This window comes from Lineus longissimus, chromosome 2, assembly GCF_910592395.1.
Source record: "Lineus longissimus chromosome 2, tnLinLong1.2, whole genome shotgun sequence".
Lineage (NCBI taxonomy): Eukaryota > Metazoa > Nemertea > Pilidiophora > Heteronemertea > Lineidae > Lineus > Lineus longissimus.
The window spans coordinates 10,428,012-10,484,335 of record NC_088309.1 but is presented as its reverse complement, the minus strand read 5'-3'; the positions used below and the strand labels follow the sequence as shown (position 1 = coordinate 10,484,335).

The window sequence follows — 56,324 nt, the reverse complement described above, 5'->3', positions numbered from 1 at the left end:
AATTGTCGGGGGGGGGAGGCAATTGACAGGTGGGAATTGTCCCAATGGCGATACATGTAGAAACACTGAATATTTTTGTTCACACAGGCCTTCACCATGTGCGCGCACTTCCTTGGGCTCTCTCCTCCAGATCTTGTTTGTGGTCTTGCACCCCTTCATACACCCTGTGGCAGCTGGTTATCTTGTTGCTCAAATTTGACTGATTTCCGATAGTTGTCCCTTTAATTGGGTAATTGCTTCGCGGATTACACTGCCCTCTATAATTAATTGGACGAGTTTTGTTTCGCACCGCATTCTGGGATTGTTCTCTCCGAATTTTAATCATGGCGGATCAACGTTAGTACTTATTTTGGCGATTATTTTCCTCGATTTTCCGAAGTTTTAAGCGAACTTAATGAATTTCTCCACCTTCTTTACATTCTCTTTTATCTATAGGTTGATTTGGTGTTTGGTAAATGACATTTAGTGCGTTCAATTTCTGACCCGGTGGTTGCAAACTCTGGGTCTTTGTTTAGCCGGGAACGGCGTTGGCTGGCTTCGTGCATTGTCGTGCGTGCATTTTGTGTACATCATGTGTAGTGCACCAACTCATCATTATCATGTAATGTAGGTCTGTGGCTATGTATACTTCAGTACGGTATCTGCCCATTCCGCCTTAGCCTTATTCGCCTTATCCAATTTTGCCTTCTCCCATTTAGCCTTCTCCTTACTTGCCTTTTCTCAATTCGCCTTCTACGATTTCGCCATCGTCTTATCTCGCCTTTGTTCCAATTGGCCTTCTTCCTAACTCGCCTTCCTCTCATCTTGCCTCATCCTAGTTTGCCTTTTCTTATTTCGCCTTTGTCCTATTCTGCCTTGGTTCCATCCTGCCTTATCTCATCTTGCCTTTTCTTGATTGACCTTTATGTCAATTCGCCTTCTTCCCATTTTGCCTTCTCCCGTTTCGCCATATCTCACCTCGCCTTTTATCAATCCAAAAGTTGGTTTTGGAGATACATGTAAGCTTACATGTAGATGGTTCAGAAGTTATGAAGATTTGAAAATATTGGTAAATAAGCAACAGCCTTGGGTAGGGTACCAAAACATAATTCGTGGAAACACTCTTATATGAAAGATTGGCCCCACAAACATGGGTAAAACATGGGTAAAAGAGACAAAAGTCTTCTGTAATATGGCATGTAATGTAATATGACTATAATGGCTGAGAAGTTATCTACACTTGTAATTTTGGCAATGTCCACCGGGTTTTGGTTGCGGGTACCCCCGAATGGACCCTACAAGCCCTTCAACACTGTTGAAGACACTTTCACATGAAAGATTGACTCAACAAACATGGGTAAAGACACCAGGTTTGTTGCAAAGTAGGAAGAAGGCGAAATGGGAAGAAGGCGAAATAATACAAAGGCGGGTTTTGGTTGCGGGTACCCCCGAATGGACCCTACAAGCCCTTCAACACTGTTGAAGACACTTTCACATGAAAGATTGACTCAACAAACATGGGTAAAGACACCAGGTTTGTTGCAAAGTAGGAAGAAGGCGAAATGGGAAGAAGGCGAAATAATACAAAGGCGGGGCGGGTAAAGGCGAGATAGGATGAAGGCGAATTAGGACAAAGGTAAATTAGGACAAGGTGAAATAGGAGAAGGCAGATTAAGACAATGGCAAACTGAGACGAAGGCAAGAATGGATAAGGCAACTTGTGATAAGGCAAGATAAAACAGAGGCAAAATAGCATAAGGCGAAAAATGAAAAGGCGAAAAAAGACAAAGGCGAGATAGAATAAGGCGGATTGGGAAGAGGCAAAATTGGAAAAGGCGAAATAGGAGAAGGCGAAATGTATATTTTTTAAAGGCAAAATGGGAAAAGGCGAAAAAAGACAAGGCGAAATGGGCATGAACCTTCAGTACATCCTTATATATTTGTTAGTAGTTGTAATGACGGATTGGAGGACTGAAGGTCTCCCCCTTCTGGGATTGTTCTCTCCGTATTCATAGGCCTATGGCCATGATGGCTAGACTTCAGTACATCCAGTCATCCTGACCTATCGTTGTAAAATTGTACTTGTTTGTACTGTAGGCCTAGTTGTACTGTAGTGAGTCAAGTGACGGATTGGAGGACTGAAGCTCTTCCCCCCCCCCCACCACCACTTTTACCCGTAACATTACTAAAAAGTGATCAATCATACCGGTACTTTTAAAAAAACGGGTTTTTTGGCGATGACGGTCTGGGGATCAGAATGGTTGGCTGCCCCCGCTAATTTACGGTATGCCTTATGGCCCTAGATATCGGCATATCACCAGCAAATTGTCATGTTATTTCGCCCTTGTTTTGACTGACCACAGCTAGCCTACATGTTGGGTTATTGTTTGCTGCCTGCTGGTTTGTTGTGGCCCTCGAGGCTTCCTCCGACTGGTACAAAGTTATGGTGATTGAGTCCGAGGCCATGCCAAGAGCTTGAGGAGGATTCAGTGGAAGGGAAGAACAGAATAGCACACCACCAAGCTTAAAATAGTTGAGACTGTGTGTTACTTTTATCCTATTCACTGCATCGAGTGAAGATGTAAAAAACTGATACTTTTCTTCTTTTTTTGTAGAATACGGATATGGCGGGGCAGCTGTCCCCCAAGCTGCACCACAAAAGTAAGTATCCTACAATGAACAGTTGCTCAGTTAAGGTAGACAGTTGCCAGTATTCTTGAATGAAGAAAATTCTCCTGAAGTTGTAGTAAAGTTAGTACTTTATCCATGCTGTCTCTGCATAGATCATTGCTGAATTTGCTATCAGTTCTCTCCTTGTATGATTCTAAACATTTGTTGATATTGGTAATCATTTTCAGATTAGTCATCTTGCATAATGCTCAATTTTTCTTGCAGTTATAGCTACGCTGGATACGGAGCAACAGGAACAGACACTAGCTATTCTGCTGCTGGTTATGGTGTACCTCAGCAACAGGCACAGCCAACACCACCAACGGTGAGCAAGTTCTATAAAGTGATTTTCACCTGAGAAATATAATGCTATCATGAGAGAATTTCTCTCTGTTAAAAAATACCTTCACGGCCTTAACTATCAATTGTTGTCCGTTATTACACTCGTGTGCAATACTTGGTCTTACTCATTGACCAGCTGGGTGAAGGCTTTCACTTCAGAAGCAATAAAAAAATAAAATAGTCACCGAAGGATTATCTGAAACTGTACTGCTGCGGACTGATGTTGTTGTGCATTTCAAATATCATTGTCAACTTCTTCTCTTTTTCTAGAGCTATGGAACAACTGCCTCCTATGGTGGATATGACCAGAGTTATGCCACTTCAGCTACCTCCACTGCACAAACCTATGGTTCAACTCCAAGCACATATGGAAGCCAACCCAGTGCATACGCTGGATCTGAAGGTACTTACGGTAGTTGAAATAGTGCATTTGAAAGCTAGACTACTCACTAAGCATGCTTTGGAGATGAGCGTCCCTGCTTCAAAGAACTAGATTGTTGAGGAATTTCTTATATTTGATTCTGGCATTATGTCAGGAAGTCCACATTATAACTCTAAATTGAGTGATGCCAGCCATATATCTTACTTTTATATCTTCCAATTCCAGCTACGAGCCAGTACAGCCAACCCCCTGCACCTGCACCTACATATGGACAGAGCTCCTCTTACAGTCAACAGAACTCATATTCACAGCCCCAACAGACTCAACAAGAGACGTCTTCATATGGTTCGAGTTACAGCTCAGGTGGTACGTATCAAAAAAGGTAGTCGGTGTCTTTACAAAGTGTTCCAATGCTTCTGTCGTGGTCTCCAATGAAAAACTTCCTATGAAAGTTTACTCGAGTGTAAAAACTCCCGCTTTGCCCAGAGTGCATTGTCTTCTTAACAAAAATTATTTCCTTTAAAATGTTTGATGTTGACATTAGTTATACATTGTGAAATCATTTATCTGCTTTGAAGAGTTGGAACACTTTCACATATTTGCTAGTTGCAAATTCACTAGTTGGATTCTCTTCATAGGCTATTCCAAAATACATTTGATATTCAGTGGTTGATAATGAAATCATTTTACAACACAAGTATGGGTATGCAAGTAACTGATTTATTGGATTGCTAAAGCCCATGTGGTTATATTTGGAATAAAAGAAATCAGAAAGCTGTTTGGTTTGACATTAGATGAGTTGAAAGTGAGTTGTAAACCTAAAGTTGCTTATGAGGAGTCTTTCGATGAATGCAGGTTTATAAGGTGTAAGTTGGATATCTGAATTCTAGAAATTTTAATTTGGTGAGAATAATGTACCTAGACCAGAATTCCAGAAAGCAGTTTCATAGTTTGTTCAGAAATAACGGTACAAGGTTAAATTCAACTTTCTTCACATTACGATGTGTTATGGTGTTTCCTCTTTTAAAGGAAAGGTTTAACCAACACTTTTTAAGAGTTCAGTTGTAAATGACATGATTCTAACTCTGCTTTGGGTTGTTATTGCAGGTTTCAAAGAGTGTTGTTTTGTAATGCCCATATCTTTTATCATGAAAGATCATAATTCATAGCACCATCAAGTCAAAGAGAGGGGCCATATCCAGATTCTTGAGTAAAATATTCAAACATTTTTCATGAAATCATGATTTCATGTTTATGAATTGTTTTTGGTATACCAGTTTTTGGTTTTCCTAAATAGAATGCATTTGAGGCTGCTCTCTTTAGACACTTTCTCAATTGGTCAAAACTTTGTAATCTGGTATTGACAGGTTTTTACAAGTTTGACAACGGTTAGGTGGCATTTCTAGCTTTCTAGTCGTGAAGACTACACACAGTGTGAGTTTGGAAGGTGCCTTGTCCTGGACCTACTATTGCTGTTGAATCCTGGTTAGTAGAACGATTGGTGGAGAATTGTTAACCCTTGTGTCCTCTGTGAGGTATAAGATTCAGGTGTTTTACACGGTATTGAGTAGTTTGACATCTTCACAGTGGTTGTAAAAGATTTTTCTTTTCAAAGCGTAGTTAATAGTTGAAGATGTGGCAGAGAATGCCCTTCCCAAAGAATAATGGTATGGGGTTTTCCTGTGGTTTTATGAAACTGATGCTCCAACTTGAGCATGGTCACAAGTTTTTGATCGTTCAGGTCAAGAAAAGTACTATGTTGCATGGTGTATTACTTGAAAAAGTCATTATTTTAGACATTTTTGGTTTTATATAATTTTAAAAAGGTATGGCCTAGCCTGTGTCTTACGTTTGTGCTATATCACTTCGTAATAACAAGACATACTCGTCGAAATATTGGTCCGACACAGTGAAGTGGTTTAAAAGAAGAAGGGAGTTTCAAAACATGTCGGTGTAAAGCTACAAAGTCGAGGAGTTTTCTGCAAGTTATATTTGTGTGTTTAAAAAGAAACCAGCCAGGTTGTGATTTGACATTCTTTAGAAACCGACGTGTCTTTTCATAGGCTTAAATTAAAAGAAGAATGCAATGATTGATGAAACACACTAATTGGTACTGTCAAAAATAAATCATACAATTTGGGTTAGTTGGCTCAACAGTTGCTAGAGGTTGAAAATTGTGCACATGACTGGATTATGTAAAAGTGAGCTGGCTGAAACAGCTTTAGCAGTTGGGTGTGTTCGGAAAAAGTGTCTATACTGATAGGTTGTATGGCCAATATCTAAAGTGTAGGTTGCATGTATTCGAATTCTGTTTTAGAACAGTCTTCAGAAGGAAAAGTCAAAGGGTGTAGCATTTTTAAATGGTTTAAGGAAACACCACACTGGCAAGTGTCTGTACTAAACCTGAGTTGTGGATGGTGGAGCTATAATGTAGGCACCTGAACCTGAGGCGCTCACGCTGAACGTTTTTGGTGGAATTCGAGCTCTTTTTGACAAATGTGCAACTTGAACATGTCGTTCATTTCTCGGTCGAAAAATCAGGTCTTTTAGCTTGGAAAAGAGATGATGTATGAAATACACGCAAATAGATGCAGCTTAACAATTGAGGTGTGTTAGAATCAACTTCTTGATTACTTAGTGTTTTAGTTGTGATTCTTTCTAAAATGGGGCGGACTGTCAAGTATGCTGCGATCTTGGACTAGCAGTCTAGTCATTTGCACAGCCCTGAAAGTTTGTGCCTACTTGCACAGAGGTTGACTTGACTTGGAAGAGCCCGATTTTTCATACCAAGTTGATGCTATGTGTCACATGATGTATTTTATATTGTGAACTATTCACCAACTTGACACGATCAGGTTCAAAGTCATAATAGTAGGTTTCTAATGGTTAGAGTGCATTCAGCCAAATCTTTGCTGCTGTCAGTCATAATAAGTTCTGCTCTGCATAAATTTGGCTGAGTTATGCAGGTTGTAATTTATTCAATGGTAAGTATTACTAGATACTGTACGGTTTACTAAGAGTGATGCAGACAAAAATGTTTGTCTTAGAATTGATGTGTATTTTCAACAAAGGTAAGTATGAGGTCTTGGGTTAACAAAGTCTAGCTATCGTTCATACTATCAGGGGGCTCCATACTGCCCATTCAGCAAAGTGGCAATGGTGTCTTGGGGAGGCATACTTCCTTTCTCAGCTGTGGTGGTGCAAGTGGCTGTTTTTTGACCAAAACACATGGACCCATTCCAAGGCAGATATTTTTTTTTTTTAAGTGGTGTGACATATTCCCTATTACCCCCTTTTCGATTGTGCAGGTTATGCTCAGCCACCCCCAGCATATAGTCAGCAACCTCCAGCAGCGAGCAGTCAACCTGCATATGGACAGACCACACAAGCTTCATTGAGTTATCAACCACAGACCAGTTACACAGCATCTTATGACCAGTCACAGTATGGGGCCGCATATAGTCAAGCCCCTGCAGCTCAACCAAACTATAGTCAGCCGCCACCACCACAGCCTCAAGCTCAGCCTGCTCCTCCTGTGGCCCCTCAGCCACCACCACAGCTGCAGTCACCGCCCCATCAGCCGCCACCAGTGCAGCAGCCTCCACCCCAACAGCCGCCGCCAGTTCAACAGCCACCCCCACATCATCCACCACCACAGTCTTATAGTGCTATGCCGCCGCAGAGGGCTTATCAGCCGCCCAGTGGACCGCCCCCTTCATCTAGTGGTCCACCTTCATCTGTGGCTGGTGGTCCTCCACCAGGAATGCCACACCATGGTGGCCCGCCACCAGGAATGCCACCACCTCCACAGCATGGACCACCTTTCCAAGGTAACTCGGTCATTTTATCATTATATCGATTGGGTAATGCACTTTGTCTGTGTTGTAGATTTATGATTTATGTGGTAAAATTGTCATGAAGTCGGGATGTTGGTACATCAACTCGTAAAGCACTGACAAAAAAAACACCAAATCGTATGTCAGATAAAAGTAGTACAAATTTTCAAAAGAGTGCAATTTGGTTCTGCAGCACTTCTGCATTTTGAACCGTTGGTCTTATCTAATGATCTTCACTTCAGTGCTTTCCGAGATAATCTACAAAGGTGTCATGAAGAGAACAGTATTGATAGGTTTAAATCAATGCAATTGTGATGAGTTTTTCTGTGTGATATCAGGTAGAATCCACTTTAGAGTGATTGTGATTTAGTGTTATTTTGCAAGAAGGCTTTTAAGGCTGAGAGTAAAAAATCCAAAAAAATTTCCTGGGAGTTAGATTATAATTTGAACGTTCAAGTGAATCAAAGGTTTGATGCAGTATGACCGAGTAAATATTTGGTAACTACATCAATTTGTGGTATTTATTGAAAAGGTTTGTCATTAAGTAAAATAAAAAAATAGAAATTGATATTTGGAGTACTAATTTAAATACATATTTTAGTCATTTTTGAAATCATTTTGTAGAAGGCTTGGTGTTCTTCCAAGTGCTATTTTGCACTTGATTTTCTCGAGGGATTATTTGTACAGAAGACACGCAAACGAAATATTTAAAATATGACCTGTACCTTTTGGCATAAAAATATCTTCCTGTTGTGGTTTATTTTTTGTAAAAAAAGTTTAAAACTGCCATACATGTCGGGTCAGGTGAATCTTTGCCATGACGACATGGTCACCTTAACCTGTCAAGAGAAAACATTCTCCAACCTCTTTGGAAGTGTTGTCCCAGAGGTGGGGTGACTGTTGTCCTTGATAGTTGAACATTTTGGTAGATGGGCAGTTGAAAAAAATCCAGTTCAAAATGTTAACAGGTTATTAGTGAGGTGTTGGTCATTTGCTTTTATAATTTCTGGTAATGCCCTCCAAATTGTGTGAGGGATCGATTCTGAGTACTTGGAGAGCTTTATTTTTGAAAAGGTAATTCAGTTTACTGTTCATAGCGTGTTTACTGTATGCATATGGCACTTCCATTTTCTGGTTGGAAGGCATGAGTTTATGGTAAACTTTTCATTAACGGAATATTTTTTGAAGTGAAGTGAGTGTTTAGTGTTGGTTCTACTTCCTTGAAGACCTATTTTAAATGTGTTAAACATTTTATTCCAGGAGGAGGCGGAGGAGGAGGAGGTCGCGGCCGAGGTTCATACAATGGGTAAGTTGTTTATCTTGTGACATAATCCCACCTCCCCGTTTAAAAGTAACTACTAAGGTACCAGACTTCCTGAATTCTCCACTATATGAAATGAGTGCTTCGTTTGACAAGAAGATCTAACCAAAGAGGGCCACGACAGTCTTTTTCATGGTTATCGGTGGTCGCTCTTGATAGGTTAGCTTACTACAGTTCTCTATGTCCATTTTGGACTTTACTTTGCAAGTCTACCTAGTATGATACAACAAGAGAATTTTCATGCATGACAAACTTTAAGTCTAAGGTGCATGGTTACCATTTTGTCAGAAGGGAAGACCCTAGGTTTCAAGTGTAAATTTAGTATACTGTGTTATGCGATATGGAACGTTTAAACAAAAGTCATTACTCGCAGTTACCATTTTCTGCCTCCAAAGTGTTTCCGAATGAAGTGTACTTTAAAAAGTTTGTTGATAATTCAATTGCTTCTCGTTCATTTTCCTGAATGTTATCTAATGAGACAATGGTCTTTTTTACATGTTTTTGCTTTTCTGAGTATTCGTTTACAGGTTGGATGTAGTCTTATCCCAAGCTAAGGGGTTTAAACGATCATTTAAAATATTATTAACTCAAGTCAATTTTTGTGGCTCTTGACATATTCAAATGTTCAGGGAATGATTTAAGAAAGTTCTCACGAGGGGTTTCAAGACAGATCATCAAGTTTTGACTTATGATTTTGTTACTAACAACGAATGTAAGGCAGTGTAGTCAAAGCACATTTTATGCCATTTACCAGTTATTCAGCTTCGTAATTTCAAAGGGTTCGATCAGTGTTATTTCTTTCGGAGCACCAGTCTTCAAAATTTTTCTGGTGATCCGGCACACAAGTAAATGAAGGTTCTTCCAGAAATGCTGTTTTGTGCATGTAATAAAAAGATACTGGGTCTGGTTTTCACCTACATTGTGTGGAAACATGTGCACTTGGAGCACTGTGTTCTTAAAAACAAAAGTATCGAGTTGTTTGAAACGAGGGTGTTACTATACTGGAAAATTTATACAAGAAGTTTGCAGTTCATAGGTCAGTGAATTCAGATGGGTTTTCATACAAAATGTTGATGGTTACTCAAATCAGTCACTTATAAAACATTTTCAATCCGAGTTCGGGTTTTTTAACTGGCTATGATTATGAAGTCAGAGGTCTCTTGGGTGTGTGGGTCAAGTTCTAGGGAAACGGAGTTCGCCCCAAAGTTATGCTGCGTGTAAAAATCAAAGACGTCTTGAAAAAGAGATAAAGAGTTATGGGAACTCAGAAGACCAGTCCAGCATAGGTGTTTAACATGGGATGTTTTGCATCACTGCAGTGACATCCCTTGCTAAATACTTGACATATGTTACAGCGGTGGTCGAGGATCTTACGGTGGCGACAGTGGTATGGGTGGTAAGTGAAATGGACACATTATAGTGGTTCTGCAAGCCCACTTGAACTGGGAAGAGACGTAGTCAGAATGTACATGGCAAATTATATCCAATCCCTTTGAGCTTACTCTGGAACTCAGTCAAGCCTTATTTTCACTATGTACTTTAAAAACAATGATATAGTGGTGCCTCATCCTGAAATAAAAGGGGGATGAGCGCAAGGAGAATTGCCTGTTGAGAAGCTACCTTGAGGAGGTAAGTATTAAAATAGAAGCTATGTTCTCTTCCCAGTTCAGTTTTAAAATAACTTATTCTCACCACCAGGATCTTAATTGTTTCAACTGACGTGAAAATACTTTCATCATAATGTTGTGTTGAAGTTACTGTACATTATCTCATGATCTAGTTACTTCTGGTGGTTCCCAAACTCGCCATTTGACATTCCTCGGGCCTGTTAAATTGCAGCACATGTTTTTTTCTCGCTGCCATTTTCAGCAGCAATTGGGGTTATGGGAAATTTAGGTATTTGAGAGTTCACACAGGACAGGGTTCATTTACCATATTTAATCCAGGTACAATTTTGTGTACATAATAAATTTTGAAGCATCCTTGGATATCATTTTAGGTATTTTATAATTTTTTAGGTGTAAAACATTACTTTTGAGAAGTGTCGCACAGTGTTTTATTTGAACTGAGTGGCACTGGCCATTTTCAGTCCAGTCAGGAAAAGGTCACAAAAGCATTACATTCTTCAGGTTTACATGTATGCTATTACCGAACATGCATTTACGCTTATTCATCTATAGCCATTCATAGTTTTACACTAGTAGCAACTCGGAAAAGATCAAAATCCAGGTTTAGGATAAGCAAATAAAGAGTCTTGCTTTATGTTCTTCTGATACTTCTTAAATATGAAAAGATCGAGGCGTTTATATTCTGATGCGTTTTTGCACAATGCCATTCCTTTCATAAACCAGGTTCAAGGACTCCAGACAGATGATGAATCTTCACTGTATGACTAAAAAACATGTCCTGTGCAAAATCTTCCAATCAAATGCGGCTCCTTCATGTACATGTGGGTTTTCTGTCATTAAGTTCTATGGTATCATGTAATGGGTTGCAAGATTTTGCTGCAGTAGCATCTTTGAGACGCCAGTGTATTTAAAATATTCCAGTCTCATTTTAGAACTGTGTCTTGTGCCCTGCACATCTGTCTACAAAGATGTCATTTTGCAACCTCACAAATTATTTTAAGAAACCACAAAACTCCTCAATGAAAATAATGTGATTACCGGAGGTCACACGTTCCAATTCCAATAGGCAATAATTGCGCAAGTCAATGTTAGAGAAAGATGACTAACTTCAAAACTGCTTCCTTGCCAATTTTGTGGCAACTACAATACACTCCCCTAGAGTTAACAGATTTGTTGTCGTGTTGTCTAGCAATATTTTCTTTATGCTACCTACTTCCATCGTCATCAACTTGGTGATAGCGCTGCCAAGTTTTATCGGTATGCAAGGCTATGTGCCTTTCAACACGGAATGTGTGTAAAGTCTCTGTACTAAAATCAAGACAGGGAAGGTGAATCTAAAATGAATGCCCAAACCAGAGGTGCTGAGGCTGAAAGTTTGGCCTGGCAGTGGAATTTTAGCTCTGCCCAACAGTCTTTTGGTACAGAGATCTGACAGTAAGGTGTTAATTTCAATTCACTTGCATCTAAAATTTAAACGTAACGATTTGTCCACTCAAACTCTCTTCGACTTGGCTGCGTTCCGTCGAATCCAACACGGCACATTCAACTCAATCATGCTGTCGATATCTTGGTTGAAAAATTGAGACTGCTTTGACGAAAACGAGCCACTACATCGCAATCAAGGTGTGTTCAATATAATTTTTAAAAGATCCAAGATCCAGAGAGAAAAGATTATAATATCTTCAATTCAAATGACCATACTGATTTCTGGTCAGAAAATATTTTCGAAAGGATGTGACATCAACATAGGCTTCTCGTGTCCGCAGTTTCATGGTCTATGCACAATTTTAAATATCCGGACTTAACCATACAGATCTTGGTAGGCTTTTGGTATGTAGGTGATATAAATCTTTTAAATAAAGGTACCATCTTTTGCGAGAAATGCTTTGCAATCATATGTCATCGTAATACAATTTGTTGTAAATGAGTGCAACAGTTTCCATTTATAGTGGTAGGGTTAAAATGTGATCCAGGATGCTTCTTGTTTTTACTTAACGGTTTTTGTGACAAAATATAACTTGAAGGATATTTCCTTCTTGGGGTTAAAATTGCTTTCGCTCAAATTTTCGAGCTGTTATACTACACTTATTCGAAAGTAAAAATTTTCACGGTACAATTTTTCCTTTTCAATGTTGCCTTTTGACGGCCACCACAGTTTCCTAGCTCCGTACACTAATGCATCGGCTTTGGTAATGGATAGGGTGTACACACCAACTCTACAGATAATAATGGTGTTCCCACTCATTACTTTTACTCATTCTGCAATTTGAGCATGTCCTTATCCACTTTCTAGTGTTCAGTGATAAAGAGTCTAAAATATAGTTTCGTAAACTAAGGTCTGCTGAATCCTAGCTTGTACTCAACATTGCTTGTCCAGGTTTCATGATGAGAAAGTCCTAACACTCCCTGCTACTTAGCTTTAATTTGATTGCACTGATTTTACTCCAGGATTCTCTTCCCCGAAAGGATTCTGCAGAAATGTTATACGTGTGATTGTGACGACAGCACTCAAATTCATAGGCCCACATTTTGCTTTGGTGTAGCGGAATTATTTCAATGCTTAGCAGCTTCTCACTTCCGAGACGGTTTTTTAGCGAATCACAATAAGTCCAAAGTGACAGAACAATTCAGCTTGCAAATGCGCATTCCATTCAGTTGCATACCATACTCCTTGCTGACTGGCGAAGTAAATTTGCTTACAAATACAAGTACGCGAGTGGAACTATTTCCATGCATGTGTGAATGAAAAGCCCCGTTCTTAATGCAATGTAGCATCTATGAATAAATGTGGTCGGAAGTGTATGCATGTGTGGTGTGTCTAGACTATAATGTTTGGTAGTTCTGTTATTAAATGAAATTTGGACAAAAGCACAGTTTTTAAGCAAGATCACCCATTTAGGCCCGATACATTTGTGTCCTGATTATCATAAACAACACAACAAATGAGAATATAGAAAGAGTTAAGATTCAGCAGACCTCTTGTCTTGTCCCGTTTGCCCTCGTGTATCATAAGCTGACTTACATTTCAGGTCAAAATGCAGCGGCTGGCAAAGCTGGATATTATGACCCTAGCGTACCCAAGATTCAATCGAAGGATACGATTTATGTTTCCAACCTACCAGGAGATACGACTGAAGAAATGTTAGAGCAGCTATTCTCACCTTGGGGACGACTCAAAGTAAGTTAGATTTTCTGCTCCTGAAAACTTGATTTACTCACAATACTGACAGTGGCTGAATACAACACAGCTTGAATTTTGAATTGCCTTAGATTCCAGAGCTGTAAGAACAGTATTTTGTTTAATTCCACACTGTCAATATTGGTGGAAAAGCATATCTGAGTGATACGGTAGCTGACAGCTTCTATCATTTGAAACACTCCTGAAGACAATTTAGTCATTTTGAATATATTAAATGAAACTGTTGAGCACCTTCGAACGGGCCAAATAGGCCTGAAAAGAGTAATGTACGGTATATGAATTTGTGTGTGTGTGTAACTAAGTATAATTGTCCTTATCTGTGACGGAGGCATCTTAGAAAAAATGCTGTCTGGGCTCCATCCTCAGGAACCAGTCCATATGTTGTGATGTCAACTACAAAACTAGTATTGTTTTCTTTGTTGCAGAAAGACAAGCGAACTGGCACTAACATGATCCGAATCTACAAGGACTCCAAGACGGATATAGCCGAGAGTGCCATCGTCGGGTATGAAGATATGGAGGCAGCTACGGATGCTGTCACTCGTTTCAATGGTATGTATTGTTCAGGGCATATCAGTCCCAGTGAAAGAAGAGCTTTTGTCATCATGCTTTAGGGTTGACTGAGGTAAATTGTATTCAGTACCGTAGGAAAACCTGATAGATGCCTGGTTAGGGTTGGTAATATTTAATGCCAATCAGTATTTGCTATAGAGTAGAAGTGTCTCAAGTTTACTTGGTGTTAGTATCTTTATATGGTATGAACTTGTCGTTTTCCAGATACGGTGTTTGAAGGCCACACGCTGAAGGTCGAGATGGCAATGAAGAAGCAGTGGACACCAGGTGGCCCCGGTGGCCGAGGTGGATTTGACAGGGGAAGGGGACGAGGTCGCGGTGGTGAGTAGTCAATATTCTGATATACCTTGACTTTTGAAGCTGAAGGGTGTTTCACTGGAAAGTTGGTGATGGGGGTGGGCTTTCGTCTGAATATCTCCTGATGAATAAAACAGTTGCAACTGCAACCATTCATCACAACAACCAGTTCCATTTCTTTGTTATTTTGTTGCAAATGATATGCTTGAAGTTGAGTCCTATCTTCTTTGGTGTAAGTGTAACTCCACCTCGTCCGAATATTACAGTTTTGCTACTCTTAACAAAAAGTTCTAAAAGGTTTTACTTGCAGTTGACCATCTCATTTTCCTGTATTACAGATGGAATGGGCTTCCGTGGTCGAGGTCGTGGGAATGGCTTTGGCGGAGATCGAGGAGGCGGCGGCATGGGTGGTGGTGACAGACCTGGAGATTGGACTTGCCCGTAAGTAGTGTTACATTTCTTAAAAGGATTCAACTGAAGGAGGGAAGAGGGGGCATCCAATAGAGAATTGCAAAATCATTTGGGCTGGACTTCCGAGAGAGAACCGTCTTATGTCTGTTTTTGAAGAAGGGCCCTATAGAGGAAAGCAGTCTGCCAAAATAGCAGGAAGACTTTTAATTTAAGCCGGTTTCATGACGCTGTTATTAGTGTTGATTTCCCTGTCCTGATAATTGTGATGCATAGATAGAGATATAAGAAACGTTTTTCTTTTTGCAGGGAATGTAACAATGTTAACTTTGCCCGTAGAAGTGAATGTAACCGGTGTCAAGCGCCAGCGCCAGACAATGCTGGAGACAGTGATGAATCTGGAGGTAAGAGTCTACTGAACTACAGCAAAATTATCAACTGTAAAACATATTATTCTCTGTCTGAGACAAAACCGATATCATGTCGGCTACTTGGATTTGGCTGTCATAATTAGACTTGTATATGGCTGGCAACAACCATCCTTTGCTGAGATCCAAAAGTCCCTGTGTCGATCTTTGTCCTAGACTTCACTAATAACCAATCACTTTCCGTGTATCGTTCAATTCGTTATATTTCAAATTCAGGTGGTTTCCGGGGCAGAGGCCGAGGAGGACCCCCTATGGGTCGTGGTATGGGAGGACGTGGTGGCCGTGGTGGTGACTTCGGTGGAATGCGTGGTGGCCCACCACGTGGACGTGGCGGTGGTGATTTCCGTGGTGGCCGTGGGATGCGTGGTGGGGACCGCGGAGGACGTGGAATGGACCGTGGAGGCAGAGGTGGACGTGGAGGGTAAGTGTGTTGGTTATCATGGCATTCTATTACTTGGAAGGGTTAGAATTAGTTCACTGGACGAGGAGAACTCATTTGCCCAACCCACACCTAAAGACAATTCCTGGCAGCAACTTGCAAAAGGTTCACACATTGCCCTCGGAGCAAATGCTGATGGAGTTGTCTCAACGAGATTGTTTACTTCTTATTGTGATATATGTGTGGAGATACCAATACTGGCTTGTGTGTAGACTGGGAGAGGGAGGCAGAGAAGCATTTGTTACTCTAGGTTGTAGGGAGTAGAGTATGTGTTAGTAAAGATTTTCCAATTACTTTGTGCCCACGTAATCCAGCAACTGTCAGCCTTACTCAGACATGCTTCATTCTATTTCAGCATGCAAGATAGAAGACCACGACCATATTAGGACAAGCTCGTTTCACTTCAGGATTCTGTGTATAATTGTGGATTGTTCCAGTCTTAAGGATATTGTTGGAATGGACTCAGTACGACACATTCAGAGTTACGAACTGGAATAGTCTTGGCATCGTGTAATTTGACACTGTCAAGATGATTATGAGAACTATCATGTAAATAGGCCACAGTTGTTCATTTCCATTCAGTTAATCGGTCCGTGGACACAATGCAGATGTAAGAACTATAATTTGACAATACAGAGCAGGGACATTGTTTCAGGTCATAAGTCAAGGATAATTTGGCTCTTAGAGCTTTAAAGTTGTTTGCAGCAATTTTTAGACGAGTCCTGAAAGTCATTTTCCGATATTTTTTGTTGTCATCCTCAAGAAGAGGGCTAGTGAAGCTATATCGGAGGAAAGCTAGTATTTCCATAAAATTTTTGACATCATATGTAAAGAGCACTGGATCATTTTGTATAGTTATGCCAAATTGTAATTTCACCAGTTCAGTTTTGTAGCCATAGACCTTTTTCTGCCAGGGCTTTCTAAGTCCCCTGCTGGTTAAAATGAATATTTTGAGAGTAAGTTTTGATAAAAAGATAAGAAGTTAAATTGGGTACAAGATCATGCACTGCTTTCAAGAAAAAGATCAGACGTCAGATTTTATCTTTTTTTCTCTCTTGTAAATGTATTTTACTTGGATGAAAATAAATGTTTTGTATGTGAAACTTGGACCTTAACTCATTCTCTCACAGATGTATTGTAAACAAGAGACTGGAAGAAAAGTCTATGGATGGTCTTATGCTGATCAAATACATGCACCCTGCACGGAAGGGTGTATCGCCATTTCGCCTACAATAAGCGCATCACATTATTCCCCCAGCTATTTGCCTCTACATGACGGATTCTAAACTCCCTGGGGAGTTGTGCATCCGAGTTGCATAATCTCATTTCGCCGACTAGGTTGTAAGTTCATAATCTTGCAGACGGGGCCTACAACACGACTTGTATGGTATGATATTGTCCGGATGCCCCTTGGGAAGCAAGTTTGGTTAAGTGCCTTTCTCCAGGACACCAAGATGAATAAGCTCTGATCCCTCTGAGAGTACAACCCATGGCCTGGCGCTCTTCAGCACTATGCCCCTGGTCTCCTCAAGTTGACATCTTGAGGAAATTGTTCCTTGCCAAGGTCCATTGAAATGGTGGTGTCTGCATGTTTATATACTGGCCCCTCCCAAGTTCTTGATTTCGTGGAAGTGCCCAGCTGATACTTGACAACAGAACCTAAGGCCGACGCAGCTTTTAGTGTCACAACCAAAGACACTTTTGACCACACAAACTCCCTGGGACATGACTGCTCTCTGAATGTTATGAGATTTCGGAAACACGATCATTTCAAAATAATCAACTTGAGGTAACCGATTATAGTAAGATATTTTATTTGACTATCATCATTATAATATTATTTGACTATCATCATTATATCAATATATCAAAATTGTATTTAGCATGTGGTCTGATATGATACCGCAATGGATTCTCACAAAAAATGATGCGTAAGATATATAGGAGAGTTGGCAGTGACGAAAGGAGATCATTATTTCCAATAATACATGGAGCTACATGATACACGAAAATATAATTGACATTTTTATGACCTCATAATATGATAACAAGTGAACAAGGAAGACAGTTTTTGATCGGGTATTTAAAATTAAATGTAGGACAGGATTAATCACAACCTAGCAGCTTTGAACTTTGTACTAATAAAATTGTCTCTGGTAGTTTATCTAGTTGGCGCTTCCAGATGATTCACTGCTGCCGCCGTTTGACCCACTGCTCGACTTTGAGCCGCTGTTGGCACCGTTGGAACCACCACTCACGTTCCCCGACGCACTGGCGCTTTTCCCATTGGTAGAGGCTGACGCACTAGCGGAGAAGCCCCAGCGTCTGAACCGCCTGCCAGACATCTTGAAAGTGCTCTTCTCCTTTGAGATTCTTGCCCAGAAGGCGGGGAAACCTTGGCACAGCTCAGCAATCTTATCACCAGCTTCAGTGTCGATGTCTTCCATCATGTCTCCGTCGACGTCCAACATGATGTTGCGGTTTGATGGCACATCCTGGAGGAAAGAACAAGAAAATTAATAATAGGCGACAGTCAGAACAGTGCACCCACTGTCAAGAACAGTACAATGTCATCTAGCCGATTGCCTTCTCCCCATTCCTCACAAACCGGCCTCTAGTCTATAATATTTTTAAAGATTTGTTGGGATGACGAGGAGGGGCTATTCCCAACATTGGTACTCTTTTACCCACGTCACAATGTGCACCTCTTACCCTTTTCAACCCAAGCCTTTAGACGGGGCGTGAGACCACCTGTGCAATTTGGCGGGGACCAACGAGAACGTGTTGTGTCATTCACATTTTATATCCAGTTGTATATGAAGGACTGTTATCATGATTAGTAATGAGAAATTGATCGCAATTACTTCAAGGTCAGCCATTAAACTGTCTTGTCAGCCGGTCTTCGATCGTGGACGGTGAAAAAACGGACATGCTTACCTCGCTAGCTGATCTCCTGTCCTTGAAGATTAGTCCTCGGACTCTGAGAAGCATGTGGTCCATGGGGATGACAATGCAACGTCTGGTAGTCAGGTCTTTGAAGGCAGTCAGTCTCTGTAACATAAGACGAAGACAATGTTTTTCTCATAGAATTCACTGCGTCAAAGCCCGTGAAGGACCGGGGGTCTTATTTGTCGTCATGACCACAATATCATACTGCACACCGGGACAGTACACTGAACACCCCTCTGATGAACACCTCACAACAACGTGCATGTGACGGCAATTCAATCCCCTTCTTTTCATTGTCGTCGGATGGATGTCACAATCAGCAATGCCAATGTGTGGTACCGGCATTAGAAAGGATCCAAAGTTTCTCTTTCACATATCATTATCGATCATAGTTAGATGTATCACATCCAGTCAACACGGGGCAACTTGTACGCACACCCGCGACTCTTTGTTTATACCGAGGGAGTTCCCGCCTTGCTTATAGTAGACATGACCCGAGTCTCAGGATGTCGGTGTCACCTTTACCTAAATAGAGCGCTACTAATACAAAAATTATAACTGATGATGTCAAACGATAACTCACCGTCTCGAAATCGTGCATGACCATTGTGTGGTCCGCGATGCCTTGTTTGGGTACAACCACCACCTGAAAGTCTTCTCCGTCAACCACAGTCTCCGTGTATCGTCTGCCGTCCAACGTGAACTCGAGCTCGTTGATATCTTGTGCCAAAGCGCCGACAGCCGCAAGGGCCAGGAGGAGGAACAACTTGATAGACTGAAATAACAAGGACGAAAAAAGTAAGACAAGTCACATCACGCCACTTTAACAACACAGTGATGTTTAGCTGGGAAAATATTCTGTTTAAACACAATTCTTAAATACAACGCCATTGGTCTCTACAGTGTCCCATTGGAGAGGAAGACACTGCTGACTTGTTAATATGGTGACAAGTGGAACCCGCATAAACTAGAAGAAGCTGCAAAAGAGGTTTCCCTCCCGATTGGAGTTGTGACTTCAAAATTGCAATAAATGTTATCACTTACCATTTTGTGTTTTGCGATAGTTGTGGTCGGGTTCAGGTGTTAAACTCTTATAATGTCGTCTGCTCCAGCTTCTCGTGTTGAATGCAGGAGACAGAACCCCGCGCTGTTTTATACCATGTATCGCTCGCAAATATCCCGTTTGTTACGGACTTTGAGTGACTCATCTTTAGTGACAAACACTACTTTAGCTAGAAAGATTTTGTTTGATAGGTAAGTGTTCGTTCTTAGAACAGTAAACAAATGAATTTCTTTGTCTTTTTCACAATAAGATGTTTAATTGGGTCGGACTTCAATGAAAAGCGATTCTAATGATTATTCACTGATTTGCATATGGGTCAAACCAAAAACAAGTCCGGTTATATGGGATTTCCCTTGATGTTATTGCCGTCGGATTTCAACCAGGCTTTTTAACCCACACTTGTCCATCTTCTCAAAAATATTGAATATATATGCGTCGTTCATAATCTTCTGTGAATGTTATGTAAGCCTATGAACCACAGTAAATCAGTCTATATAGTCTAGTTCTGACTACATAGTCCTATAACCGCCAAGATCAAAGCGATTGGGGAAATGGAGGGAATGCAAACATACATTACGTCCGAACAGTGAAAACGGGTCCTGGCCAGTTTTACATTACTCCCAATGAGCATGTCAATAAACGAACGCTGTTCGAGGGGTTCTAAGAAAATGACGACGACGGATTTGTTCCTATTTCCAGAGCTAGATGGGGAGGGAATCCAGGGAGACACACGAACATCGTTCGTATTTTCGGTCTCTTATAATTTTCAGTGAAATGTCCTAACCTTAAAGACATTTCTCTAAGTGCTAATGTGTGATACTTGTCCTCCTTTTTCAGATAATTGCCAAATAATTCCCGGAATGCATCTTCTACATGTATTAGCACCTATACGCTGGCAACAATACATGGGCGACAGCATCCGACTTTGTCGAGTACCCCGGCCGGGAGGGAGAGAGAGAATCAAGTGGCCGTTTTGACAGAGAAAAAAAAAGAAAAAAAATTGTGGAAACTTCGATGTTTTTTCACCGGTCGTGATCATTTCTCGGCATTACTCCTGTAATCCCACCTGATTCCATTAAAACTTAGATGCTTTAATTGTTTATAATTCATTGCGAAGTTTGCCCGAGAGCTAATTATTCGCAGTCAACTGGGATCTCTCCAGTCCATGTGAATCATCCTTGGAAATCATGAAATCAGGGGTTCTCACTCCGGACGCAGTGAATGGCCCGGCCGCGTCGCCCTAAAATGAGACAGTATGAATAGTAGGATTATGAAATGGACTGCCCCGAGAGTCAAGGCCGAAGTTGATTTCCGTCCTCAGGGTGAATGATCGGCAACATGACGAAAATGTCGACCAACTGTCTTCAACTTCAAGGGATATGACCTGATTTTGGTCTTCGAAGGATATCGGGATTTTGGTCAAGAAAAGATGCGTCTGCTAAATTCATCGCACTTATAAACAGCCGCGTAGGCCTATCCATGGGTTTTTTAGGCACAGGAATGTGCTTCAAATTCACAATACAACTCTTGCATGACGGAGTATCACTGATAGTACTGATACATATTTGTTGCGAGGAGACCACTAATCGAACCCCCTAGATCCTGCTTAACCCGCCTTTAACTTCAGGTGAGACGTGTGTCTGATGGGTATAAGCACGTACACTGCTGGTAGATGGCGATGTCATCGATTGCGCGGCACCAGTGAACTTGGGGAGAAGAATAAGTAAAACCAAAGAACAAATAAAACAAGCCGTGTTTTACGTTTGAGAAGAACAACATTACATTTATCAAACTTGACCCGTATGAAAATATATACTAGTATTTGCCGTAATAGCAAAAGGTAAGCTTGTGATGTTTGCCCTTTGCATTCACCGAAGCATCGTATGGGTAGGAACCGGACCGATCACTTTTATTCATCAAGCTCTCCTCATCCCATTGTATGACCTCCGGGGTAACTTTTAAGTTATCCACCTTCTGACAGTTATTGCTTTTTGCCATCAGGTAGAAAGGAGAATCGGTTGGTAGAAAGATGGCTTTGGAAGCAAGACTATCTTCTCGGCAGCAATAGTCAACTTTGGTGTTCTTGCCAAAATCCCCACTAGGCATCTGGCCTTTTATCTTGGCCGTGTTGTCTGAAAGGCTACCCTTGTCGTCCCATGAGATCGAGCCTTCGTCAAACCCTGCAAAACAGAATGCCGATACAGTAATGCAGAACAGAATGGAGATGTCTACAACTTATCACTTTGAAGAGAGGGAAATAACGTCTCTTGCAGCTTCATTGCCATAGGCCTAATTTGGTTTTTGGTGAAATCCATATAAATACGCCTATCAGGTGAGTATGGAAAAGAGGAGTCCGCTTTCAAATGTTTGATACTGCAAGGAAGAGGAAGAAGACCAACTATGATATTTGGCTAACTTCTTCATTAATATATACACTGACATGTGATATTATATCATTTGGTAGACGATGCCATTTCCTCAAACGACAATTCAAGGACATTTAGCTCATTTAACCTCTATCTCTTCACTTGTTATGCTATACATGTATAAGCGTTTTAAACTCTTGCCGAAACCATACGTTACTGACAGTTCTTCCATACCTTCAGGACAGGATAACGCCTTCGCCTTGATGATGCAGTAAGATCCAGCAGGCCACAGCAATGTCCCTTTCGTGTTACTCTTGGTGCAAAATGACTGGGTGATCTGTGCCTTGGAAAGGGTACCGGTTGGCCAGTGGTTATTCGATGGGAACCTGCGAGATACAAATGTATACATGTGCACATGAAAATGCATAACAAAACAGAAAAACTTTGCAGTCGATTACTGTAAAACAAAAAATATGGTGATCGACTTTTAACTTTCAGAAAATATGAATTCTTTTTTATCAGGATTTTGATATCTGAGCATGAATAAATATGTTGTGATTTTAACAATTTTAGGGGACAAACGTGACATTGAAATTTGGAAACCTGATAACCGACCAGAGTATCGCTGGGCATCACTTTCTGACAAGTGCGACCTAAATGCAGAAACATATAATCTGCATGCGGCTAGACTACTTCGTTTAAACTGATACATACATGTTCTTATTGCCCGTGTCCTGCACACGACTTCCCTTCGCCCAGCTAGTTTGAGGACATCCTTTGTTTGTCTCAGGTAACACATAGCGACCCTTTGGCCAAGTTAACGCTACTCTCAGATTGTTCTTGTCCTCTGCGAATAAAAATAGGAGATAAGTATCACATGCACTGTCCAAGATCTGTCCGATGTAGAGGTAGAAAATGTCCCAAATGTGTTTTTCTTTCATAAAACCACACCGTCCCACAAATATCATAGATGCATGTCTCCACATCAAACCTTTCGGCACGCTCAACACTGTCTTGTGATCGGTCTCTAATCTGTAGTATCCCCCCTCCCTTTCACAGAATATTCCCGCATCATGCACCTCTAACTTTCTTCACTTTTATGCGTTGACTGATTTTCCAACTCTTGTAACAGATGCATGCAATCCCAAATCTTATTGAGATACACGTATTTAATAATAGGGGCCTGTATGGTTCAATATTTTGTGCGGCATTTTTAACATCTAATTATATAAATACCTGTCGGAGGAAATACATTAAGAAAGATGTTGTAGTTTTCCAAGGCTTTCTTGACGTTAGCCTGTATCTTTGTGATAGTAGCATCAGACGGTTTGCACGGGGCGTTCTTCCAGAAATGTGGTACAAATATCGAATGGATCCCTATGAGTTTCATACTAATGGGCGCTGGTCTATCCTGTGAACGAATTGTGGTATACATTCAAGTGAAATGGTTCATGAACCATGAGCTCACCTGAAGTTATATGGCCTGATTGTAGTTTTCAATGAAACAATCAGAAACGGAAGCATTCAAAAGCTTAAAGGGGCGGCACTATGGGCAGGAGTAGAGGGGCTAATTTTGCCATCTTCAAGTGACTAGTATGCACAGTAAGGGGCTCAGCACTAAATATATACCTCGTACAATCGTGAATCATTTCGACGTACTGTGAGAGACCCCTATTGGTGATTTTGTGTAACTTTATCTTGCCTGCCTAGCTGCCGCCCATATTGTCCCTTTAAGTTTCTGAGCCGTGTTTGCACTCATGTTTTTCGGCGTTTCTCCTATTGAAAAGCCATGGTCGCTCTAGCTGTCTCACTGTATATATATTTGTCATTACAAATATATCCAGAGGCGGTTGGAGAGTATTGACCCCCCCCCCCCCCCCCCCCGTTACTAGATGTGAAATATGGGGAACAACCACAGATATATACAGGCGTTGTTCGCTATATAGGTGTGCATAAGAGACATAAATTGCAGTTCTGTACTGTATCCCGTCTGAAACGTTTTTAACGATTTGTCACTGACATTTGTATCTTCAAAATGAGTGTTGCATGCCTATACCTTTGATCCTCTGTTTAATGTCTCCTTTTTGCCTTTTGCGAACGAGCTGAACTTAGCATTCTTAGTTAACTTGCTAGCCGACACCGATAGCGACGCTCCAACTCCTTGGTAGGACCCACCAGCACTGACTCCGCCACTCACCTAGATAATTACAATTGATTAAGAAGTTAGTTAGCAAAAGGCGGTGAAGGTACTCATGTCATTCGTGCAGAAGCGCAAGGGCTCACGACACAGCAAATAAACTTGTATCATCATTGGAAAAAAGTGTCTTACAATGCCGGGCTGCGATACCAGCGGACTTCAGATAATTTATAAGCTGTCCGGCGCTTGTTGAGACGCTGTCCTAACTCCCACAAAGTTATACTTACATCTTTCATAGCAAAGCTCACCACTTCTCCAAGTGATGTTTTCGTGCGCTCCATGTTCTTAGTTCCAAGCTTTGCCTCAATGATGATATGCTGTTGAAAGAAGAATACCACGTGAATTGCAATTTTTCCTAATGTAAATTCTAAGAAAACATGAAAATTGGCCGACTTCTGTGGCCTTTTTGAATCACATAGAGTTTGCAAATTTAGTTTGCCGATAGCTCCTGCAGAAGGCAGCATCATACTGAGTATACTGAAACACATGCCATTGGGAAAATTGAAAATTTTTCCATGTCCACAGGGGGGTCCAAATTGGCGTCCCAAGTGGATTTGAGGAGAGAATATATGTCCAAACATCAACATACATGAAAAGCTGGACCTCAAGTGATCTTTGAAGATATGAGAATGACTGCCCTTTGATAACTTCTTGCTTTATTTGTCCACTTTATGGCCTAAGATCCCTAGCTTTGGATGGTTCAATTAAGGACACTAGGGCTGGGAAGGGTCATGTCAGGGGGGGGGGGGGTAGGCGGGTAACCAAGCCCGAAATATTATATTGCATCCTTCTCTTCAGCATATTTGCCAAAGCTTTTGCTGTTGCATGGATTCCTCAGATGTTTGGGCTCTCTCAGCTCTGTCATTTGGTAACCTCTGGCTGGGTGTTGGCTAGGTAGATAGGATGGGGGGGGGGGGGGGGTCCTGACAGTGTTGACAAGGAGAAACTCGGAAAACCGTGATTCTAGACAAAACCCTGTTCTTTTGATGAGCTGGAACACATTCAAAATTGTGAACCCACAACTTGAAGGCATAAAACTGACAAAGGCATTGATTTCTTGTACTAAAAATATATTTTATTATTCGATGAACGCTCTGATTGGCTAAATTGGGTCACGTGTCAAACTCGATCGTAGCGCCTGCATTTAGCAGCGGCATAATAAAGTTGGGGATTGCTGGTAATGCATTACCAGCAATTCCCAACCTTTTAGCTGCGCATGCGCCAAACTCCCTTCCAGAGCCAAGCATACGTTTTCTATAGCAGATCGAGGTGAGAGACATCTCACGGCTTTCTGTGTAACTAAAGCCTAGTTGCCGATAGCGTATGTGATTCTATGACTATCAAGGCATTTGCAGGCCAAATTTTGAGTTGATTGGTGAAAATTTTTCCATGTCCACCTATGGGTTGAAAATACCACGTGAATTGCAATTTTTCCTAATGTAAATTCTAAGAAAACATGAAAATTGGCCGACTTCTGTGGCCTTTTTGAATCACATAGAGTTTGCAAATTTAGTTTGCCGATAGCTCCTGCAGAAGGCAGCATCATACTGAGTATACTGAAACACATGCCATTGGGAAAATTGAAAATTTTTCCATGTCCACAGGGGGGTCCAAATTGGCGTCCCAAGTGGATTTGAGGAGAGAATATATGTCCAAACATCAACATACATGAAAAGCTGGACCTCAAGTGATCTTTGAAGATATGAGAATGACTGCCCTTTGATAACTTCTTGCTTTATTTGTCCACTTTATGGCCTAAGATCCCTAGCTTTGGATGGTTCAATTAAGGACACTAGGGCTGGGAAGGGTCATGTCAGGGGGGGGGTAGGCGGGTAACCAAGCCCGAAATATTATATTGCATCCTTCTCTTCAGCATATTTGCCAAAGCTTTTGCTGTTGCATGGATTCCTCAGATGTTTGGGCTCTCTCAGCTCTGTCATTTGGTAACCTCTGGCTGGGTGTTGGCTAGGTAGATAGGATGGGGGGGGGGGGGGGGGGTTCCTGACAGTGTTGACAAGGAGAAACTCGGAAAACCGTGATTCTAGACAAAACCCTGTTCTTTTGATGAGCTGGAACACATTCAAAATTGTGAACCCACAACTTGAAGGCATAAAACTGACAAAGGCATTGATTTCTTGTACTAAAAATATATTTTATTATTCGATGAACGCTCTGATTGGCTAAATTGGGTCACGTGTCAAACTCGATCGTAGCGCCTGCATTTAGCAGCGGCATAATAAAGTTGGGGATTGCTGGTAAAATCTGCTAGTCTGTAACTTCTAACCACAACATGACCAGTCTGTCAAGGATCATGGACGCGCGGGCGGGCGCATTAGTAAATGGGTTTGTAAGGGCCAACGGTATGTGATCAATTATAGTGGACCTACTCAGCTTCATGTTCATCATCCTCGAATACATGGAAAACATGTACCGGTTTATAGGTGGTGGTTATAACCCCATTTTGTGCCACCGATGCTGGTGACAGAGCGTCTCCACTGGTGGTGTCCACTAAGAAGCAGCGGAGATTTAGGTTCGTTATACATACCGTCCCCCACTTCGAGATGAAATTCTTATGCGAATCATCCGATTTTCCTGTGCCGAGCTTACAGCCATCTGCAATGACTCCATCTGTTAGATCATACTTGGCGTTGAGTTCATCTCGGTAGCGCGCTGATCCATAGTTGCAGATCTTCCAGGACTCCATGAACACGTTTTTCTCTATCTTCGAGTTCGACTCCTCCTTCTTGTAACCTTATAACATAAAAGCATGTCTTAAAATATTTCTTAATTGCCTGCTACTAGTAGTTTGGTTGTTAGTATTTTCCGAATTGCAGTTAAATCCTGATCAGGCGATGATTTGAGTTCGAGAGAGCAACCGTTATGCAGAGATGTGCTCAGTATGTTATGAAGTTATATGACGGGGGGGGGGGGGTTAGTTCTGAAAACCCTTTAATGATCGGGACGGGTCTAACTTGATGAATAACTTACCAGCACTCGCAGAGAATTCGGCAGAAGCCAGAGCGGGAATACCGAAGCTAGCTGAAACAAGAACGTCACAATCAGCATGAAGGTGTTACAAGGATTTCCGGGGGCGGGGGGGGGGCACGGATATAGATTGACGGTCAATAATTGAAAACGAAAGAAACTTATATTTTAATGAATAAAACTGCTCCTAGAAGGACAAACTTTCAACAAATTATAGTTCATTGGACATGATGCCTCATAGTCTTACCGGAGACTTCCACGTCGGCGCCGAGTTTCTTTTGGTAACTCTTCGTCCCGTAATACATATCGTTTGTCGCCTTAGTCGCACAGCTCGTGTCGGGAACGTAAATAGTTTGGTCGGGCACCTTTTTACTAGAAAAAGGACGAAATGTAGAAACAACATTGTGCAGAATGTAGGATATATATCACAAAATGCGCGATTTTAAGTTATATCATGCGCCAGTCAAAAAGTGTCCCCATATCGTGACGTCATTGGCGATAATGTGTGCGTTAAGTGTATACTTCGGAGACCACCTTGACAGATTGCGATGAATTTTGCCGAGTAGTGGATGTTTTAACATAAAAAATGGTACAAGTAAAGCCGTTCTATTCACAGACAGCTGTTGATGCATGACCCGGCCCATGCACGACAGCGTTGCCTGCACTCTGGACTGGACCCGCCTCGTCCTGTCGCCCGATAAGGAGATCCAATTAGGATGACGCAGTGGACTGCATGCCTTTGGCCCGGGTCTAAAATTTCCCAGACAGCTGGGCCTGCACTTTCAAACCATTAGGAAATTCAGTTACGAGAAGGAGTGCGTAAAGTCCTTCAACGTGACGCCGGATTTATCATAAAAGAGGATGGCCAGCCAACAATAAGCTCCTCCCCCCAAAGGGAAATTCTCCAAGTAGCTTGTCGAAGGATATTCTAGAAAGCAGATGACAAACTCAAAGAACTTACCCCACACTCGTTTTCCCTTCTTTGAATGTCATCTTATATATCTTATGCGCCAGATGAATGCCGGGGTCGACTCCTCCCTTGTTAAGGGCCCCGTCATCGGGGTTACCCTTCAGTAAATCATAACCGACTCCGATATTTTCTAATCCTCCAACCAAGTCCTGAGCAAATCCATCACCAATGAAAGATGAAAATATGAAAAATATGGCGGTAACAGTTTTAAAGGCTACATGATGGCAGCCCTGGGTATATACGTGTGAATAGTTTGTCATTGTTATTGAAAGTTAAGAAAAATTGGATCTGAGACTTCATATATGAACGAGAATTTGCACCTGGTGGTGCCAAGTGTGCAAAAGGCCCGGGGAATGAAAATTCTAGTTTACGCCTTCGGGAAAGTGATCTGATGACCCTGCCGCATGAATTTTTGCTGTAAAATGGTCAGGAACTGTCGCGCCTTTTTCTGATGGACATGATAACTGGCATTCTCCAAAGCAGCGACAATATGGCAAGCATATTACGTCTATAAATTTTTCCGGTCATGCGCAAGGAGGTTGGATGACTGATCTCAGGCCTGAATCATAGCTTACTTCTTGTCACCTCTCTCCAAAAACATCTCTCAAAATGCAATCATCTAATTTTTTCATTTCTTATCTCACCTGAAGGGTATCATACTATTGAATGCCGAGTTCATACTCGATCCGTCGTGCGGCCATCGGCGTCCGCGTCGTTGTGTGTTCATTTTCACGCCATGCGGTATACGCTAATACGTGACATAAGGGCCGTTTAGACGACAGGCGAAAAGACCGCATTCGGATCGAATCTGGATGAATCCGGATTAAAACCACCCAAGGCGATGGTACCTTTTTAGTCCGGATGCAACCACATTGATCCGGATCTTTTTGCGTTTACACGACGAAAAATTAATCCGGATTCGGGACGCATCCGGATTTTTTCGCGTCGTCTAAACGGCCCTATAGGCTATCAAATCGGCTATAAAGGTCCGTTTCCACTATTTGACGTCGCACGAAATTTATCACGGTGCTTTTTGTCTTTTGTTTGGGAGTGCACGCCTTCTCGTGGAAAAAGGCTGCGAATTCTATTCGTGTGGCCTGGAGTAATATATCAATGTATAATTATATTGATCCATTCCTATTTTGAATACTGACTATATCGCATTGGTGGCCGGCATGGAACAAAAAGGGTCATATACCGAAAGTGGGTAAACGTTCTTAACGTGTGAAGAGGTCACAAAAACATATTACTCAATTCGGACATGATGGACCGGACTCATCATTTCACATTCGGTAAATATGTTGAGTATGCCACTGACCGGAGGAAACCTACGCTCAGAAGAGCATTACTTTGCCATCGAAATCAGTGTTGTCACGAATGATAGCAGCCTTTAGGGAATGTTGTCTAAGGTCTTTGGTCTGAGGTTAATGTCATGTCATGTGTAGAATGGAAGAATGAGAGATGATGCATCGATACATCTCTGACGGTCCCTCATATTGGAGCGGCAGTGCTCGACTGATTATGCGCGCTCGCGAGTTCTTCAGATTTTGCACCTGCTTCGAAAAATCATGCGGGTGACTACCACGATCCTCGCACCAACAAGGGGTGGACCGAGCTAACTAAGTCAGACTTAGGCTGTTTAATGATATTAAGTTAGATAGAGAAATCAGACTTAATTCTCCACATCACAGGGTTGCAACAATGCATAAGTGTGGGCATAAATCTGAATGATTGCCGGTGTAGAAGTTAAAAATGTCCTAGGATAAAATGTCCGGGAACAAAGGATTCTATTATGCGCTTCAATCTCTGAGCTATTGACGGTCAGGGTCTCTATAGAACCATATTGCAGAATACAATAGGGCCGGACACTTTTTCCAGGGGGGACACTTTTTACTTTTACACCGGGCATATATCACAGGCACGGAAATACTAGCTCAATATTATAAGGGCCCTTCGACCCCAAATCTTTTTAGGGGGCTTTTGCCCTCCTCCACATACAATACAACTTCCCGTACCCTCCCTTTTTACACCCTCGTTTTGGCAGTTGGCTCTCATTCCCGATTCCACATTTTAGCAGTCTTCCATAACTCCCGCCAGCCATAAATTATAGTCTATTTATATCCCAGTCCATCGGTGGTGTGGAAACAGTGGCAACCACTGTTTGTTGACGGAAGTGAAAAATCAACATTGCCATGTGCTGATGATCTCTTACGATATCCATGGACAAATTCCTCACCCGATCTTCCCGCAAACGTCCTGGCGAGGAATATCAATCTAAAGATAAACTTGCAGTTAGCAAGTTGACGAGAACCGGACACAGTTCAGAGAAAATCAAGGAAGAAGGAGAAATAGAAGCGAGTTTGAATTCTTCCGATTTCGTCACTAAAATTAAAGCTGAACTGTCTCCAAAAACTGAGCGCTCCACCACCTGCACTGACACTGTTAAATGCCCTGGTGAACACGAAGAAGCATTGGCTCTATCTGTCAAGAAAGAGGATCCACTGAGCTGGAGGAAAATAAAGGCTGAGAATCTGGACCTGGACTATTGCAAACTTTACGGACAAAGACAAGCAGATAAACTTTTCATTCGATGCGAGAAGGAACTAGAATACAATACTGGGCAGCTTGGAAAGGTGAAGATATTTGGCCAGTGGCATGACATCCCAAGAAAACAAGTACGCCTTTACCATCCGTTTGTAGCAAATGCCTCAAATTATGACATACTAGTAGCCTAGACTGCATAGTCCTATTTCAGGTTAATTCACGTTTTAAATGGTAATATTTTTTGTTGTATCTTCAGGTAGCCCATGGAGAGAGAGGTTTAAACTACACCTTTTCAGGCAATACTATTCCAGCAAGACCATGGACACCCCTCCTCCTTGACATAAAGGATCGAATCTCCAGAGTTACTGGACATGAATATAACTTTGTGTTGATTAATAGGTAAGGCTGCAGAAGAGTAATCACAGAAGCCGAGTGCCTCGAACCAGAGCTGGCCGGGGATGGATCTGTGGTGAATTGAAAATGATATTTCCAGACGATAAACTTGCCGAGCTTTGTTTCCACCTTGCAAGAAACCACAGGGATTTGCATAAGGCTTGACAGACACAGATGTGGGTCTGCCTTGGAAAGAAAGGACACTTTGGACTCTCACCATTGATGCTTAAAAGACCTCCATACTACAGCACCATGGCAGCAAGCAAAAGTCTTATTCATTTTGAGTGAGTTTATAATTACTGGCTTCAGCGGACATGATCTTCAGAGTAAATCAATTCTTTCAGGTACAATGATGGGAAAGACCACATGGGAGAACATCGCGATGATGAAAAAGATCTGGTTAAGACGGCACCAATTGCATCACTAACCCTTGGCCAATCACGCGACTTTATCTTCAAACATTGCGAAGCACGTGGAAAGAATGCCGAACGGAAGATTGATCCTGTAAAAGTTGTGCTTGAACACGGTTGTCTATTAATGATGAATCATCCTACAAATACTTATTGGTATCATGCGCTACCTGTCCGCAAGGGCGTAAAGAATGTTCGGATTAACATGACATTTAGGAAAATGGCTATTGATTGACTGGATTCTTACATTTGCATTTTCAATTGTTGAAATATTGAAGAGTAAAATTGAGCGATGTTCCTGCAGACGTTTTGTACAAGATGAAATGAAATCACCTGCTGAAGTAAACTTGACTATATTTCTAGTGAATTTCCCTTTGGCTCAGTTATTGACATGATCACAGGGGAACAGGCCTAAGAGAAGCAAATGTTTGCTGAGTTAATGCCTGTACTTTTGGGTCTCAAGGAAGTATATTCTTGAATGGACACTGCCCATCATTATGTTGTTTTCACCTGAGAACCCGAGATAAGGTTTCATTTGATTTGTAAAGATGGTTTTATACCAGGGCAGGCCAAAGATCACTCACACAGAGTATATACATGTATGAAACCAAAATGTACTGCCAACTAAAATCCTTCAAAAACTGAAATTGACCGGAACCTGAAGGCCAATACAAGCCTGATTACAAACAAGGACGATATGCACTATCCATGATAATCACGCAAAGAAGAGTTGTGCAAACTGTATGAAACAACATGTCATAAAAATCTGAATGTCCAAAAGGGCAACAACAATCCCCAAATTGAAGTAAAAAGAAATAGATCATGAAATTAAATTAAAAAATTCCTTTATTCAATATTGTTATTTGCATGAACACACTAACAGTTCTGAACGGAACAGTTTATTAGGTAATGTATTTACATTGATATCAGCAGTTCACCTACTTTTCAAACGGGGCTACACAAAATAATCCAATTCATATCATGTGACCAGTGAATAATTTTGTTGTGACTTTGAAAGAGAAAAAAGTCACTTTTTCCAGTCTTAAGAAAAAGGGCTTGCTTGATGGAAGTTACTGAAGAAAAAGGTGCCTTTGTAAAGGAAGAAACTTTCAGGGCACCAAGGCACATGGGGGAGGGGGGCACAGAGGCATCTGTTGCCTTTGAGAAGTTCAAGCCCTGAAGATGGCAACACTGGTACACATCAAAAATTGTATGACTTGTTCAACACTGCTTTAAACCTACTTTAAAAAACCTCAAGACTAGCACTACCACGTATAAGTGAAGAACTAACAAATTTAAAACATTCCAGTATCGTTCAGTTTTATATTACAACATCCTGAAGAAATCAGGATGATATCAATGTTCTGGCTCCTAAGAAAACATTTACATGTACTGTAAACCCAAAATATATCAAGTGGCTATTTCATTTCGCTGTTTTGTGAAACTGCATCTTTTGCCTGTACTCTTAGATGAGCAATTTGACAACCCAGTTATGGTAATTTCAATTAGAATTTCTCTTTTGCAGCCATAGATTTTCTAATCTGTAATAGTTAAAAAATGCGAATATAAAATGCACACTGATACATCCAGGGTTACAGAATTGTCAAGATAATCGTTAGGACCATTGATATGAACTACTATGACATGCTGATAATTGCAACATGGAAAGGATGTCCTAATTATCTGTCAAGTTACAGATTGTTTCAGGAAGTGAACATACCCAAGGTATTTTAAAATGCAGGTGTGTGACAAGTTTAAACAAGAGCTTTGGGGGCCGTTTTTGTTTAAAAAAGCAGATATGGTTGAAGGATGACTCTGTATGGGCTTAGGAAATTAAGATTTTTTCCATACACAATATATACGGCCCGGCACTATGAACTGATATGATGACAGGAGTAGATACTGAAACTAAAACAATTAACTACCACATTTAACCATTCAATTAAGTCATTCTGTACAATGTTAATAATGCAATGCTAAAAATGCGCTAACAACAACATGAATACAACTAACCACCGGAAAACATTTAAAATGTACCAGTTTACTCACAAAATACAACCGTTTTAATATATTCAGGCCGGAAACTTGCATGTAACGGCAGGCAAGTAGTACTATTTGATTTTGAGTATCATTGTTTGGTAGAACAGACACATTTCAAAGGAAAAGCACCAGGAAAGCAAAGCAGTTCACCTCTGTAACATTACTGTCGGGACTTCTTTTCCATATCTACATGTAGGCCTACATGTATTGGTACAGGATTCATTGAAAATCAACAAGTCAGAAATGTACAGTATACACAGAAAGTAGAGGTTTAGCTGGCAAATACTGAGATTGCTAATTTGCAAATTAGAGCCCTACCTTAACACTTAAATTAAGATTTAATTTAAAACCACATAAGATGTTCAATCATACTATCTATACATGCATTATCTAAAATCACAGTTCGTTAACAAAATACTACAAAACTACCGAGACCAGAGACAGGGTTCCCACCCTTTTCTGGCAAAAAAATCCCCGAATTTTTTCCCGGTCGGGAAAGGTATTTTTTAGATTCCCGACTTTTTCCCGAATTCCCGACTGCGTGGGAACCCTGCAGAGAAAAATACTAGCACACTTCCATTAAACGAAAGTAATTTACAACCTTTGAGAAAATTGATACACATGTCAATGCAGCTAGGTTATCATCTTGAACAGGGCCATGCACAAATATTACAGGAAGAATTTGACAGTGTTCAGTACCCAGGTTACTTCATTCTGGAAAACCTGAAGTTGATCTTTACATGAACACCGAACAGTGAGGCCAGATCAAATCATTGTTGATTTTAGGCAAGGTTATATTCTAGTTTGCTTGCAATTTAAGGCAAAGTCGGATGTCAAGCAATTGATCATGGTTTTGGTAAACCATATCTAGGTCTTTTTCAGAATTCGGGATCAACTTGAGGAGGGCCAGAAACTGAATTGTACAACAGAAACATCCACCAAAGCCATAGAACTCAATCAAATTTCAATCTTCAGTATAAATATATATAAGTACATGTAGCACATATGCTGATCCACAGCGTTTGAGTGTTATTAAAAAAACAATACTTTTTTAAAGCTTTGTTTGAACGACTGAAATATGATTGCACACTTGAAAGTGCAAGTTAATCTATTTAAAAAAAATCCTCGAACTTTAAAAGTAAAACACACAGAGATTATTATTTTCATAAACTTTTCTCTATACAAAAAAGTGGCAGCTCCATGCCAGCGAACAAACTTTATCTTTGCTTGGCCTGAAACTGACAGGTGCTGCCAAATTACAATCTCAGATTCGTAATTCAAATTTTCCACATTCCAAACCCCTGATTGCAAAATCAAGTGGGTGAAAATGGGGACACAGCTAACCGGTTTCTCCTGATAGAGAGAGTAGGTGCTTACAGAATTCCTGCACTATCAGTAACAACTTTCAAGGCCAGGTCACCGTTAATTTTGTTAACATTTGCCTTTTCGAAATACAAATTTAATATGCTAACATTTGCCTTTTCGAAATACAAATTTAATATGGCAGGCAGGGAATGATAACACATGCCAGGGTGATGAAACATGGTATGCAAATAGTTTTTATGTCAATGTACACAATCTGTCCAGAGCATTGTTTAAATGTGGACAAACTCCATTCAGGAGATTGCTAATTATCATTGGTGCTCACCCAGCACTGCTGGTACCTCTAGACATTCCCCTTTTAAAAGTACAGTAGTTGAAGGCATCTTCATACCACTTGACTTCTTCAAATGCCACAAAATGCCACAAAATGCCACCTGTTAAGGGACAGTTGGTTTTGATAATCAAACAGCTGAAAAAGGAAATGAATCAACTGTACAACCTAGAGACTGAGAGACGAACTCATAGCACCATGTCTTCTACATGTAGCAGTGATTTCCAAATTCACCGACCACTTCCTACACTAGCATTACAAGCGGCAAGAAACACTGCCTTTTATTCGGACCAGAATTGGTCACCCCCTAGAGCAGGCGTCGAACTCTTACATTGGCTCTCAACCATTTATCAGACAGTTCTTCCATCATCACCCCGTCTTGGACCACTTGAGAAATGATGGCAAATCCTTAACGGGGACAATTCTTGCAAACGCTTTCAGACACAGGTTGCGATCGTCTGTCAGGAGGACAACATCTCTGTACAACTTTAGAGGTGAATCTGAAAATACAATGGTAAATACAAATTATATCGACAAACAAGTTTTTGATGTGGAGACCCTTATGTCCAAAGACCTGTTCTTTCCTAAAATTGCTAGTTATCAAATAGAACACAATTACATGTAAGGCCCCTTTAAATCCCCTCTTTCTGTACTCCTATTATGGCTCTAGTTCTTGCGAGGTTCCTAACATTTTGGTGATGCCTTAGCAGTGCAGGTCATTTCATCTAAAAAAACAAACTTACTTTTTGTCAGGAAAATCAACTCCAAATTTAACCCTATAACACCTGGAGGCGCCCTATGCCGCCCGCCGCCGATCCCCCTGGGGGCGCCCTATGACGCCCGCACACCCATATTCAAATTTCGCGCGCTTAGCTACCGATCTCCTTCAGAGCGCCGCCTATTATTAATCTGTGAAACTTAAGCTTTCAAATGCCCGGATGAACAATGGTGGTTGCTGTAGAAGTTTTTGAGATATTTGACGATTAAGTTTTTGTTTCTCTTCAAGCCAGTAAATTCAGGTTGGACATTTGAATTGCTGAAATGGATTGTTTGTTTGATTCCGATTTGGATGTACCCTATCTAATAGGGAATTTCATCTTCTTTAAAATAAAGGAGACTTGTAATACATTATTTGGAAGTTCACCTATGTCATTTTGTAAAAAACTGGACCCATCGCAAAAAATGTGATTTCCAGGTAAAATCACGTCGGGGCCCAGTGGAATAAGCACTTGCGCTGGCAATGGCTCTAGGTGTTATAGGGTTAAATCATACTACGGAGTGGGGGGGGGGGGGACCAAGTGTTTACTTACTCTTGTCTCTCCTCATGTATTCGCTTGGCCGGTCTTGTGCATAATGCAAACAGCAGGATAGAATTAAGTCATCATTTGAATCCTGCAAATAGAACAAGCATAAGATTGGAAGTGTGCATCCAGATTATGCTTCATCACTGGACAATATCTGATGGCTTCAGGAGTTGTTTCATGCTGGGATGAAAACGTAACATGGCTTTTTCGTAACTCTGGAGACTATGATTCCTTTTGCCTCAACAGCATGTGTCTGACTGTACCAAACACACACCAAAGTAAAAGTAGCTCATCAAAGTGATTCATACCTGTCTATCAGTTGTTTCACTTCTGTATGATATTGTCTCCATCTCCGTCCCTTTCGAGGTCAGAGCTTTCAAGTTGGGGTTCTTCTTGGCAAATTCCTCCTCCAGGTAGTCAATCGAGGCCACAGCACCTCGTGTCACCATGTCTGCATGCTCTTGCGATTCAGTGGAGTTCACCTTGCTACCCTTGGCTAGACCGTCCAATTCACTGATCACTAAAACAAAGTAAACATCTTTCAATTTTCTCTACCGAATTTCGGGCAGTGTTGAATGCTTGTTAGATCAAGATTATAGAGTAAAAGGTGAAACTTGTCATCTTCTGCTGAAGACTTCCAAAAATGTTCATGAGGGGAGAATACCAGGTACTTCAAAAAGCAATCTTTCACGCCTATATTCTAAAGATTTTAGAAACAGTATTATTTCAATGAAACAAATGCATCAGTCACAAACAGGAGACCAATTACTGATTGAGAGCTCTCTCATGAATGGTCAGATGTCAACAGAGTTAGAAAAATCTTCACCACATGGACATTTCTCTGTTCCCACTTGAAGACAGATGCAGCCAGTAAAGAGAGTTGAAGAACGCCAAACCATTCTCACACTCACCAACGAGAGGCACTATGACTGTAAACTTATTACACTGCACCAGCCTCTTGATACCATCCAAATGATTGATAAAACAGTTCGTATCAGGCACCAAATTGACAGGATTGATCTCCAACACGATAGGCTTGTTTGATTTTTCATTGTCGAGAATGGCCTGAATGCTGTCCTTGTGTTTCTGATTTTCTTCTACCCTTTTCTCCAGTTCGGCTTTCTTGGCTCGTAATTCTTTCACGTGGCCTTCAGCCTCCTCTTCAAATGACCTCTCGATTATCACATCGTCATCATCTTCATCAGAATCCTACAAATATATAACAAAATACTCAGAAATTAATATTTCCAGAGTCACATCGGACGTGACATGACAGAACCTGACCCCATAACTTGACAAAGTTTTACCATTTCACCGCAAGAGGCCCTCATCTGAAACAGGTGCATTTCAGAAGGGGGCCGAGCTTTCATGTAACTTCAACCCACACCACCTTTTCAGCAGTCTTTCCTTCTGCAATTTTTGCAGGAATAATACTTGGCAGATAAATAAAGTAGAGTTAAAGACAGTGTCAAATGTCCGCTCCGATAGAATTTGCTGATCCTAAAGTGAATTTGCCAACATACCTCTGACTGAGTCGTTCCAGTATCCGATGACTCCTCTTCAGACTCAGACACCATGTCCATCAAAACAGTCACGTACATTTGCCTCTCCACCGTATAATCTAACACTTGAGGTTCAATACCACTAAGATAGTCTCCAAAGTATTGTAACTTTTCGATTCTCAGACAGTCTTTTGCAATGTCCTTATCAACGGTGTTGTGGACAAAGGTCGGGTTCTGTGGCATAGATAGGAGAGGGATAAATCCGGCCATCATTGAGTCTTCATGAAGGATTACTGGATCACAGCCTGTAATAAGAACAATTTGTCAGCATCTGATTCGATCATGTAATAAATCCCGCTGATAGCTAAAGCAGTCATTGACAACAGAGCTATAGTACCAATAGAATTATTTGCCTTAACATCGATTGAATAGCTTTTGGACAGGTTCCCCTTGGAATCCCCAAGAGTGCTACTGATAGCTCCTGGAACAATTTCTGACCAATAGACTGTACAAAAAGCAAATCTATGCCTGTCAGTTGGTAAGAGGTATCAATTTGGTTTTCAATAAGGTGGGCTTTGAAAACAGATAAGCATGCAAGTAAGTTTTCCATGGCAGTCAGATCTTCTCTATAACAGAAGCCCAAAAAAGACTGGGCCGCACTGATTTTAGGATCACCAAAAATAGCATCAGGTATGCCAATGCTTGGTTAAGTACTCACTGTCTTTCTTGTCATTGTAGAGCTTCACATGGGAGATATCAATATCTTTCAAAATATTGCACAAGTCACAGATATTCTGCCAAACACTGAGACCACTCAGGCTGAAATAACAGATAAACAGCCTGTAAATTTTTACAACACATGGAGCAAAATAGGGGAACCACCTGGACTTGTGTTTATCCTACAAGGAGGCTGAAAGTCATTGTCCATTATGATTGTCAACATCTGTGTTTTACTGTTGGTAACCCATTTCAAATGATACTTTGGTCAATTGTAGAACAAAAGTCTCAACATTTCTGCAGGAATTGGAGCTTAGAACACTAAAAGGCCACTTTTCACACTCGGCTCACCAAACCTCCTGTGAGTAGTCAAATCAAGGCAGGGATATCTGGGTTAGAGAAGTTTCATGGGTGCTTCATTGTCACAGAGTTTCATAAAACTTATTGATTTGGAAGACAAACTATTCCTTACCCATAGTCCTCATCCCTCATGGGAGGAGGGTTCCACACCGGGGCATGACAGCTCATCCAGTCACACCACACCTTGACGCTGGGGTAGATCGCATGGAGATCTTCACTGAACATGGTCTTGGGGTATTCGGGGGAGGCGAGGTGCTCCTTGAACAGTTCCACGCATCGTTCAACCAGGAGACTGAAGATGTCCAACCCAAGCTGGATGGCATGTTCTTGTAATAGCGACCGGTGTTCATTATCGGGCCGAGTACCTGAAGAAAGTAATCTTTTGGTCAGCATTTCGTTGCAAACACACGCAGAAATTGGGGGACACAGGTTCACTTTCCCGAGTTCCTCCCCTAAACAAACTGCCAAGAACAGAAGTTTGAAAGGGCTTGATATATGATAAAGGTACAACAAGTGTTGATAAAAAATGCAATGATCACTAATGAAGTGCTTAGAAGGGCTCCTGTTAGCCCCACTGCAACTAACCAACTGTCAATACCAGATTCAAGTAAAAGTTGAAAAATCACCTTTTTTAATTTAAGCGCTTTTTGCATTGAAACAAATCACATTATGCACTAGATGAGATCCACCACCTAAATATGATTACATTACACCACTATGCCTTACCTTTTAGAGCCAAGTTCTCTATCTGGAACATATTAATGACCATGAGTTGTAGTAATCTGGTACTACCAACTGGGGACGGCGAGTGCTGCAGCAGAGCTCGGAACTCGTGTAACATCTTGCCACATGCATCAGGATACATCTCCATCCTGAAATGAAAAGATGAGTACATTTCAAGTCTTTTTAACCGTAAATCACTGACAGCATCATTAGTGCAATATGCAATAGGAACAATTATTAGGCTGTCATTAGCAACTATAATGAGAAAGGTGATCGATTTAGGTCTTCTATAGAGTTGTCAATGGTCAACTTCTTACAATCAGCAATTACCATCGACCTGCATCAGCATCATGCTCTTTGATTGTCCTGTCAAAAACTAGAGAAGGAACATGTCAGTTTTCTTACCCAATTTTAGAAAACAGTTTGCCATGGACTTGTAGGAAGCTGAGCACGAATCTTTTGTTGAGCTCTACAGGGGACATCTTGATGAGGTCTTCGTCAATATCACTGTCGTCGTGTCCGACCTCGTCCTGGCATTTTGAACCATCTGACGATACCCAGATTTCAATCCTGTGCGAATCCAAATGAGCGTCTTTTGATTTTTGGGGGCGCTGTGGACGATCAGCCAATCTCTTCTTTTCACCAGCTTCAGCCTAGAAGGAAGGGAGGGAGGGAAAAAGATTACATCAGGGAGTAAGAAGGACAAAATAGGAAAACATTGATACATTTACCAGAAAAGGGCTACTGCAAGATGCACTTGCCTATCAAATATCCAAGGCACTTTGCACTGGCAATATCAAGACTTCCATGCCAAGACACTTAAGCATAATGTCTGGGACTGAAGGACATCATGGCATACTGGATACCCTTTGCCATTGAATCTAAGAGTCTTAGTACCGTCAAAATAATATTTGCTTGTGTTTTTGATTATTCCGTCATTACCTTTCGTCTTGCTTCGTCAAATAATGACGTCAAACCTTCCCGTGCTGTTGTAAAAGGATTTGTAGCAGATAAGCTTCTTATGTAATAGTAAACAGCATCTAACTTTCGTCTCTGAAATGGTGAGTTGAGAAAATTATTATTATTATTATTAAAACATATTTTTAGGTGCCTTTATCAACAAATTGCTCAAATGCACCTTACAATCTAAGAAACAATGTGCTCAAAGTACTAAAATTTGCATATAAACCAGTGCTTCTGATTTTGGACGTGGAAAATTATTTGCCGATAAGTCCAGTTACCCCATCCTTCTTGTCAAAGTCATCAACAAGTTTTCCTTAACTGTCATGATGATATGTCACATTTGATGATCTATTCCAGTCACGTTTGATGATGGCTCACCCTCACATGTCTAAACAGGTCTATTGTTTGATGACGATGCCAGGGCAAATGCACAGGTTTCAGCATGTAGTATTGACCCTTAGAGAGATTAATTTGTTTGAGACGCAACAAGTAGGGTCTGATCTACCAGGACATGTTGTCCATGATGTTAAGACCAATAGGAGCTGTGGTGCGCAATCTATGGACCCAGTTAGACTCTTTTTACAACGGTAATATCCAGCAATGGTGTCGGTAGCTCAATTCACAGTTGCGTTTCTTCAATCACCTTAGCGAGATTAAGATCAGTACTGTTTAGGCTGGATGTTTGGCGGGCTGATTTAAGAGATTTGCTTTCAACTTACAGTATAAACGGCCAAGATAGCCAGCTGGTTATATGGACGGCCATTCTTGGGCGCCAATTGGTGTGCCTTCAGGTACCAACTCCTGGCTTTACCATAGCTGGCTGTGTCGTTCACTTGCTCCTTATACCTGGCAAGATCTCCAAGGCTGATCATGGAACGCTGGCAACTTAGCGTGGCAAGTTTGACATTAGAATCAATGATTTTTGGGAGAAGTTTGTTGGTGTCGAGGAAATCTTCTAAACTGAATTGGAACCGGGACTGGAGTTTCTTTAGGAGAGGTTCATAAAACTGGACGCCCTATAATACAGAACAGAATCGATTGGAGGTGACATTAGGCAACAAACAGGTTCAGGACGCCAAAATCAATAGCGCAGTGTAAAGTCTTGGGTGAAGCACTCGCTACATATTTTGCAGAACTAAAAATGGCCACGCCAATTTGTAGAGTCTTCACTTGGACGGTGAAGCTCACAACATGCATGTCACAGCAGCAGGTGCCGATTGGCCAAGATAATTTGTTATGATTATGAAATGTCGGCATTGTGCCACGGACGTGCAAGTGACATCATCCAAAAGTGGCAGGCATAACTGATTCTCTAATTCACCCTTTTGTGCTGCCATCTTGTGAAATGATCACATACTAATCTACTTTACACTGAACTGTCAAGCCAAACGTCTGCTCATTTTTCTATCATCCCATAACTGTTTATGATTGACAAAACCACTAGCAGTTCCTAAATGTATTTGTGCAGATTCTTGTATTTCCACCAAATATTTAAAAAAATCAGGTTGCTTACCTCCTCCAAAATATGTAATAGCTGTTGTTTGGTTTCTCTGTCCTCTTTCTCTTCACTGAGCTGTTTCCTAAACATCTCAACCACATGATAATAGACCGTCTTCCACAAGTGATGTTCGATGTTATGTTCATTAGCATACTGTGGGTCGGTTAGTATCAACTCCTCACTCTTTCTCTGCATTTCGCTCCTGCAAGAAGACAATCAATCAAATCAAACACAAGAGTCAATTAACCTCAAAACACTCATGTAGCACTTACCTATGTAATGTAATGTGTAATAATGTAATGTTATGTTTATATTTATATAGCGCTAATCAGCAAAGACTGCTCAAGCGCTTTTGATGGTAAAGAGCCAGGTCTTTAGTCCCTTTCTGAAAGACAAGGTGTCCTTATTGTCCTTGAGGGTGTCGGGGAGGGTATTCCAGAGTCTGGCTGCGGCAGCCTATGTTACCATAGAGTGCGTCACGTGCATGATCTTGTCCAGGACGGTTTTTGGCTCACGGCTACTAGAACAGAGCCAGGCAGCTTATACTGGTACCTTGATAGCAACCATCACCAGCAAAGATCTGACCCTTGAAGTAGTCAGTAAAATAACAATGAATTTCTGGAACTAATAGTGGTCCACTTAAAGAACAAGCAGGAAGACACGGGCTCACTGGCTGCCGTAGCCACCTGGTATTGGTTTTGGTACTAACCTCAGGGCAGCCATGACTTGCAGCGATTCTCTGCTTGGTCTCCTAGCAATCACTGAATTTAGCTGCTGATCCAACCTGGCTATCTCTCTGAGGATCAGTTCAGAATGCTTGCTACCTCGCCCGTCTTTGACTTGAATACCACAGCTGCTACCTTGATCGAGGCTGAAAGGGAACAGTGTAAGAGATGAATTATTCAAAATCAATATTTCCATGTCGTATCAGTGATGGCATGACAGTAAGCACCTCAACACAGCCGGAGACAGAAGCATGTCCTACATGTAGCACACCCTATACCAGTTTCCTATATTTTCACAGATTTTGTGGTTAGTTACAATTCACCCCTTTCCTGATCAGCGTCCCTTTTGCTGGAGCACTGTTGTGGGAGAACAAAATTGCCAACTTGTGAGGCCAGCCAGCTTTGGATGTTTCCGATATCAGCCCAGTAGTGACCTCAAAATCGACAGCGGCTGACTACATAGCTCAGCGATGGTCAAGTGGAAATATATTGCTTACTTGTAAGAATAATCTTGCAGCTGCCTGTCATCATAGTATACTCGTCCTGGCATGCCTGGATGGGTGAAATAAGGACCTTCACTTGTACCATATGGACCTGGAGGCATGTAGTTTTGCTGCCCTTGCATATACTGATAATCAAAACTTGGAGGGACTCGTCCATGGTAGTTCATGTAGGCATCTGGTTGATGACCACTTGGTTGGAAGTGACTCTGTTCATATGGATCTCTGAACTGTAGGCCAGGGTTGGGATGGCCATATTGTCCAGGCATTACCGATTGTTTGGGTCCTTGTGGGTTATGCGGATCATAAAGGGCCCTTGTACTGATTCTGCCGCGACCTCTTCCACGGCCGTACGGACTCCTGATTTGCACATCCTTTGGCGAGCTGGGTCTCTCTGGTTCAGAGGCACCGAGACCAGTTGGCAAGTGAATCAAGCCACCATGACCAGTCTTACGAGGCTCTGGTTCATTTCTTGACCTTCCTCTGTCTGGATGCTGGTATTCAACTCCTGTATCACTGGACCGCCGTCCACCTTCCTCAGCAAAAGTAACATGTCGACGATCCTCCGATGTGTTAGCATTTCCTCTTTTATGATCTCTGCCTTGGAAGTCACGGTTTGAACCGGCATGTTGCATTGGTGGAGCATTTTCTTGCCGATTGTCCCTGCGTCCACCACCACTCCCATGTCTTCTTCTTCCCCTGTTGCCCATGCCACGATCTCGTACATCACTCTCTCCTCGCCCTCTCCCAACAGTACCACCCTGTATTTTAGGATGGGAACCTTCAAATGAATCCTTTCTATCATGATCTTGACCTCGACCAGGACTGTGGTGAGCCTGACTTAGAGAAGGGCTATGACGTTGACTTTGAGCAGGGCCATGATGACCTCGAGTTTGAGCAGGGCCGCCGCGACTCTGACCTTGACCTGAATGGCCTCTGGAGCCTTGCGACCTCTCGAATACCAAAGTCTGTGCCATTTTAAATCCAGAATTTTCATCTTCCACTTGCACATCAGATTTTGCTATGGTTTCTCGCTCAACCCTTTGAGAATCTCCTCTGTGTCCTTTACCACCTCTTTCTGGTCGACGCCTACGCTCATCTCGAGACAGAGTTTTTTCATCTGCTACATGACCACTCACTCCAGCATCATTTGCATTGGCTGAACCAAATTCTTGATCCACCTCCTCTGCCCAGTCAATAGTTGGGTTGTCACTAATATCTTCTTGTTGACTCGGAGCATCACTCCCCCCACTATAAGTTCTGTCCCGACACCCCCTCTGCGAATAACGCTTGGACTTTGAAGGAGATGTGCATTTACGACTAGGAGACTGGGGAGGATTTCTCTGTGTAGTTAACTGCGAGTCACTACCATTGGTATCTGTCTTATCGTTCATAACCGTTACAAGCATCCCAGCATTCGGAACAACATCCACCCGCCGTGGCGGAGTGATAGGGAGAGACTCTTCCTCAACGCCTGGGTCACTGTCAACAGCCTGATCAGATTTCAGATGATCATTTTCTATCTTAGGTTTTGGGACATAAATCTGAACATCAGGTCTTCTTCTTCGTCTCCTTGCGGCTGGAGACTGACTTGTATCATTCAGACTGGCTTTATCCAACTCCCGGGTGAGAGGTTTGACCTCGTCAGGTTCCGTTCCATCGCTCTGGAGATCTTCATTTTCTATGTCCCGATCCTTGCCTTGTCTTCTGAATGCAGGTTGGTAAATTTGCATGTCAGGTCTCCTCTCACGTCTTTCTCTTCTCTTCTTCTCTCTTTCTCTGGCAGCAATACCTGGAAATACATAAGACAAGAAGACATAAGAGATTTTAGGTCTTTGGTCTCGACTGGTCAAGAATTAGAAGGCCTGGCGGCGCGGCGGCCGACCAGTCATCTTTAGATCTTAGATCAGAGCAGACATAGGACCATCAATCATATAAGCCTAGGAGGACCTCCCCCTCCTCCCGCTATCTCTGGGTCTTTGTCGACTTGGTGGCCCACACTGGCCACAGGATCAGGCCAAACATTTCATGATTTGTAATTTGAAATCGAATTTGAAAATAATTTTATGAAGAAAGCAACGAAACGCTTTGTGATTACAGCGTAGTGCATTAAAAGACAGGAAGTATAGTCGGTTTTAGAAATAGTATACCTTCTGCAGATTGATTTGCATTGTTTTTTTGTTGACCTGGTCGATCAGTTTTGGATATATCAACCAAATCTTGGTGTGTTATTCGAACAACTTCCATTTTCTCCGCCATTTCTTTGAAACTTTCTCGCCTTCGCGGAGGATCGCGAAAAAGAGCTCCGCAACTTTGGCGATTTGTTATATCCTCGATATGCACATCGAGGGCATTGCATCGGGATGTGGGTGTTTTCCAAGTGATCACAGGTGACGCCACCATTAGTTCATAATACGGGAAATACGAATGCGCACGGTCATGTGGCCTTCAGACTCCTTGGGCAGCCCATCGCGTCATTTTAATTTTGTCTCCTCATGTTTGGGTGAGGAACGAGGCCTGTCCACTGCATCCGGAGTGTGGACTTAGGTAGTTTGCAGTGTCAGGAGGTTTTAAAATTAGGGGGGGGGGGTATTCCGATCCGGTTTACTGTCGTTTCGCTACATTGCCAGTTCGCTACCAGTCGTTTCGCTACATGTGGCGGTCGTTTCGTTACATGGTAGGTCGTTTCGCTACATGGGTGGAGTCGTTTCGCTACATGATGGGTACGGTCGTTTCGCGACATGGAGGGCGTTTCGCTACATGGGTGGAGTCGTTTCGCGACATGGATGTAGGTCATATCGCTACATCGTAGGTCGTTTCGCTATATGGGTGGAGTCATTATTTTTACTCTATTTTACCCTACTATAATTCCCGGTGGTGACTACAAATATGTCATTGTTCGTCCGTATGGGTGACATGTACACGCTCCAAGAAGTTTCATTCCAGTTCGGATTATCGAACCACGTATTCTCGATGTACGTCACCAATTGCGACAGAGGCTGCGAGGTTGCCCTTGTTTTCATTACATCGAAAATCTCGCGTATCCTGTCTGCGGGAAGGAATGGTAGGGCCATTAACTTCTTTATGTAGTCGTGGGCATTTCTATCGTTCGCGTAGGCCGTTTGCAAGCCGAGTTCTTGGACTTTCCGCCAAATTGCTTGGGTCCAGTGGAACAGACATCCTGTGATGTTGATGCCTGGAAATACTCGGCGGAAAGCCCCCCACATGGCACTTTCAAAGTCAATAACGATGTTATCGACGCGAACCTCTCCGACAATCTCCTTCAACCTTTGCAAGATTGCTTTATAATCGCGCTTCTTTCGGCCGGACATCAATGCAAACGCGAGGGGCAACTGTTTAGTGTCTTCCCCACTCTTGACGAAGGCGTTAATAGAGAAAAGCTGTTTGAAGGGCGACCGGCAAAGTTTAAACGTGGCATCAGCGTACCAGGTCTTTGCTTTACTCAGGAGGTGGATTTGTTCATCTGTTGCGAAGATGAAATGCCGGCGATCTCGGACATTGATGTCAGCTTTAAAAAAATTTTCAGCGACGCGGTCCTCTTGGAGCTCAAATTCCAAGTCTGTGGGATCTTGCGGGCGATTCTTCTGGCGAAAGCGATTAGTTGCTCTGGTTAAGCAGCTCATTTTCGGTAGCGAAGGACATGGGCCTGAGTTCACGTGCTCAAGAAGGACTTCAGTCACAATAGCGGATGCTGACTTGTACACGTTTTCGGCGGCTTTTTCTTTCATGGACGCGGTTATCTTGGAGACGACTGCTGCACCTGGTTGTGCTTGATGGTTATGCGCATTTCTCCCGACAATAAATTGGTCCCCCTTCTGTGTCACCATAGCGCGACACGGATTATGCTTCGGCCGGATCGTGCATTGCCAATCAGTTGTAATATTGTTATTACGACGGCGCATAACGTTGTACGTGTAACCGTGGCTGTCAATCAATTTGTTTCTTGACCGTTTAGTCCCGACGTCAACGATTTGAAACGTCAATTCGAAGTCTTCCGCGGCCGGCGAAATTGAACTAGGTTCCTCAATGGATGATTCATTTATCTCCGGAATTCGTACGTCAGGTCGAAAATTGTATGTCTGATCCCCGCGTGGTAAAGTCTCGTCTTCGAGCAGTGTGGAGGCATGCGTAGGCGATGGTGGAGTTATGTCCCGGAATAGGTACATACTGACGTTGGTGGTGGGGTCAGGTGAGGCGGCGGCGGAAATCTCCCGCATAGGTGGCGATGGACTTTCGCATAGTGTAGTAGAGACGTCCATGTCCATCATTGGTGGTGGATTTTCGCGTGGCGTAGTGACGTCCGCGGTGCCAGTGGAGTCAGGTGAGTCGTCTATCATGGGTGGTGGACTTTGGCGAAGAGGATTAGTGACGACGTCGGCGGTGGGGTCAGAGACGGCGGAGATGTCAATCGTTGGCGGTGCCGGTGGGTCAGCAGTAGTCGGACTTGATGTCATCACTTTGCGCTTGCGCTTGTTGGGCTGTTCGTCGTGGACCAAGGTTCCTTTTCGCTTGTTGTCAACTTTTAGGAGAGGCACAAAATGGCTGGGAGTCCATGTTCCGCGATTAAACGCAGCACTTCCAGAGGACCAGAGGATGTGAATGGCAGCATTCGTTCCCCTGTTCTTTGAAGTTCGCGGAACAAACGTCGTGCTGAGGCGGCGTACAGCAGGGTCCATATGACCATTCATTGGCGGATACATGGATACAATCGAGCGGCCGACCACTGAGGCGAGAGCATTTTCCATTAGGCTTGCCAGGACCAATTAAGCAGGTGCACTAATTGGCTTAATTGGCTAGGCCCGCAATAGCTGGTAATGACGTATTGCAAGAAGACATTGACTTCAGGGGCTATGATCACGTGCTGTTTGCGATCGGCGGGAACGATTTATCTATGTGCCCCCAGCCGATACAAGTCTTCAAGCGACTGAAGAACCTGGTCGGCAAGTGCTAGAAGCAGGGGCCACGAGCAAGCATAACTTCGCTTATGGAAAGATTCAACACAAGCAAGAGTCGCTACAGAGTCCCAGAGAAGTACAACAAATGTGTCGCCAAGATCAACGCGTTATTGAGAAAAGATAAGAGAATCGACTTAATCGAACTTAAGTCTATCCACCGGCAGTCGCAGATGAAGAGTGATGGTGTGCATCTCAACGACGACGGACAACACAGACTGGCACGAGAAATCCGGGGCGGTATCCTTAGGAGGCGCTAGGCCTTTGGTGCAGCATTGATATACGGCCCTTTTCAGGGCCCTCAAAAAAGTAAAAGAGACAAATGTGCATGGCCTACAGATATTTCTAAGCAAGTAATAAAAATAAAGAAATAAATCGTGCAATTCTGACCCCATAGAACAATATACCAACTTTTTTAGGATTTTAACAAAAAATGGGGCCGGGCGTTTTTCGTAGGGGCGGGCGGGGACGATCACCAACTCTTTTTTTTATGTGGCCTAACCCAGGCCAGGACGACAAGAACCCCTTGCGCGCCATCAAACCGTATAAGTTTTTTTACCGGCAAACTGTGCTAAAATAAATTTGTAGTCACCACCGGGAATTATAGTAGGGTAAAATAGAGTAAAAATAATGACTCCACCCATATAGCGAAACGACCTACGATGTAGCGATATGACCTACATCCATGTCGCGAAACGACTCCACCCATGTAGCGAAACGCCCTCCATGTAACGAAACGACCGTACCCATCATGTAGCGAAACGACTCCACCCATGTAGCGAAACGACCTACCATGTAACGAAACGACCGCCACATGTAGCGAAACGACTGGTAGCGAACTGGCAATGCAGCGAAACAGCCTGATACCTTCCGATCCCAGCAGCCTTGGCGATTTATTTTTTTATCTATTAATACACTTCAGCTCCAGTGACGTATTTACGACAAATCCCAAAACGAGGGACCAAAATGATCAGCCAACAAGCCTGCATGCCACACTGCTATACTTTCACTGTACATTGTTCAGTCTGCAGGCCAACTGAAGTGCTATTGACTTTATCATACGTATACTGCAGGTAGGTGCAGAAACAAAAACATGCCATGACCAAATTACCCCCCCCCCCCCCCCCCGCCCCGAAACCGGTGACAACTGACATGAATCAGGCTAGTATTTGACACTGACGGCATCAATTATTTTGGTCGCTTGGCCTTATTTAGTTATTAGGCCTAGCCTATACCGTTTGCCTATGGCCTTGCCCTGGGCCCTCGCACCCACTAATGCAGTGGCAGTGCAATGGGCATTAATCTCTAACTAGATAACAATAACAAGTACAAACAAGCCGGCATGCAATTGCAAGTCACTCCCCCTGTCATCAAACATCTGATCTATTCTGTATTTTCATTTTTCGAGGATACAATAAGAAAACCGCACGAGTGGCTGATCCAGTTCGAGTTATCCCAGATGCTCTCGACCAGCCAGAAAGCTTGAGACCGCAGGTTAAGAGCTTTCGGGACATAGAAAATCATCGAGTGTGATCTGGATACCCGGATCAGCCACGAGTGCAGTTTTTTATTTATCACTTACCACAAATATCGCCATTATCGCAAGAAAATTGAGGCAAAAAGGTAAATTTTGTCATTTTTGACCCAAATCCCTAATGAGACGTTAAAATGTCGGAGAAGACGTAACGCTTGAGTTGACGACGTCACAACTTCATGACATCGTCGTGACTTTGGGACGTGGCTGAATTCCAACGCAATAATGTAGAAAAAGGATGACAATGAAAATGATGTAAAAGTCTACGGTCTTCCAACAGTCAGAGTCTAGATTGAACGAGAAATGACCTCAAGCATTCTCGTGTAATAAAATATTTTTATTGAACGTTTGTAATTGTATTGCACGCTCAGGTCATGCGATAAATGTTTCATGCATCTTTCGCACATTTCTCTCAAAATAAAGTCTGCAAAGTTATGAAGAGCAGTGGGGTTTGTGTTGTCTTATAAAAGCCGGTCCCTGGAGCACTGTCCATAATTTTGGTTGAATTTGAATGCATTTTTGGGAGGTTTTCATGGTCTTGTCTGCCGGATCATTTCACTTAGGGTATACGATAAATCACATATCCTAGGGGTTTTTCGACCTAATATTCAAGGTCACAGAGGTCAAATGGTGTGAATTGGCGATTTCAGTATAACTATGGCATGTTTCTTAACCGCTATAACTATGAACTTGAAATTTGGTACACATGACTCCCTATGTCATGTAACCTCTGACACCGAATTTCAGTCCGATCTGATTCTTGACTAGGCCACCAGGGGGCCAGAAGTGGAAACTTAAAAGGTGTGATATCTCTCTTATGAGTGACCCGTTTTCGATCAAATTCTTGTGGTAGGTTCTCCTAGCAAAGATACATCGCAAAGCATACAGGTTTTTGATTTGACCTACTTTTCAAGGTCACAGAGGTCAAATGGCGTATTGGCTGTTTGAGTGTAACTGTGGCACGTTTGTTAACCGCTAAAGCTATGAACTTGAAACAGCCCCTGGCCCTTTCATTTATTCCATTCCATAAATTCTTTCTGCGAAGCGCTACCCTGATTTAATATGTGTGTGTATCCAGTAAGTTTACCACTTTTTTCTACCAGTTTTCATTGCAAGAATCTGTTTTAGGAAAAACTAGCAACTGTACTGATTAACACCCTGTACAATTTCTATAGACCCAATCCATAATAATCAAATAAAAAGGTTATTCATTCATGGCTTATGGCCATTACCAATCTGACTTGACCCATTACATCTGACACCTTTGTTTGGTTATCTTAGGCAACAACAGACTCTGTCAACCTTGAAAGAAAGTTTGGGCATGTTACATAAAACCACTACCTGTCACATTTTATATTCCAATGCTTGGTTCAAGCATGCAGTGGAGGCAGAACATTAGTTCTGGCAGGGTTTCATGGCTCTTCCAAAAAGAACTGTCTTCAATTTTGACTTATTTCAACATTCTGAAGTAGCAAAATTATTTGTGTTCAGCGTCAATGTTCTTAAAGGTGGGTATCACCGTGACTGAATCTTGACATTATCTCGTTTTACACTCAATTTACAGGCAAAAGAGATTTTGGAAGAAAGCATAACACTTTCCTTTGTTTTTTTGGGTGGGGAAAATGCATTGCCTTATGACCCAATATGCAGGTTTCAATACAGAGATCACTCGCAGATATCTCTGAGAACAATTTTTACAACTTCTGAACAGGTTGTTGGTACGAGAGAGAGAGACAAAGGCAGTCAAATAGATGTTGCACTTTTTGTTCGGACATACTTTTCAAGGTCACAGTGGTCAAATGGCATAAATTAGCCATTAGAATGTTGTGGCACGTTTCTTAACCGCAAAAGCTATGAACTTGAAACCTGGCACCATAAAACAAATATTTTGGCAAAAGATAAAAAAGATGGTCAAATTCTTATATGTATTGGATGTACATGTACATGTATTTTGCTAATGGCAAGATGGAAAATATTATATCAACGATCTTTTGGTGTGGCTGGTGACTGTCAAGTGTGTTATTTGGACAAAAGAAATAAAGGAAAGATTCACCTTAATCCAGCTTCGTTATCTTTTTATTTCTCAAACTTGGTGGTTGTGACAGTACATGGGACAAGAGGATATCTTCATAGTCTCAGATCAGACAGTGGGAAAATCCATGAATATTTTGGCCCAACTGGCATTCATTTGACTAAAACAGAGATACTCCTGGCTAAAGAAATGGCCAAAGGAAAATAATCACTGAGTTGTCTCCGTGTTTTCAATAACATTTTTATGGTGACTACTCAAAGATACGATTTTTATCTGACCTCCTTTTCAAGGTCACAGAGGTCAAATGGGGTCAATTTACTTTTACTACTCTGGGTGTACATGTATGTAGATATGCTACTCAAAACTTCAAGAGATGAAAAACAATACAAAAGAAAGAAAGAAGTCTACATACGTCTAGGGAAACCCTGAATGAAAATGAGAAATTTATTTCAGCCATTATTTGTTGGTGCTAATTTCCTGACTTCTTGTAGAATTGCTGTTATTATGTATCTGTGCCAATTTATCTTTACAGATGCTTCAAACCCTCTCCGCAATTGCAACTGAAGAATCTTGTATGATTTGCAAGGGTATGTATACCATTAGGTCAACATGGTCCCCTCTGAAAAGCTATTCAAATTTATGACCACTGAATTGTGTTCAGTGAAAGCATGGAAATTAAATGATTTTCCAATGAGCAGAATGGAGAGAGACCTTCCCTCTCAGAACCCTTTTTGGCTCACCTGTGAGCCTTTACCATCACGCAGCGTCCGTCGTCCTTTGGCGTCGTTAGACATGGGTGGCACGTTTTGTTACCGCTAAAGCCACTGAACTGAAACTTAGTACACATGTACCCCTTGGTGACCACTACTCAGAGACCAAAACGCGGTCTCATATGTTTCACGGTTTGGCCACCAGGGGGCCAAAGGTAAAAAATGAAGAAATGCGTTTTCTCCCTTATTACTGGTCCGAAAAATTTGAAAAAAATATGGTAGGTACTTCTACTAATGGGACATCACATATCCTCCGGGTTTTTGATTTGACCTAATTTTCAAGGTAAGATAGGTCAAAGTTCGCCGACGGCACCGCTGTTAGTCAATGGTGGCACGTTTTGTAACCGCTGAGGCTATTGAACTCAAACTTGGTACATATATACCCTTGGGTGACCTTTACTTAGAGAATCGTGGCGTCATACGATTTACGGTTTGGCCAATAGGGGGCCAAAGGTCAACAACTGATTACCACACCAAATTAGACCTTGTATTTACAAATGCACATCATGTGCACCATACAGGGATCATTGACAATTGCTGGTCTGACCATAAAATGATATATACAGCTTTACCAATGTCAGAATCACTGACTCCATAGCCTCCCCTTCGACACAGGTGAGCACATGGTCCCTGGACCATTTCATTTATCAGACTTTTGCTGTTTCTAAGAAGGGGAAAACAGCTTGCTCGAATTATTTTTGGAATCTGGCCACCACAGAACTTTTTCATGGTGTCCATTTCTTGGCCAGAACAGAAGAATCTTTTCAATCTTGTCATGAGTCAGGAGGCCATGTTGGAAGCTGTGATGCAATCTGATTGGTTCCTCATGTGGATGTACCATGAACTAGCTCACATTTATTTCCATAAATACAAAGGAATAAGGTCAACCTCTGGCTCTGCCAAAGGAAGGCAAATCATGTAAAAATTGAGAGATATAATTCAACCATCATTTATAAGTAATGATTATACAGTACAGCATTGTTGTAATTACGAATTTGTGCTGATTTGTCATTTCAGATGACACAACCTTGTCCGCAATTGCATTCGAAGATTCTTGTTTGATTTCCAAGAAGAAGGGTAGGTATACTTGTCTGACTTGTCAATAGAGGTGCCACTGTCAAATCTGTGTTATCGTTGGTAGAATAAACATGTAACTTGACCCCCACAGGGCCTCAAGGCAGTGAAAAAAATTACAGACTAATAATCTGCGAGATTTATGGAAAAAGAATGAAACGATTTATTTTGGCGTAAAGAATGCAAATTACAAAACACATCTAACTGTTATCCCCATTGCAACTTTGTTATGTGCACTCTTCTAAGAGATCAAAGATATTAAAACTTATTTATATTTTGCATATTCAAAATAAAACATTTTTTCCCAAGAAATGTTAATAAAATGCAGTAATATATTCGGTACATACATCCTGTAGCCACTACTAAATCATATTTTGGCCATGTAATTAAAAGAAAGTAAAATAAATTGACAGTGGCACTTCTATCTGCAAATCGGGCAGTTATTCAAAAGTTGTAACTATAGGTAGATGTTGTGTTTGTGTTTGTGTGTGTGTGTGATGGGATTGAAAAAGGGTGTGGGAGGTCTTGGGGGAGGAGGGACTCTAGTTGCTGTAGTGAGTGCTGGAAGTGTGACTGATCAATGTTGTGATAGTTTTGTAGCTATTGTCATTATTCTAGTTGTTAGAGTAGTTATCGTAGTTATCTAGCTAGTATAGTTGTTAGCGTAGTTATCGTAGTTATCTAGCTAGTATAGTTTTTATTCTTTTAGTTTCGTGTTTCCTGCTTATCATCTATTTTAACCTATTCAGCTTTCAGTTGTCCAGGCCAGGCCAGGTGACCAATGACGATGATAGATCGGGTTCGATTCAAGCTATACGCTTGGTGTATTTGGTTATCGTGACTGGCGACTTGAGTCTATCTCATCTCATGTCCAAAGCGCGGTGGCTGGGTCCCAGGCATGCTTGCCACTTTGTTCCACGGTCCTCATCTAAGTTTCGACGGTGATGACATGGACTTAGGTTCAAGGTACGTGATCCCCTTGAGTCATTGTGGTTGATTGATGGGGGCAATAGATGGTTGCGTGTCGCTAGTCATTCAATTGGTCCCCTTGTTTTAGAGTGTTGGCGGGATAAGTCTTACGACTGTTAGCAATAGTAAGCAATAGCTGGCCAGCGACCCCCTACCTGATCTCGAGGGGGATGGAATGACTGGGGAATAGGCCTGTTGTTAACCTGCGGAATTTCGTCGGACGAAATGTCAGGCGTGTCCGTGTGGGACTTGTGCTAAACCAGTTTAGTTCATATGACGAAGACATTGGGCTCTTTGAATAACAACAGTGTCCTTGACCTCCTTGTGCCTCACAAAGCTAATAATATTCACCCCCTGAAATCGACAAGACGGCGATGAAGAAGGAGAGCCGGCCTCCAGCTTGTCAGCCGAGAAGACACTGGATGGACCCCAAGGATATGTTGCTGCCAATGTTGGAGCCATACAGGGTAAGCATCACTTAGTCCTCAGTTACATCTGGATTGAAAGTTCTAACATAACAAAGAAATTAAAATAACTTCGAAAAAAGTATCAATCTGACGTACAATTTGAACTTTTATACGTATTGGGGTGCCACACTCAATTCTGTTCATACAGTTTTGAAACCTCTTCAACCAATTTGGTTCCAGAATACAATTGAATGTGCTTTATTGAATTCGCATTAACTGATTCTCATTGAAACATGTAGTGTGGGCGTTAATACGTATAAAAACGTCTATTGGCAGAGGGCATGCACACTAGCTTGTTCTTGTCTTGATTATCTTCTTATCACCACAAAGGGCAGGGACATTCATCCGCGAAAGGTACGATAATACAATTCGCGGCAAGAGTTGCACTTTTCAAATCGAATTGCATGCGCATTAGGCCAAGTGTGGTACAGCCGTTTCGAAACTGGTGTACTGTAGCCAATTCGTATTCCGGAGAGTGCTCTCTGGAAAACAGTTTTAAATCGGATTCATGTGAACGCTGCATGTAGTAGAAATACTCAGAAATTAGGTAAACCCAACAACAAAAATATGATTCTTTTTAGGCAGCCCGACCCAACATTGTACGAGGGCCACAAGGTCAAGGGACACGAGGACAAGGGACACTTAGGATACGGGACACAAGGACAAGGGACACAAAAGATGTTGTTGCAGTCTACAAGGTGAGCATCACTTAAGCCCACAGCACACTAGCCGCCAACTTCGGCGTTCACAGGCGTTTTTTGCCGCAAGAGTCCTGAACGCCTGAAAAATCCCTAGTCTGCTACGAACGGCGTCGGCGAACGCGACTTGATGCCACTTGCCGCAACTAAACGCCAAATATCTAACATGTTTGATTTTTGACGCGTGTCGCCGCGTCTGAACTTAATGCAAGTATCAATTCGTTTCTTGTACCCCCCCTCCTCAAGGGTAGTTAAGCTATCACCACTATTCTTTGCCGATGCTTGAGTAGTATTTATTTTTCCTTTAGTGAAAATTTGGCGAAGCTGGAAAGAATAAGGATGCTAATGTGTCGATGTCTTGTCGAACATACAGCCTTACCCAGTAAAATTAGTCCGGTTACTTTATATGATGGTGACAACTGATATATTGTTGATGGTGATG

The 56,324-nt window shown here is 41.9% G+C and overlaps 5 protein-coding genes across 9 annotated transcripts; 2 read left to right on the top strand and 3 right to left on the bottom strand.

The window, feature by feature from the left end:
• Positions 1 to 301: 301 nt before the first annotated feature.
• Positions 302 to 16,605, top strand: LOC135482600 (RNA-binding protein FUS-like). Of its 3 annotated transcripts, XM_064762777.1 has the most exons (15): positions 302 to 336; positions 2,595 to 2,640; positions 2,875 to 2,974; positions 3,262 to 3,394; positions 3,599 to 3,739; positions 6,682 to 7,203; positions 8,470 to 8,515; positions 9,886 to 9,926; positions 13,188 to 13,336; positions 13,783 to 13,909; positions 14,135 to 14,251; positions 14,566 to 14,668; positions 14,945 to 15,039; positions 15,280 to 15,484; positions 15,858 to 16,605. In XM_064762777.1, exons 1-15 carry the CDS (start codon positions 324 to 326, stop codon positions 15,886 to 15,888), a joined length of 1,869 nt encoding a protein of 622 aa, XP_064618847.1. In that variant the 5' UTR covers positions 302 to 323; the 3' UTR covers positions 15,889 to 16,605. The 3 variants fall into 3 exon arrangements, with proteins under 3 accessions (XP_064618847.1, XP_064618849.1, XP_064618848.1); XM_064762779.1 differs by lacking the exon at positions 6,682 to 7,203 and having other exon boundaries at positions 8,473 to 8,515; XM_064762778.1 differs by lacking the exon at positions 6,682 to 7,203.
• A 737-nt stretch (positions 16,606 to 17,342) lies between these two features.
• On the bottom strand, positions 17,343 to 19,650 carry LOC135483656 (uncharacterized). Its single transcript, XM_064764652.1, has 4 exons — positions 19,496 to 19,650; positions 19,035 to 19,226; positions 18,440 to 18,553; positions 17,343 to 17,997 (listed from the first exon to the last, which is right to left on the bottom strand). The coding sequence occupies exons 1-4, from the start codon at positions 19,496 to 19,498 to the stop codon at positions 17,668 to 17,670; spliced, it is 639 nt and encodes a 212-aa protein (XP_064620722.1). The 5' UTR covers positions 19,499 to 19,650; the 3' UTR covers positions 17,343 to 17,667.
• A 1,605-nt stretch (positions 19,651 to 21,255) lies between these two features.
• On the bottom strand, positions 21,256 to 28,292 carry LOC135499513 (uncharacterized). Its single transcript, XM_064790312.1, has 10 exons — positions 28,024 to 28,292; positions 27,310 to 27,434; positions 27,066 to 27,116; positions 26,623 to 26,828; positions 24,305 to 24,394; positions 23,937 to 24,077; positions 23,117 to 23,291; positions 22,595 to 22,727; positions 22,115 to 22,266; positions 21,256 to 21,694 (listed from the first exon to the last, which is right to left on the bottom strand). The coding sequence occupies exons 1-10, from the start codon at positions 28,290 to 28,292 to the stop codon at positions 21,330 to 21,332; spliced, it is 1,707 nt and encodes a 568-aa protein (XP_064646382.1). The 3' UTR covers positions 21,256 to 21,329.
• A 1,886-nt stretch (positions 28,293 to 30,178) lies between these two features.
• On the top strand, positions 30,179 to 32,132 carry LOC135482599 (DNA oxidative demethylase ALKBH2-like). Of its 2 annotated transcripts, none has more exons than XM_064762776.1 (3): positions 30,179 to 30,665; positions 30,833 to 30,975; positions 31,314 to 32,132. In XM_064762776.1, exons 1-3 carry the CDS (start codon positions 30,252 to 30,254, stop codon positions 31,612 to 31,614), a joined length of 858 nt encoding a protein of 285 aa, XP_064618846.1. In that variant the 5' UTR covers positions 30,179 to 30,251; the 3' UTR covers positions 31,615 to 32,132. The 2 variants fall into 2 exon arrangements, with proteins under 2 accessions (XP_064618846.1, XP_064618845.1); XM_064762775.1 differs by having other exon boundaries at positions 30,179 to 30,707.
• Positions 32,133 to 32,207: 75 nt separating this feature from the next.
• On the bottom strand, positions 32,208 to 45,612 carry LOC135482598 (telomerase-binding protein EST1A-like). 2 transcript variants are annotated; one of them, XR_010446238.1, is made up of 16 exons: positions 45,516 to 45,612; positions 43,363 to 45,157; positions 42,850 to 43,011; positions 42,156 to 42,342; positions 41,362 to 41,658; positions 40,622 to 40,732; positions 40,085 to 40,332; positions 39,683 to 39,828; positions 39,069 to 39,321; positions 38,598 to 38,698; positions 37,901 to 38,184; positions 37,289 to 37,586; positions 36,686 to 36,897; positions 36,384 to 36,465; positions 34,898 to 35,573; positions 32,208 to 34,861 (listed from the first exon to the last, which is right to left on the bottom strand). XR_010446238.1 is itself a non-coding variant. In XM_064762773.1 (15 exons), the coding sequence occupies exons 1-15, from the start codon at positions 45,610 to 45,612 to the stop codon at positions 35,443 to 35,445; spliced, it is 4,404 nt and encodes a 1,467-aa protein (XP_064618843.1). In that variant the 3' UTR covers positions 32,208 to 35,442. The 2 variants fall into 2 exon arrangements, 1 of the variants encoding a protein (XP_064618843.1); XM_064762773.1 differs by having other exon boundaries at positions 32,208 to 35,573.
• Between the last annotated feature and the right edge of the window lie 10,712 nt (positions 45,613 to 56,324).

What these genes read in the sequence shown, in the direction of transcription:
- LOC135482598 (XM_064762773.1), bottom strand. Translation starts at nt 45,612, where the DNA reads ATGGAAGTTGTTCGAATAACACACCAAGATTTGGTTGATATATCCAAA. An exon ending in ATGAGGGATGAGGACTATGG is followed by an intron (nt 38,699 to 39,068) that starts GTAAGGAATAGT and finishes CTGTTATTTCAG; the next exon opens with CCTGAGTGGTCTCAGTGTTT. An exon ending in CTACAATGACAAGAAAGACA is followed by an intron (nt 38,185 to 38,597) that starts GTGAGTACTTAA and finishes TTCTTATTACAG; the next exon opens with GCTGTGATCCAGTAATCCTT.
- LOC135483656 (XM_064764652.1), bottom strand. An exon ending in TCATGCACGATTTCGAGACG is followed by an intron (nt 18,554 to 19,034) that starts GTGAGTTATCGT and finishes CTTATGTTACAG; the next exon opens with AGACTGACTGCCTTCAAAGA. An exon ending in ACAGGAGATCAGCTAGCGAG is followed by an intron (nt 17,998 to 18,439) that starts GTAAGCATGTCC and finishes TCTTTCCTCCAG; the next exon opens with GATGTGCCATCAAACCGCAA.
- LOC135499513 (XM_064790312.1), bottom strand. Translation starts at nt 28,292, where the DNA reads ATGACAAACTATTCACACGTATATACCCAGGGCTGCCATCATGTAGCC. An exon ending in GAAGGGAAAACGAGTGTGGG is followed by an intron (nt 27,435 to 28,023) that starts GTAAGTTCTTTG and finishes TCCTTTTTCTAG; the next exon opens with TAAAAAGGTGCCCGACCAAA. An exon ending in TGAGCTTTGCTATGAAAGAT is followed by an intron (nt 24,078 to 24,304) that starts GTAAGTATAACT and finishes GTAATTATCTAG; the next exon opens with GTGAGTGGCGGAGTCAGTGC.
- LOC135482599 (XM_064762775.1), top strand. Translation starts at nt 30,252, where the DNA reads ATGGACAAATTCCTCACCCGATCTTCCCGCAAACGTCCTGGCGAGGAA. An exon ending in ATGACATCCCAAGAAAACAA is followed by an intron (nt 30,708 to 30,832) that starts GTACGCCTTTAC and finishes TTGTATCTTCAG; the next exon opens with GTAGCCCATGGAGAGAGAGG. An exon ending in AACTTTGTGTTGATTAATAG is followed by an intron (nt 30,976 to 31,313) that starts GTAAGGCTGCAG and finishes CAATTCTTTCAG; the next exon opens with GTACAATGATGGGAAAGACC.
- LOC135482600 (XM_064762777.1), top strand. An exon ending in TGGCGACAGTGGTATGGGTG is followed by an intron (nt 9,927 to 13,187) that starts GTAAGTGAAATG and finishes CTTACATTTCAG; the next exon opens with GTCAAAATGCAGCGGCTGGC. An exon ending in AAGGGGACGAGGTCGCGGTG is followed by an intron (nt 14,252 to 14,565) that starts GTGAGTAGTCAA and finishes CCTGTATTACAG; the next exon opens with ATGGAATGGGCTTCCGTGGT.